Source organism: Fundulus heteroclitus, chromosome 4 (genome assembly GCF_011125445.2).
Source record: "Fundulus heteroclitus isolate FHET01 chromosome 4, MU-UCD_Fhet_4.1, whole genome shotgun sequence".
Lineage (NCBI taxonomy): Eukaryota > Metazoa > Chordata > Actinopteri > Cyprinodontiformes > Fundulidae > Fundulus > Fundulus heteroclitus.
This window is the reverse complement of record NC_046364.1, coordinates 11569503-11641591: the sequence shown is the minus strand read 5'-3', so window position 1 is coordinate 11641591 and position 72089 is coordinate 11569503. Positions and strand designations below refer to the sequence as shown.

The window sequence follows — 72089 nt, the reverse complement described above, 5'->3', positions numbered from 1 at the left end:
TATTTTTAACACAATATGTCTGTTGCGGTAATATTCAGGACAGATCTGTTCACTATTTCACCACTCTATGGTTGTACGACTCTAATATGGCCGCAGCACATGAGCGCTGGGCTTTTCTAAATTTTGCAATTTGACATCATTTGACAAATGTCCTATTGTGGACAAGAATATCTGGTTGTGAAAATGCTTGAAGGAAGTTTTGAGTACATAATGATTGAATTATGATCTTGTAAGAACAATAGCTGCACTCTGTTTTGTGTTGTGGTGGGGCATCTTGAAGGGCTGACTTTTTCGGCTATGAACAATTGACTGCTGAATCGACGGCGCCAGGACAACACCGAACAGAACCGCCCAGTGAAATCAACTCCTGTGAGCCATGAGACGACATCAAGACTGTTAACTAGTCCGACTAATTAACTGGTCTAACTAAGCTGATGCAAAGTAGAGACACTGGGAGAATCCAGAGCTGACTACTTTATGCATGTGAGTTCTAAGGACACTTCTGACCTAGCTAAAACATGTGAGCAGCTGCATTCAGGGAGAAGAGGAGATGATTGAAAGTTGTTGCAGCTTAGAAAGCACCACCCAAAACACATTTTGTAGCATCAAGGTATAGTGGCCTGTTAACACTCACAAACAATGTAAAGCACAATGAAATTAATTATATTTGAAATATTTTATTCTATATAAATTGTTTCTACACTTCGTACTGTACTCTCATTCTGATGAGCAGTGGAGGATGTCTTACAGGGAGTTGTGTGGCGGCAACGTTCGGTATAGCCATTGGGGCGAGCATCTGCTTGAGTTGGTACCCTCTGTTGGTCTTGTTTTGTCTTTTCTTGGGGCAGTGGAAGTGATTTACCAGCTTCATCAAAGTTATTAGGGACACATCTCTTCTTGGGAATCTATAATTCCTTCTGATTTTCTTTTCCTGCAGGAGCTTAGTCAGTCAGTTTCTGGCAGCTAATCTTACATTTGGGGACAGTTAGCTGTTACTCTGACAGCAGACTGTTCCTTTTTTGGATCCCAAGTTACTTTGAAGATGCAAGTCTGTTGCTTGGCCTTGAAAGATCAAGACATTCATGCGTGTGTCCCCCGTTTGCATGTGGATCTGCACGATAATGCTGCTCTGCTGATGATTTTATACTTCTTGTGACGTCATGGGTATTCCAACAGTGAAAGTCGTTTCTGGAAGCTGTCTTGGAAAAAGTTTAATTCTGTGAATTCTGTGATTTAGTGTTTTACTAGTCCATTTGTTCTCTACATAACTCAGATGTTGTTCTCCATCCTTAATATAGTCCCAGTCCCAGCTTTCTTGTTTGACATTGATCATATTAATCATGATTAACCACGTTGCCTTTTAATGATACCAGGGTTTGATATTATTGTTTGTTGTGGTACTTTACAAGCCAATCTGACAGATCGATCCCAGTATCTGAAGGTGTTATATTTGTAGAGGAGATTTTGCAGGGATAGTAAAAGAAAAAATATTACAATCTTTGCATATGCCAACTATCTAAGCCAGGGGTTTCCCACCCAATGCAGCCTGAGGGCCATTTGTGGCCCATAAATGGATGTTGTGCGTCCTCAGACTGCAGTTTAAGAATTATATATATTTGGCCTACCAGCACAGGTGGTATTTTTAACTAGGGGAAAATTACTATGAACAAAATAAAAATGTCTTACAATTGAAAAGGTACAACACAAACTGTTTATCTATTGATAACCAATCTTTCCGAATTTTCTTCAATTCCACAGTAATTAGGACCCAGTGACTTTTACAACCATATGTTCTTTTATGTAATTTATTAAACTTAGCTTGTTGTTCCTATTGCTGAGAATATACTATTTTTCTTTTCACTTTTCTTGTAGATCAGGACTAAAATAATGTGCACACTGGATGCCTTTCTTTTAATAAGGCAAAAGTGTGAAATTCATTTTTAAGTTTTCATTTTTATACATTTCCTACTGACTACTTTGTTTATTTAGATTATTGGATGGCTATTGTACTACTTAGTAGGTAAACAGAAATCAAAATACATTTTTGTTATGATTTAAATATTTTCATATTTATTTATTAATTTTTGGCCCACAGTGCAAGATAATTTTTTCTCAGCGTGGGTCAAAGTTTCTATTCTACAGGACCTAATACCAAAGCAAACATGTTTCCACCGCACGTTAAATGGCTCCATGAGCTGCAGCAGCACTTCAGTGTTATCAGTGAAGCGGGAAAAAGTGACCAATCCATCAACAGCGAGGGAGGAGAATGCAAGTCAACTGCAGTGTGAAGCTTAAGTGTAAAGCTCTTGGCTTTTCTGGTGTCTGAGTTAAGTAAACTTGGAGTGCTGCTTACACATTCCTGAAAATAAGAGAGTAGTGTTGACAGGGAACATGTCTCCAAGTAAAGAGGCTTTGAGATTACATCTGAGGAGTCAGTGAGCATGTCTTTCAGCACTCTCTTGTGTTTCTGTCTCATTATCTGATTCTTTAATCACATTCTGTTTCCCTGTTGATGCTGCTGTGACGGTGTTTCGCTGCCGTTAGCTCACAGCTACAGCGGAGTACAGAATCATTTCACCGCCTCAAACAGAGTAGTCGGAATCTCAGTGAGAGTAACAAAAAAAGAAAAAAAAAGAAAAACCCAACAACGATGAAGCTGTCACTGTGTCTAAGCAAAAGAAAAAGTAGAACACTAGAGAACATGGTAATTTGCAAACTTCATTATTTACTTGAAAAAAACAAAAACAGAACTGTTTGTGTCTCCATCATTCTCTTCACTCCCAACCCTCCACAGATATAAACCAAAAAAAAAAAAAAAAAAAAGAAAAGAGTAAAATGAGATTGCAACCCATTAGCAGCAAGTCAGTTGCAGTGAACATCAGCATAAGAAAGTGCTTTCAAGTCCGCTTGCTGTCAGCAACTTTGGCAGCTTCGGAGAGCTCTGGCTTTGACTGGAAATCTCAGTAAAGTAGAAGTGGTGGGCAGTGACAAAATCATTTTGAACTCTTGTGTGGAGGATCTGTTAAAAGAGGCTGTGGATCAAAGACGTCTAAGTGGGTCAATATTACCTTGACCATCTGAGAACAGTCACATTTTGAAGTAGGGCGGCGGTAATCTGAAATGTAGAAGGTAGATTAACATTTTTCAAAAAAGAATCTTCTCAAAGAAGTCAGATCAAAGCCGAGCACAGCTTTTATTTCCCATCTTCTGAAGTTCATTTGGTAATTCGCATGTAGCAAGGCAAAACTGGTTTTACCTTAATAGTGTTTTAAAAAATGTGTAGTTCCTAAATTGCTTGTTTTTGTTTTTGTAGGAATGAACCATTGCTGCTTTGGTTTTTAGGTCAATTATTTTCAATAATAGCATCTTCAATGTGACAGATTCCAAACATTTCTAGACTATTTCCATTAACTGTGTAAGAAACCAAAACTCAAAAATGTATTAAAGATGCAAGCAGCACTGAGTGGTCCTTGTAGCTTAGCACCGCTTAGCCTGTGTCATGACTGCGGAAGCTAAAAATGTCATTAACGTTGCTGTTTTTGGCTTCACGTTTCCATATTTTATCCTGTATTCTCAAAAGCCTTTCAGCTTTTTTAGATGGAAGCAGATTTGCACTTAGTACAAAGACATAATGTCTAAACCTGGATTAAACTGCACTGATATTTTAAGCTCAAAGGTCTGCTTGCAATCATTATACATCAAAGTAAAACACAGCAGATCAGAATCAACAAGGATATCATAAATCCTCCCTAATGAAACTGCAACATCGTTAGTTGTGTTGAGACAAAGGTAAAAAAAAAAAAAAAACATGAAAGCAATTGCCAGATTCCTATAGGAATTCCAAACATTTCTAAGCAGAAAGTTTGACAGACATCTGCTTTCAAATGGAATAATTTTACAACCATCTATGACAACAGGTGGCGGGAGGTGACTTCAGTCAGGCACTCCCAGTACCAATCATTTAAAAATGCAGTGTTCGGGACCGTAATGCAAAGCCATGAATCGGATCAGTTCAACACTAAATTAAATTAAAACATGTGCACATTATCTTCTGGTTCAGTATGAACGCATACAGTAACACAATGGATGGTAGAACTGCTGTAAAAACAAAAGGACCAGCAATGTCAGAGGACTGATTTAAGCCAGAAAACATGCAGGCAGTTTCAGCAATGACCTCGTCTGCAGCTCCATTATAGAACATGATAACGACATGTCAAAAAGTCTTATTTTTCATTGCAGTCATCATCCCTTTTTGAAAATGTAAATATTCTGGCAGGATTTACAAGGAATACATTGGGATGGTAATCAGCTTTAAGGGCTGCCAGTGGGTTAAGAGGGAAATCAGTTTGATCTCATCCGTTTTAGGTCCATAGCCAGATTTAAATGTTTACAGTTCTCAGCTTTTTACTTCTATTTTTTTTTAAGTTTAAGAGTAGTCATCGCCTGTTTCTGGGTTGTGAGGAACAGAAGTGAGACTTTGACTACAATGTCAGCCATTCTGTCCAGGCAGGGAATGTATGGTGCTAGAGCTATAACGAGCCATGACAGCTACTCAGTGGGAGCCCTGTATGAGCAAATGGACAAGAGAAGAGAAGCCGTAATGGATTAAAATCACATGGAATCCTGTATAGAGAAATCACTGCAATGATTTTTGATTTTTAAGAAGAAAGAAAGCAAATGGGAGAGTGCTGTTGATGTTATTTTCCTTGACAGGACTGCTTTGATGCATTGCTCTACAAGATAGATTCAGAAGAAAGCTAAGGTGCTGTTTCACTGACCACTTTACCAATTTAAATTGCTTCATATGAGATAAAAACATTCATTTTCAAAGAGCATTTACTCCAGTGGTCTTTTGTCTCCGCTCATAAACGGAGGCGATTTCTGCTTTAACCAAGGCTGTGCTAATTCCAGTCTGGCCTTTGGTACACACGAGGCAGCCCTTTAAAGAAGGCTGTCTTTTGAAGCCTGCTGGTCGAGCTGTTCAAAGCTGCAGCTGTTTTTGGTGGTGTTTGACAGCTTTAATTGATGTTTATTTTGGCATCGAGTTTCGTTCCTTTCATGCAAATGTCCAGCATGCAGGGAAGTGGGTCAGGGCAGCACTAGGTGGGCACGGCTTGTGTGTGCTGGCATTAGAGCAAAGCGGTTAACGGATTTACATTTCAGATCAGAGAATGTCAACAAGCACTGAACAACAAAAAAGATGCAATACTAATGCTTAAAATAATAATAATACAAAAAAGGTCCTGATTAGATCATAGATGTTGGGCGTATTCTGAAGGATATTACCCATTTTCTTCAGTTTTCAGTAGGAAGTATGTTGTTCCATGGAATTATTTTTTTTATCAATATAATAATTCCAGGTTTGCTGTCCATCTCTCCACCTGCATGCCTGCTGAGTTTCAGCCGAATATCAGACGTCCTGACTCCTAGCCTGTGCCTTGCCTGGTACCCCCTCCCCACAACAAAACCAACCCCGCCCCGCATCCCATTTCCCTCCGCCTGGGCTGACATCACCATGGAGGCACGCAGGGGCCTCCTCATCTGCTCCCAATTAAAGCCTTGCAAACTCCTCTGCGGAAACGACCTCAAACTGCTGTGATACCAAGAGGAGCAACCGGAGACCTTGAGAAAACAAGCCGGTGTCGAAGATTGCCACCGGTGTGTGTGGCAAGGTGCAGATTTGTGTATGATCATCAAATTAAGGCATGAACAGGAGTCACTGATACGAGGCAATGCTGAGGATATGGAAATGTAAGATCTTCTCTCTGATGACTCAGCATAGATGGGGGGCAGCCTTGTTGACCATGGACATGTTTCAAGACTATTTCCATTAACTGTGTAAGAAACCAAGAGTCAAAAATGTATTAAAGATGCAAGCAGCACTGAGTGGTCCTTGTAGCTTAGCACCGCTTAGCCTGTGTCATGACCGCGGAAGCTAAAAATGTCATTAACGTTGCTGTTTTTGGCTTCACATTTCCATATTTTATCCTGTATTCTCAAAAGCCTTTCAGCTTTTTTTTTTTTAGATGGAATCAGATTTGCACTTAGTACAAAGACATAATGTCTAAACCTGGATTAAACTGCACTGATATTTTAAGCTCAAAGGTCTGCTTGCGATCATTATACATCAAAGTAAAACACAGCAGATCAGAATCAACAAGGATATCATAAATCCTCCCTAATGAAACTGCAGCATCGTTAGTTGTGTTGAGACAGAGGTAAAAAAAAACAAAAAAAAAACATGAAAGCAATTGCCAGATTCCTATAGGTATAATGGTTTTATTAGCATTGTACGTTACAGAAGCATTCAGGCTCATTTATATTTAAATCGCTGCTTTATCTAACAATGTGATCAAAATATATTACATTTAAGTAATGAGTTATATTGAGTTCTGCTCAGAGGCATGTAATGTGTGTATTAGGGCTGGACGGTATAGAAAAAAAGCATATAGATAAAATAGAAAACATATTGATCGACATTGATAATATCAACAAATTCAACATATATTTTAAGTGCAGCCCTGGCTATTTTATGTTGTCGCTTGGCAATCTATTTTTAGACACAGAACACACAAACACTGAATTCAAACTCAACCCTTTATACAACCAATTTTTTTACCAAAACAGCAACAAAAATGTGTGCTCTCTGAACTCTCTGAAGGGGGCGGAGCTTGGTTCCATGGTCTGTGTTTGAGATTGATTGGGAGGATGTAATGACTGTAATATTTTTATTATCATCGATATACGTTTATCGATCAATATATATTGTTATTGAATTATTGTCCAGCCCTAATGTGAATGCATGTCATATCAATGTTGGGCTTTTATTTATGAAATCAAATAATTTACTTAGGGGATGTGATGATTAGTTAACATACATGTCACTATTTGTGGGTATTTGAATTTGGTAGTCAAACCAAAATTTGTTCCCTTATTGTTCTGTTATTCTTAGCTCTTATTGTGTTCTGTCTGTTGCCTATTTGCTTAAAAAAACGACTTTAGTGTTTATGTTTAGGTTTTGGTTTAGTGAGATTCCCTTTGTGTCCTGTTAGATCCCTCTGTGTTAATTTCTTTGCTAATTATTATTTTTTCCTCAGCTCCAAAGTCCAGTTTCCCACCCAGCTACTTTGCATCCTTCTCATTAGTCTCACCTTGTTCTCACATCAATCAACCACTTCCCCAGTGGTTAAAAGCCAGTCATACCTCTTTGTCAGATTCTTCTGCTGCCTAGATGGATTCAGGCTGATTGTCTGGTTGCCCCACCACTGTTGCTATGTTGTTTTCTGTCAGATACTATCCAATTCCTCTCTTGCTTGTTGTGCATTGTGGGAGTTCTTTCAATAAATATTCCCTTTTTTACTTTAACTCTAACACAAACTTGCAGGTGAGCACACAAAACTACTCCAATATAGCAATACTTCAATGATTAATTTAAAAAAGGGAAGAAAAATAGAGATAAAACAAGAATTTGTTTCACAAGATTGGATTTACTGCAGATTTTCTCTTATCTGTGCAGGTTCAAAGTTACAAACACTAATTAGAATGTATACAATTAGAAACTCTAATATTTGAATAAATGTCTTTAAGGGAGTTTCCAAGAGACAAGTTAAAATTATGCCTTATTTTGGGATGGATATTTGATCACTCTTTTTGCCATAAATGGTTTGTTAAATCGGTTTGTTTCTGGCTTTTAAGCATAGCCTTTAGTTTTTCTCAGTAGGGTTGAGATCAATGCCATTTTAGGAAGTTAATCTTAGCCTGCTTCATCTTTTCCAAAACCAAATTTGATGTGTGTTTGGGATCATTGCTTGTTACACCCAAACAAGTCCATTTTTCACCCACCATTATAACCCACTTTGTGCAAAGCACCACCACCTGACAGTGAAAGACCCTGGTTCTACCACCACTATCATCAACAGTTCTATTATTCACTATCATTCTCCAACCAATCAGTTTAAATAATCAAACAATCCTGCAGAATGGTCAAGAGTCCAGAGTCATCATAGGTCTGCACAGTTTTTGGTTTTTGTCCTGTTTTAGCATTTCAGTATCTTTAGATTATGTTTTATTCCTTGTTTGATATCTCTGTCTTATTTTCCTTACATCGAAGATTTCCCCTGGTTGTCCTGTGTTTCTTATATTTATTAGATCAGCCTTGTTTCAGGTCCCTTCTGTACAGTCTTTAGTTTATTCCCTGTGTCTAGTTATCCTCAGTTACATGTACATTCTCTATTCTGTGAACATTAAAGTTAACTGATGCTTGACACAAAAAGACCAGATGCAGTCAATTTACGGCATGATGTAAAACAGTGTGCAATTAATTCAAAACTTCAAGTTACGGAACTGTGCAGTTTGCATGGATTCCAAACAAACTTTAGTTTCCTAAGAAACTGAAGTGCACAAGTAGATATTGGCATGTGAGAGACAGTGTAAATAATTCTACTGTATATTCAAAAAAACAAATTAATATGGAATTAATGTAAACCTCTTCTGGCCAAATCATGCATAAAAAGTCAATGATCTTGGTAAGCTTGAATGAATACCCTACCAAAAGAGTCAGATCAAAGACACTGAAGGTATCCGGATGATTACACTCCACAGAACATAGTCCTGGTGTCCCAGTAACCGAATATCATCTCAGCAAAACGCAATCTGTTTTCCTATCATTGACAATGAATCTGTCAATCAGTTCAACACAATGTTTTGCCAAAAAAGAAAAGTTCTGTCAGTTTATGATTCCTAAAATGCCTATGTGATTTAAAGCAGTGCTATATTTTAAGATTTTTCTTTTAAACAGCATAACATTCATTTAATACAGCTACTGCTTGCATAGTTGTGTGGATGGATGCTGAGCTATTAGTGCAGCTTTGTGGTGGGGAGCTGGTAAACGTTTCTCACTGGCTGCAAATTCCGTGTTATTTTTTAATCCTTTCCTAGTTTAACTTTCTTGATTATTCAAATTTACAACATCCATTGTCTATTATTCAAATTTCCTGCTAACCCTAAATTACACAATCTGTGTTACTGTTTTGCCGTTCAAACACAATGATGTAATCAGCTGATCTTAATGTTAATATTGATAATGTAAAATAAATGAAGCCCACGGTTGCACTTTCAGCTTCTGTGGAGGCGGAGAGCGTAAACACTTCACTGCATTTGTAAAGGGAATGTTTTTTTTCTTTGAACATTTCCCATTTAAAATTCTCCCTGGTATTTATTTCTGAATCTGTTTGCAAAAATCAATTCTATATTCAGTACACTTAACACAGTTAAGAATGATGAATAGTAATTAAATGTAAATGTAAAAATAATCTTTTCTTTTTCTTTCTTAAAGGACACATGAGATTTATTCAACATGCGTTTTGTGTGGTGACATTCTCTAACATGTTGGGTGATGTTAGACATTGGCGGGCCTACAAATCTAATAATCTTCGCTTCTTCTCAGGCAAATAGCTCAAATCCTAGGGGAATGCCACAGCGATCCTGGGGAATATACCTTCAAGGGGCTTTGCCACTGATATGGTTTTGTACTATAATACCTGTGAAAAAAAAACTATTGCCTTCAGATGTGACTTAATTAGAAAGTATAGTCCACCTGAAATACAGGGCTCAGAGGTTTTTCAAAGAACATTCTTAAATAAACAGCAGAAGACTAAGGAGCACACCAGACAGATTAGAGATAAAGTTTTAAAGAAAAATTAAGCTGGGTTAGGGTAAACACCAGTATTGCAAGCTTTTAAAGTTCCAGAGCCCTTTTTCAGGCTGTTTTTAAAAAAAATAAATTAAAACAATATCTATCTATCCATTGTCTATACCCGCCTATCCTGGTGCGTATCTCCAGCACTCATTGGGCAAAAGGCGGGGTACACCCTTCTACAGGGTCCCCAGTCCATCACAGGGCAGCACAGAGACACACAGGGCAAACAACCATGTACACACACTCATACCTGAGGACAATTTGGAGAGACGAGTTAACCTAAAAGTAATGTTTTTGGACTGTGGGAAGGAAGCCAGACTACCCAGGGAAAACCCACACAACCACAGGGAGAACATGCAATGCAGAAAGACCCCAGGCTGGGGTATGAACCCAGGACATACTTGACGCAAGGCCGTAGTGCTATGCATGGAGCTGTTGCCGCACTGGAAAGCTCCTATAGTGGCAGACTGCTGCATCCTAGGGTGCATTTATACCTGCACTGTTTAGTACGCTTCAATCGGACTCTGGTTTGTTTACTTTGAAAGCTTGGTTCGTTTGGGGAGGTGTGTATGTGCTATAGAACTCTAATGCGGACTAGAACAGTGAGCTTGGGTCCGCTTCAAACCCTAGGTCTATAACTCATGTATTGCAAATACCTTATTCCACATCTGTGTAAGTGTGACATCAGTTCAAGCTGAATGAGCCCCTGCTCGCAAGGGCTCATACAAGTTAAAACGTTGGTGATGATGAGCAAATAACAGCAAGCTGGGACTCAAGTGTTAACATGACGGTGACACTCAGAGCACCAGAGCCTATTTGTTGTGACCCAGATGTTCTCCAGATGTTCCCCGCCGTACAAAGGGAGACGGGCGTAGACAGTACTCCATCCATCTCTGCTGCAAGTGTAAGAAGCAGACTTATTTAGGAGATGAATGACAAAATTTTATGGATATTGTTGCAAGTAAAATGATTTTACCTGTGCCTCAGCAGTCGCCTGCAGTGGCATTTAAGAACTATGGTGACAGAACAAAGCAAACTGAAGCAACAACCACTTTGTGAAGTTTGACGAATTAGCAGCACACGACACATGGCGTTGCTGAAATCATGAGCCGGAAAGTCAGCAGAACCTCAGGAATGGGGGATGGTTCCTCTTGTCTCCATTTCCTATTTTGTTTTCTTCTTTTCAACAACTGAGTGATAAACACAATAAACTAGTTCCGCTGTGTAGATGTGAAAAGCAAAGTAAGTGCCAAATGAAACACATCATTAAAAATGTATTTTTAGTCCATAACCTCAATGTGACAGTCGCTTGCCCTACTTTGTTTTATTCCTTCTTCACCGGGAAACAAAAGGCAAAACCTCCAGCAGAATGACGTGACTGACCACCACGGACCCTCACCCTTCTTTCCCTTTACCTTCGCCCCCACCCCCAACTTTAGAGTCCGCCTTGGACCACCAGGCCTCCAAATGGCCAGTCTTTCTCTCTCTCTCTGGGAGGAAGAATTCATTACGGAGAAGAATTGTCTTATTGTGCGGACCCGGCTGCCCCCTCGCACAAGAGAGGGTGGAGCCATGTAACGTGGACACTGGGGCATCGTGCCGTGACCTGGCTTCAGGGGTCAGTTCACTCACTCTTCACACACTCACTGTTTGGAAAAGAATTGCATGTGATTCATTACTGAGTGACTGTGCTCTCTTCCCAGTCCTGGACCCTCTCACAACCACATCAAGTGCCAACCTCCTGACGTTGTGTTCTGCCATCATGCTTTCAGTATGCAAACTACAATAACTTATCTATTAGATTAGATTAGACTAGATTCAACTTTATTGTCATTACACATGTACAGGTACACAGCAAATAAATGCAGTTTAGGTCTAACCAGAAGTGCAATAGCAGCAAGTGCAGGATAAACAATGGTTCCATAAGTACAGGACATTGATTTTTACTGAATAAATAGAGATGGATACTATTATAAACAGAATTTTACTGATAGATTTGTTATGAGTATAATATATAGATAACTAGCATTGTGAACTAAATTTACAGCTGGATATGTACCGAATATAATATACAGGTGGATATTACTATTAATAGAGTTTTACAGATATGTACAATAGGATAATATACAGATGATTGTTATTATAACAGAGTTTACATGTACTATGAATATATGTACAGATGGCTATTACTATAGGCAGAATTGTGAGCATGATATACAGTTAGCTATTACTATAAAATGAATAAATAAAGTTTGGACAGAAGCTATTTAAATTAAAGTGCAGTGGAAGGTAATTGCATATTACAGTTAAAGTACGGTATTGCTATGTTCATGCTGTTACTATTTCTTGCTTAGGTAGTGAAACTTAATTACAAACCCTGTAATAAAAAAAATGCTGTGGAACATTTTCTGTCTTATGTTATTTTGTTATTTATTTTTTGCTGTGTATTTAATTTATAGTTGAAATAGAATTGCGTTCGATTTATTTTTTAAGTTTCCACTGCAAATGTTGGCAGTATTTGTCAGCAGCTATGTGGCGACAGTTCCTTGTAACATTATTACACACCTCAAAACGTTTTTTTTTTTTTTTTTTTTTTTTTTTATTCTTTTACATTTGAGAGCAGTGCATTTTATTGGTGATTATCTTCTAATTGACCTGCACAAGTAAGGTAAAAAATTACTTATGTAACATATAGATTTTCTTAAACAGGTTGAATTGGATACTTTCTATGTGAGTTTCAGTGGTGTGTTCAGAACAGCCACGGGTTCTGCCCTGCTATGTCCACCCAGCAGTACCAACTCTTTATGAAATATCAAAGCTTTGAACAGAGTAATCAGCAGACATCGAATCTCACCAAGGTAGACATGTCATGGATGGGTTGAGAGGTAATTTTCTTCTGTTCAAACAGGAAGCAGGGGTTTGCTTCTCTGTGTGAAATATGGTTGTTTGTATTACAAGATTAACCTTTTAGGCCATAACCTTGGATATCTCAAATACCATGATGATTAAACTGAATTGCTGGCTACATTGCTCAAGGTTCAGGGTTCAAGGAGTCTTTATTGTCCCCGTAGGGCAATTTGTTGTACAGCTAGCAGTAATAAGCAAACAATTAAACAACGATCACTCGGACACAATAATAATAAAAATAAATAAATTAAAAACTAGCAGGTTAATCACTTGTTCAGGAGAGCAATAGCTGCAGGGATAAAGGAATATTTTAGCCTGTTAGTCCTGCATTTTGGCAGGATGTACCTACGCCCCGACGGAAGAAGCAGTAACTTACCAGCTAAGGGGTGGCTCTGGTCCCCAATGAAGGTGAGGATGGATTTAATAAAACAATAAGACATAAAAGTGGCGTCAACATTAAAATTACGCAGCTTCCTGTAAAAATACATGCGCTGGTAGGACACACAGCATCAACTTGAGTCTCAAAGGTGAGCTTGTCATCTATATGGGTCCCAAGGTACTTGTAGTTATAAATTCCATAAATTCCTTCTCTACAGGACCATGCTCCAGGTCATCACTCCTCAGCAGGGACACGGTGACAGTCGTCTGCTGGTTTGACAATGTATTACCCTGTATGTTGACTCCGGCATTCATTTGTATATAAAACAAATAATAAAGATGGTAAAGGCCGCCTGAGCCATCTGTTGAGATGTCTCCGGCCGCCATCTCAACAGATTAAGACTTCCGCAAAGTCTTGGGAACTCCATGGCTGTTCAAATGCAGATTAGACTGCTGCAAATTTGGAAAGCCCAACTCCAGTGTGAATGCAGTCATGGTAGCACTACACTCTTAGTATTCAGTTTTTCTTTTTTTTTTCCAACTTACTTTTGATTTAGTTTTCAAAATGTTTTACAAAAAAGACATTCAAAACAAGTATCAGAAACAGGAACGGGAGGGGTAAGTAACTGCAGTATTCAGTTTTTCAACGGTTACTTTCCCTGCCATACTAACACAATGCTGCCACCAGGGATAACACATATCCACTGAGATGTTTTCTTACATATGGAGAATGTCCCTACATTTACGGGAGGCTTGTGGGTCTCCTGCATTGGTTTCAGCCTTGGTGTGAAAGGAAGGCCCGTTTATTTTAATCAGCTTATTAGCAGCTTGAAATTATTCAGGTGGAGACGTTTTCTAGAGTTTAGTGCATAGCAGAGCGTGCTAATCTGCACAATACCCTTTTTACTCTTTTATTTTAGTAGTGGTGTTAATCAAAGCAAGTGCAAATAGGTGGTCTCAAGGAAGCTTTTGTATCTTCCCATGCATATGGTTTGTGGTTTAGGTCCAGGTACTTCGGTTTTCTCCAACACTTCGAAAACATGCGGGTCATTTTTTGTTTTGAGTGATGTAAGTTTGGGTTTATCTTTGTGATGGACTGGCGACCTTTCCAAGGTGAATGATGCCTCTTGATTGACTGATAAATGCTGGCAAGGCTATGATAGTTTCTGTTACACAACGCAGCTGGATTATACGATACATTTCTAAATTACTATTCTCATTTTGCTTAAAACAGCAGTGCTCCAACTACAGGTTGCCCAAGTGTGAGCATCTAGAACTGACAAAGACTCCTGGATAGGTGTTGAAACGTTTTCAGAAAAACTGAGCAAAAAGTCCAGCTGCCACCGATTTAAGCCCCTTTGCTGTCGCGATGACCCGGATAACTGAGAATTTGCACAGGTATGAGCTCATTTTAATAATATCTTAAAATAATATGGACAATGTTTTGAAAGATTGAGACTTGAGAGCTGAATAAGTTCTGTCTTATACTGGAGCCTTAAGGTGTGATTATTAATGCCCTTTACCAGAATATTGCTTTAAGAGGCATCAGCTGATTTTATTTGTGGATCGTGTTGTGCAGGTGGTAAAACTTTTTTTTTTTTTGTTGGGAGAAACCAGCCTTTAAAGAACTGGAACTGAATTTGTTGCTTTACTTCTGAAATGCCTCTGCTGCTCTGCAACAGAGCAGATACAGCCAGAGTTCTGTGGCTCTGGTTGCGAGCCAACTCAGAAATGTTTTGTTGTTGTTGAAAAAAAAATTATTACCAGCAGTTGCTTTACAACAGTCCTTGGGGCATGTCTGTTTTTACTGACAACGGGCTGCAACTCTGGACTTGTTTTAACATGACATGTTTTAGAATAAATACAAATGCTGCAAAGTAAAAAAGGCCTCTGAGTAGTTCCTTTGAGGGTGTACCATATAAGCGGAATTTCTTTTTCTGTAGGTTAATTTGTTTTGCATTCAGGGATGGGCTATATTCATGCATGAATTGACTTGAAATTCTTTTAAGAAAGCAACTAAGAGATTTGCATATCAGTAAGTTTTGCCAGTTTGCACCTCTTTCTCTGGAGTGATACTTGTAGAATTGTCTGGAATTAATATTTTCTGTGATTAATCCTGATAGAAATTTGCAGCCTGCTTGTGTAACTTTTAAACAGAACCTGCATAAAATGTATGTTAGGTCATGCCTTTTTGCTAGAGATGACATAAAATAAGACTGGCTGGCTGCTAACTAAGGGGTAAACTACACTTTTACTTTTCAGATTTGGGATCTACAATTATAAGTTTATGTATCTAAAGGCAGAAATCGTCTCATTGATGAAAGCTGGCTACATATCACAGTATTAGCCTTCCATTGTACTATTATTTAGACTTGGCCTTATCTGTTATGAAAGTTGATTTTAAAAAATGCATTTTCATCATTACCTTTGTGACTGCACCTAATAGTATAATTTCAGTGGAGCGGCACAAGGTTTCATGTGCTAGAACCGTTCCTTCACTAAATCTTTCAAACCGTGCCTGAGAAGTCTTCTTACGGTTTGTTTAGGGACAATGACAGTATAGACAAAAGCTTCAAGGCATTACTAATATACCTCTGAGCTGCTACGCAAGATATTGACCAATGCCATACAGTAACATATAATTGGCAGACTTGTTTGACAACCTGATTGGTTGTTGTAGTGGTGGCACCTGTTTTTGCAACCAATCGGCCTTGAGTATACCAGTTATTGACCAGAGTAGAGAAGTGGCTTTGGACAGTAGTGGAAGATAAATAGGTATTCAGGGTGGGTATAGTAGGTTGGATGTGGCACCTGCTCAAAGCTGGTGGACAACTTTGTGGAATGCTTGCTGCATGGCTCCTTATATACAGAGTGCTTGACGAGGTGTTTGTGCTCAGATGAGTCCTCAGCACAAAGAAGTAGTCCTGCACCTCATGAATATACTAGAATCATGGAAAAGAGAGTTAAGGAGAGTTAAGTTGAATGAACATATACTATTTCATGTTTCCACCAGAATCATTTCATATTATCACACTCGTAAAAAAAAAAAGTTGGACCAAGGAAGAAAATAACACACTGATTTTACTCTATATCATAAGAGAGATATAAAAAAAACGCACCTTTTTCATTAGTTTCTGCAACGCTGACTTCATTTCTAGAGCTCATATGGTTGAGGGATGCGATCGCTTTGATTAGTGATTTATGAATGGCCAGAAGCTATCTAAAGGGACTTGTATTTAAAGCATTGTCACAAAACTGCTTTGTGAAAGTTGCATGTAGCATTAGCAACTAAACCTTGCCCAACTGAGTGGCTCCAACTCTACAACAACTGTAATAACATTCACGTCTCGGAGATTTCTGGACTAATCCACAGTTAATTAGAGTCTCATTTAACCCAAATAAATATCCACTAGCAACATCCCTTGAGTCAAACCTCGCCTGTTTCATAAAGGACAGGCTACTGTCAAGACTATATTGTCAGTGACTCAGCTTGATATAACCAACAGAAGGTCTGTGGGAGTTATGCTGGTCCAAGCTGATACCAGAGATCACTAGCCTTCCCTGCAGTGGGGGTGACAGGCGATGATTTTTTTCCCCTTCTCTCTTCATTAGCTATTCACATTTGCACCTAATGTGCGGATCACCATCGCCACTCAACGTGAATCCAAGCAGTTCAAAGGCAGAGTTGCTTGGAAGTGTTCACGCCACCCAAGGAGTCGCCGGGTGTTGGGCGCCTGCAGGGTGGTGGGTGCTGAGAGCAGGGGCTTGTTTGGATCAGGGACTGAATTTTCCTCTGAAGATGAGGAAACGGTTTATGGCACGCTCCCATGAGAGTGTCTCCTGCTCTTTGAAGCTCCTGTCTTGGTGGATGCTCTTATCTTCGGGAATGGATTATTTTATCTCCTCCTGTTTCTTTCTTTTCATCCATCCTCCTTTTCTTACTCTCCAAAAACTCAGGTCTGGTCCAGAGACTTCCGTGGAGATCATCTCATTTCCCTTACCTTTCTCTTTTTTATTCATTTCTAATTTTTCCTTTACAGTCCAGCCACCACCACCCTCAGCCTTTTATTGCTTTCTCAGTTGCACCCCACATTCCTTTTCCTTTCCCCTTATATCTCCTGTACTCTACCTTTCCAACACATGACTGACTGTGTAATTAATGAGCATCATAAACCTCTCTTTCTATTAGGTACCCATTAGTAAACCTGGCAAGCCTGTCATTTTGGACAAAACATACAGCTCTTTCATTTGATCCCCACATCAAAGGGGAACCCCACTGTTTTCGGCTCAATACACTAATTGTGTCCTCGTTCTGGATGGGGCTACACCCCCACTGCTTCAAAAAGGCAGGCAGTGCCGGCTGGAGATAGTAAAGAGGAGTACAGAAGCAGAAATCATTGATTTTACAGGTCTAATTTAGGAGAGACCTTTGTCGTCGCAAAAATTACCAGACATTTAGCAGAAGTCAGAATGCAGACACTTATCTGCACACCACCTGAGAGCTTGCTTTTGTTGTGAGGAATTAAAAAAAATAAAATAAGGCGTGCCAGTGGGCTTCAGGCTCTGTTAGACATGTTTTATATGCTGCTGTAAAGATAAAAAGGAATTTATAAGCAGGGGGGAACGGATTCCCCTACTTTACACTACAAACAAATAATGCAAAATACACAAAACGCTATCAGAAATTGTTCATCTTGAAATAATAAAGAAAGCCTGCCTGTGTGTGTACATACTGCTGTTTCACCAACTTTGTGAATTTATAGGACCTTTTTCCAAAAATTTCCCCCCAAAAAAACACAGAAGTGATTTTGAGAAATACATAATGTTCAGAAGTATTGGGAATGACCTAGAGCATGGAGAAAAGCAACCGCCAACAACTAGGCTGTCTTTCCTCTTCCTACCGGCCTGACACATCCCATGCTGGGCCACCACAATGGGCTGAGTTGCTGCCATGGCAGGAATCATCACTTTACTTCACTCACGATTGTCTTCTGCCCTTTGCAAGACTCACACCCTTTTGTTCCCCTAAATAAAGGCAACAGTCACATGTCTGAGCATTTTTGCGGCGGCCGGCAGCTGCTCTTCTCTCCCTCTGCTTCACGCCCTCCTCTTCGCCTCCAGGAAACATGTCCCCCAGTGGCCTCAGCAGGCATCAGTTCCCTAAAATTATAAAGAGGACACGAACATTGAAAAATCATCAGATCCCCCAGAGTCTCGCCATCTGACAGCCTCCGTTCATATTTCTTTTACAATGCAGGAGGACACATTTTATTTTGGAATGAGTCAGGATTGGCTACTGAGGATTTCCCCCAAGGGTGAGCATTGTTAATCAATCAAGGCCACCTACATTAAGAAGCAGCTGTCCCCAAAGGTTAGATTTATTTTATGAAGGGGAAGCCACACAAAGGAATTAAAACCATGTCTTTTCTTTGGGTTTGATAAATGACCCAATAAGCCCCAGATATTTACTTTATTTGTTCTCCAATTTGATAAAGTGTCCGTATGAAATGACTCCAGCCCAAGATAACGGGGATTGATTGGAAGCTGGGGGTCGGAGGGTTGTCTTAATGTCCTTGAGATGGCTTTAAACCCCAGCCACCTCCGCTCTCACTAGCATCAAAGGCAAAGGCTTGGAAATAGGGCTTGCGAAGCCATCTCTCCGTTGGCCTCTTCAAAGGACAGGAAGTGTGTCAGAGGGACAGGCCTTCTTTCCCAGCAAATATGGGCAAGTCGCTATAATAACAAGCTCATCTGTGTGTCTGTGGCAGTCCAGTTCAAAGGAGAGCGAGATTCCTCTTGGTACAACACGTGAGAATTCATAAACTGCTGAGTAGACTTTACTATGAAACTTATGTATTCATATAGCATTGCGCAAGTTTTAAGTTCGATTTATTTCCTTTACCACATATGCTCTCACAATTGACTGTCATGTAAAATGAATTGTCTTTTATTTACCACAGTTTCCTCTATAGGCTCCATTAGTCTGTTTATGAGAGAGTGGTTGGGGCAGAATCCTCTTGATGGTTGGTGTGACGTGCTACACACTCACGTTCAAAATGTTCAAACTGTTGTTACGTTGAGAGCTGACGTTTCTGTGGCCAGTGGTACATTAGTGATAAAACACAGCGACTGTTTTGGAAGATGGACTACAAATGACCAGCAACAAGCGCATCTCAGACCCCATCACAGACTCTTCACAAGAGTAAAAAAAAAAATTCTAGTTTGACGAAAATGACAAAATTGGAGTCTGATCGACAACGGAACAAGACCAGAATAAATAAGGTGAACCTGTTTAGGTTTTTCATTTTTGACAAAATTTACTTAGATGTACATTTTATACATAGAGTCAGCTTCTCTAAATCTGATGCCACTGTCCTTGTCTGGAAAAAGGTGGATTGCCACCTTGGAGGTCAGTCTCTGCTTCAAGCAGAGGAGTTTCATAGAGCCTTGGCACTCACTATGACTTTACGAATTTCAACTGCAGTAGCTCATTCTGGTTACATACAAAGGTTTTCAGATTCAATTATTTCAACCTTAAGGATTATTATATTTTATTTCTGTGTTTTACACCTTGTTTTGTCTCCATTTGTTAGTATATAAAACACTTTTGTGTATATTTACAATAAGACCATGTGACCGCAAGTACAATATAGTGCATGCACACAATAAGTATACAAGGGGAAGTAATGGAGCAGAGTGAGTCAGCAATTTCCCGCGAAGGTGCAAAAAGAAGGAGTAAGTAACTCTAACTCACAGTCTTTGACCATGCTTTGCTGTCACTTTACGGCGAGGCATCGCATGATGGTCTACTGGCTCTTACAGTAGCTGCGCCAATTGTCGCCATCTTGCTTTCTGATACTGCCGCAACACTGCCGGCAGATGGCACAACAATGTTTATGTCTACTGATCGTACCCAGAGCAAAGTTCTTTTCATCCTCAAAAAGACATAGTAAACACTATCAGGATGAATAATGTTTTATTATTTATAATGTTTTATTTGAAGATGAATATATAGGTTTTCTTTTAATGGGGAAAATATGGGACTAGACCCTTTTAAGTATCTTGGTGTCTTGTTCAAGAGTGGTGGTAGGATGGAACGACAGATTGGGAGTAATGTGGGCAAAAGCTCTGGGATCTCATTTTTAAAACATTGGGTAGAATCCATACAAAAAATGTACATACGCCAAAAAATAAGCTAATTTATAAAACTATGCTCTCACACACCAGCATGAAATTTTCCTCTGCATTTAGATCAACATTCTGACAAGGAGGAGAGACCTGGAAGAATAAGAAGTTGCCCCACAATTATATTATAAACAACCTCACATTTTATCTGTTAATCTGCGGTACTCCAAAATGAGCATACACATGGGTCACAGTTTCTGTGAAGACCGCACATTTTCCCCTCCATTATTATTATTATGATTATTTTATTATTTTTATATATTGCATATTTTGCGTGGGAAGTGACATACACAATTCTCAGTCCCCATTTTGTGTGTACATAGCTTTATAAATGAGGCCTCTGATCTTTTGGTCATGTTCCATAGGATCCAAGATCATGACCAAAAGAACGAGATCCTGGATGTAAGCGGCCGAAACGAGTGTCGTCTGGAGGGTAGCCAGGCTCAGCCTTAGAGATAAGGTGAGGAGCTCTGGTATTCGGAAGGGATTTCAACGTAGAGCCACTGCTTCTCTGCATTGAAAGGAACCAGTTGAGGTGGTTCGGCTATCTGATCAGGAGGCCCCTGGGAGCCTCCATTTGAGGGTTTTCCAGGCACATCCCACTGAGAAGAGACCTTTCGGAAAGACTGAGAACTCGCTGGAGGGACTATATATCCCATCTGGCCTGGGAACACCTTGGGGTCCCCCAGAATGAGCTGGATGATGTTGCTGGGGAGAAGGAAGTCTGGGTTTCTCCTGGACCTCTTGCCCCCAATCCCGATCCAGGATAAGTGGAAGACAATGGATTGATGGATGGATTTTATACATATCAGAAAGTTAGAGAAGTTTGTTTAGTTATGATTCAGATCTTGTGGCCACTAGTGAAGGTAGACCAGTAGGGTTTTGCTTTTAGGATAACCTGTTTCTTTACTCTGCCTGGGGCAGTGCCCGCATAACTGCAGACGAGCCCTTGATTCATCTAACCATCTCCCACTCTATCCTACTGTAACTTATGAAGGTCATGGTTTGAAATGCCAACAACCCCTTAAGTAACATTTGCTTAGCCAAATTAGTGTTACCCTTGGACTCACCCTGAAGGTAACTGTTTGTCTGGCAATGTTTTCACCCTTGATGACCACCAAGGAGGCTGTGGTCAGCCAGACTGACCCTCCTCTTAGGGTAACCTTTAACTGTTATGGTTTGCCTTGGCCTGACTTTCCCTCTAAAGGCCCCTAAAGAGTCTCTGATCAGTGAGACCCACTATTGCCCTGGATGGCCATAAAGCGTCTCCGTTTCATCACTCCAGAGGTGAAGAACCTTTGCAAAGCGAGCTAAACTGTCGAATCGCACTGTACCAGTTGAAGCATGAATAGAGAGGTCTAAAACTGATTTATGTGAAACCAAATCATTTGGTTCTTTTAAACTCATAACTGATGCTAAACACATATGCAATTCCATCTAATGACTTATTCTGACTGCTCAACCCACTTACACTGTCTATCAAGTTAGGTTTTAAAATATAAAACGCGCTAAGAGTGTATAACATATCAGTTCAAGCACTTCAACGCCTTCATAAAAGACATGAAAAAAACTTCTGGGAAACTGGCATATACTGGAGTACAGGATCAGTTCACTTATTCAAATGGCCAAATTCAGCCCTAGTTTATTTAGTTCTGCTAAGCTTTGACTTTCTCTTTACAGATGTTAAACTGATGATCAAACATATCCAACAGGCCTGTTTTCTTAAACATGTTTTTGTAATACAAAGGATCGTTAAATACACAACGTAAATGCATGTATTTCTGTCAGTGTATTTCAACCCCATTTGCATCAGTAATTAGGATAAAAGAGCAAAATGACCCAAACATTTGTTTTATTAATCAGAAGAAATATATATCTGTTATTTAATTAATCTGCTTAAAATTGTTTTCTTTTAAACTTTTTGTTTTCATTTATATTTTTTAACTTTATTTTTTACATTGTCATTGTGATTGTATATAAAGCTATATGATCAGTGAAAGATAAATATGTTACATTTTGAGTTGTTCTTTTTATAACATATCTATAAAAAACTGTTGAGTGAGATTAAAATCAACTTTTGATCTTACAGTGATTAACTTTATATCAGGTCCCTTGGGAAAACATCTGGAACCTTAATGTTTTTTTTTTTGTTTGTTTGTTGGCAGAGAGATGCCCACTGTGTGTAATATTACTGTCACACCGAGAGACTGGCAGCCTGGTATGAAATGGCCCAGTGGCTGCTGTCTTTATGTTGTATATCTGAAGACATCAAAAGCATCTTAGCTTGCTTTCATCTGCCGCCTCAGTCCAATAAGACCCTTATTCTCATGTCTGAGACCTCAAACAGAAGGGATGAGCCCTCTGCACTAATCCTTATTTGATTCCGACCCCAAGAGGCTTTAATTGTTGACTTGTTTATCTAATTTAGAAAAAGGTTATGAATTCAAATGGAATTTAATCAGCCATGTTATGTTATTCCTCTTTGTTCTAAGAGCCAGCCCAAGGTTTTATAAGGCCAAAAGTTGAATGTGGGTCCTATTTCCTGTTAAACTGCAAAGCCACTGGCCTATTTTATATTTTCTCTGCATGATCCTTAGTCTTCTTTTTAAATTATTTTTGCATTACACATTTAATAGACTTTAATAGACCAAAAATGAATCCCGTGTTCACAAACCACAGAAAAAAGGCCCTCACAAAGGATTTTATTTTGTATAGCTCAGAGACACACTGTAGTAAATTCAAAATGAGCTTTCAATTATAACTCTGTTCATTTAGCTATCAAGCTATAAAGGTTTTTCTTGTTATATGAATAGCCGTACATTTTTAAAAGCTGTCCACAATGCCATCAGAACTCATCTTTTGTTCACAATAGATCCATTTTAAATCCCAAATATATAATTCATCATTTAGAACATTCATAAAATATAGATTTAAAAAATATTTTCTTAATTACAAAATCAGTCGTTAATTCTATCTATTGTCTATCAATGTAGAAGAAAAGAAACAAATGTATGAGCAGTTACTCCTTTTTCGGAAATATACCCCCCCCCCACCCGCCACCCCCGCCCCCTCCAGCTTTTCAATTTTTAAGTTATTATTCATTCACAGCATCTCTCTGTCTCTTGTCTACTACATTGCTTATTTTCTGGAAACTGTTGTAATAAATCATTGTACAATTGTATTTGCCTTGTGCCCCATGCTGTCATGCTTTGGCAATCTATTTTGGCAAAAGGACAGCCAGTGCTATTTCCTTACAGAGTAGTTAAGGATAATTTGGGGGCTATGGTGTTGCAAAGTCCGTATCTAACTCAGACCTGCCCTGCTTGTACTTTCGAATGCCTTCATCGTTTATTTGACACTAGAGGTTAAGATAACCGGGCAAACAATAGTTACCGGGGCTGCTTAATTATTATTATTGTTTACTAGTTTTGTTTTTTCTCTTTGTGCAATATGAGTCTATCTAATTCTGTCTACGTAAAACGTGACAGACCTCACGTCCGGATTTGGGGGCGCAGGACAGTGATCCCTGCCTGAAACATGACCCACGTTTTAAGTAACCTGGGACTGCAACCAGTGGGTATACACACATTTGCTCACACCCGGAGCTGATGTGTATATCCTTGCAGTTTAAAATCATGATTTTGATTACCCTTTACCAGCTCTTCAACAAAAGACTGAGTGGGTAAAGCGGTACAAGCGCCACCAAGTTACAGTGACAGACAAAACTGATTCCGGAATTGCAGGACGCAAGGATTATTTCTTTAAAGTCCCATTTTTTTTTGACTGAGTAAATAGGCTGAACATAAAATTCTAAGTTACAGAGGTTGATATCAATAGTTATTTACCTAAATGAAAATGGTTTAAAAAAGCTGTAAAATTCCCACTCATTTACGCGTGTTTGTTTTTATTTTGAAAGCGCTTACCGGATGTTGCTCAGCCCGTCGACCGGCTTGTGACCATGGCAGCAGCGCTCAGGATCAAAGGCACGCTCAGCTACTCGGTCACACGGTCCTGCGCTCCGTAGTGCGCGCTTGGTCTCCACGGACGCTCCGCTGTCTGGATATCGCAGCCCGTTGTTCCTTTATTATTACTGGATTATATTCATTTTACGGGTTTTAACTCCAACTCGATGTATAGAAATGGGTAAACTGCACTCGAAGCATGGTAAGATTTCTTATTCCCGGCAGGAAACCCCACATCAGTAGTTGTTTCCACCGCGCTTTTTGATACTTTCTAGTAACACATTCATTGTCTCCCATCTTTCTGTCTCTCAAGCCGCTATTTGTAAACCGAGGGAGAGCCCAGAAGGTAAGCATCCTTTATTTGTTATTTCCCTGCCTTATATAGTGCAGTAGCCCACTTTTAATAGTATCGGCCAGTTTGTAAATGGCACAGCGTGACAGCGTAGAGTCCGTTTTCTTTAGAAAGCGTGGGCATTGGCGGATAGGTGGTCGTTTTTTTTTTTTTTTTTAACTTCTGATGAAAGTGTCATGCGTTTCAGGCGACAGTTTTGTCGTGAATGCCTGCTTGGCGAAAAAGGGAGTGGACGACTGGCTCGTGAAGCAGAAATACTACTGCACGGGCTCTCGCCTCGAGCCACAGGACTGTCACCATAAGGGCAACTGCGGGCTGACGGCACGGGTGAGTTCCGCTGGCCGCTTACGTTCACCTTCTTCACAGCCGAGTTACTTGGAAAACCCGTGCTCAGTTGGACCGCTTTTATTTGGCTTTGACCTGCCTGAAACAAACGTATGTGTGTGTGTGTTTTTTGGAAACAATTAGTTCTGTGGCGGGTTTTGAAAGTGCGGTCCGTCCACCTCATCACCACGAGGCTGCCTTCAGGCTCACACGGCCGGCTTGAAAGAAGTATTCACATCCCGTGAACTCTTCCACACTTTGACACGCTCAAAGCCACCGACTTTATTGTTTTTATTCGGAATTGCGCAAGTTAGGGGCAACGCGTAGTAGCGGAACAATTGGAAAGTGGAAGGATTGTTTTTTTTAATTTTCTTTCCACATAAACAAAAGTAAATACAAATATGCTTGGATTTAGAAGAAGCCCAGTTTACTTTGCAGAAACGCCTTTCACTATATCCGCCAGTGTTCTTGGGTGTCTCTAAACCAGCTGTGCACATGTAGAGGCTGACATTTCTGTCCATTCTTCTTCCCAACATACCTCAACTTCAGTCAGATCTGTGAGGCTTGCTCCAGATTCTCGGTTGATCTAAAGCAATTCGTTGCAGCTTTATGTTTGGTGTTTCTGTCCTGCTGGAAAAGGTGAACCTTCAGTGCGCTCTCTGGTATTTTGCAGCCTCAAACAGGTTTTCCTCTAGGATTTTTTTCCTGCGTTTAGCTCCATCCATCTTTCCATAAACTCCGAACAGCCTCTTCGTCTCTGCTGAGGAAAAAAAAAAAAAATCATGTTGGGACAGTATGTTCAGATTAATGTCCAGTGTTAGCTTTCTACTACATGTAAGGCTTTGTGTGTAGACCCAGATCCAACATTGTCGTCTCTTCTGACCAGAGCCACGTCTTTCACATGCATCTTAAAGGCATCTTTACATGGCTTTTGGCACTCTAGAAATTATACTTCTATATAGCTTTCTTACAAAAATAGATTGCATCTCGCCTTGCCTTCATGATTGCCCGGTCAACAGATTCTCATGCTTGAGATGTGGATCTCTGCTTTTCCTGTAAAGTTGACACGGGCCTCTTGGCTGCTTTTCTGATTAATGCCCTTCTTGCTCGACCTGCCGGTTTAAGGAGGATCCGCTTGTGTACTTTTTCCCATGAGATGTACAAATTTTGGGATTTAGTTTTGTAACCCAACACTGCTCTAAACGTCTCTAGTTTCTCCTCGGTCTGTTGGGTGTTTTTCACAAAACGGCTGTCATTATGCTAAGATTGAATTGCACATAGGTGTAAACACGTTTTTAAAACATGTGAAAATTATGTGTTTTTTTCCTTCGACTCCAAAGGCATGTGCAACTTTATGTGCGTCTCTTACATATTATCCCCCTGGAAAAAATGGCAATTAAAGTTTGTGGCTGAAACATGACAAAATGTGAAGAAGTTCAAGGGGTGTAAATACCTGTGCGCGGCACTTTGGTGTTTTTGTATCGCTTACGCTGGTGGCTTGAACTCGCGTTTACTCGTGCACGGAACATTGATGGCGTCAGCCTGTTTTACTCATCTGAGTTTCTCTCTCTCTCTCTCTCCTGTAATTTAGTTAACAATAGACCCAGGCTGAGTTGAAAGCATTGCTGTGTGACAGTCCGGTGACAAGTGTGGATTGTAAAGGCTAGGGAGAAATGTTGGAGGGCATGCTTGTTTTGTATTTTGGCAGCGCAGTAAACACTGTGCCGCTTTTGTCAAGTAGGGAGATCCTTTGGAATTGCTTCAGAGGAGCTTTTAAGCCTCTTTGGTTAGAGATGCCTTTCTCAAAGGCAGGCATGTTTCAGGAACTGAGGCCTATCGAGACTAAAATAGGAAATCATTTTGTCCACCCACGATCCAGACATCTTAAGCAGAAATCCTGCAGTTGATCAAATATAGACCCAGATCCAGAATCTGTTGCATCCTGAATTTGCTCAAGCTTCCCTGTTTTGATGCTGTATATCGTTTTAATTTTTGAGTCATAAGCATTTGTTCTAAGAGCAGCACTGAGCTACTTAATGTAGTAAACACACTTTATTTGGCCCTTCTTAATGCTCTTGCATCGCTTATGCTTAAACCCCTGTGCTTATGCTTCCAGCTCTTCTTAACTCAAGGTAATTATATACCATTAAAAGTATCAGATTAACAAACATAAAAACTAAATAGGTTTGGTTTTTGGTGAAAATAGCAACTTGTGTGAGGCATGCCGGTGGGCAATGGTCAAGCATACAATTTTGAGGATGTGGTCGACAACAAACTTGATTTGTAACTATAAGCAAAAGTCAGGTCTAAAGTTGAAATTCACTAAGATTGGTTAAAATTGACTGATTTTTTTGTCCTGTTCAATAAATGCATCAAAACACATTAACCAGCAGCATATAGTAACTGTTTTCCATTTTAAAACCCTTTAAAAAAACAAAACAATCACAAGCTGAGCTCACTGTTCAATGAAAGAAGAGTAACAAAAATGAGAAACTGGTATTCAGAAGGAAAACTCTTGATTGGTCCATCTCTAGTTTAATGTCTACCAGTGCTTTGTTCCGTGCTGCAAGGTGGTTTATCGTTATGCTCCGCTCCTAATCATGTAAATCAGGCAAAATTGTTTCGGGAGTTTGGTGCTGGTTCTGTCAACATTGCTAAAAAGGATTTGTTATTGCAGCAGGATCGATCTCAAAGCTCCGTTTCATATTTTAGTTGGAGAGATATTTTGAAGAAATGTATGGCTTTCTTTTCAATAGGATATGGGCAGCAGTAAAACTATTCCACGCACATTTTTATATGGTTTTGAGGTTCATTTAAACATTTAAAACCACATTATTACCAAGCAGTTACAATAAAAAATTTGCACAAAAAAGATGTATCGCTTTGTTCCTCAACATATTCAGCCATTTGGTATTCCCAGCAAGCACTGCAGTGTTGTCTTGTATCTGAAAGAAGGGCTTTTTTTTTTTTTTTAGATTTACAGGATGATGGTGATTATAACCAGAATGTAGCCTTATGATACTTTCTGAATTTGTTGAATCTATAAAATATCAGGTAACAATTTGTTACTCCCTAACAGATGATTTTGAATAATCATTTAAAGTTATGGATTCACCAGTCAGAGATCAGAATCTACCAATTTTATTCTCTTTTTATTCAGTACCTAAAAATGCAGATTTTATGTCATATTTAGTCTAGTTTCTTTTGAATTAAAAACTGTTTCAACCTGTTTTATGTTTTAAAGTCCTTATAAAAAGTCTGTCAAATTAGCATCAGCTGGCAGTACCTCAGGATAAGAGTGCAGACCAATGCATCTCTAATTAAAGCAATGTTAATTCATTAACTGTTCTTTAGGGGAAGTTTCTAAACAGTTAATCAAGAAAAGTTAACAAAGAAAATAATTAGTTTCATTCATGCTGCGTGAATCTTGAAAGTTTCTTTCCTTTTACGTCCTAAAAGCCAGACCCGAGAGCGCTGTCAGAAACCGGAGCCGAGCACTCGCTCTGAGAGAATGCAAGTCCCCCCTCGGCTTTAAAAGTTGTCCGTGTTGCATAGAATACCTGGGGAGATGGTTATTTATAGCCACTACTCTTTAAGCTACCCTCCCAGTTGCACCAGGGTCAAGGAGAATGTGGGCCGGGTGTCATCAGTGGGGTGTCCGCGCTTAAAATTCCTTTAATCCGATTTTCGCCACTCTATAATTCCAATGGGAACAAAGCAGCATCTCATAGCGCTGACGTTCTTTTAAAGCGTGCACACATTAGCAGTTTGTCATTGTTGCGAAAGCATTCATAACCTTGAGCCTTGCAACACAGTGCTGGCAGCCTCATGCTGTGGAGATGCTTTCCTATATCAGGGGAAACTGGTCAGCGTTGGAGGGAAGAATCAACTAAAAGTTCTGACTATGGAAGTCTGAATAGAAAGGCATGCCACACTATTAACGTTTTTTTGTGTGGCTCTAGTGGCCACACGGCAAAGGTCTCCAGGTTGGGACCAGAAAATCTCCATACACGGCTTACATTTTTCTGCTCCTGTGCCACCGTCGCACCTTTGTTTCCGATTTTTGTTGTAGAAAATGCTCAGAACCATGTATTATGTTCCTTCCACTTCACAATTATGCTCTATTTGGGATACTAATGAAACCCCGGTAAAAAAAAAGACATTGATGTTTGCGGTTCTTACATGACAAAATATGAAAAGGCCAAAGGGGTGCGTGTCCTTTCGCGGGGTTTGCCTTTGCACTGTGTTCACCCATTCATGAATTCTGCACGCAGGCGCTTGGTGGATCAGTGGAGCTCAACACATGAGGCCGAGGTCATACGAGCCGCGGCAGTGTGCGGCACGGTGTCCACAGCCACACCCAGCCATAAATTTGATGTTTGCAGCCATCCATCCATCCATCCATCCATCCATCCATCCATCCATCCATCCATCCATCCATCCATCCATCCATCCATCCATCCATCCATCCATCCATCCATCCATCCATCCATCCATTTTCTGACCCGCTTAATCCCTCATGGGGTCGTGGGGGTTGCTGGTGCCTATCTCCAGCGTTCACTGGGCAAGAGGCGGGGTACATGTTTGCAGCATGCAGCAGAAACGCAGCGTTAGAGCCAGATAAATGGTATATGATAATTCACAACAGAAAACTTTTAAGCCGGTTGGGTTTGTTGCTTCCTTCGGGGCTGATTGTTAGATGTTTACAGACTTTTGAAAGGTCCTGTTTTATTAAACCACCTCCTTCCATTCTGTTACCTCCCCCCACTCCCTTTAGTTCCGCCCTCTCCCCCCTTTCTGCCTCCCTGTCCTCCATCTGTTTGTTGCGTCCCTCATGTGCCCTGTGTTGATTGCGGTTGATGACACGAGGCGGCGTTTGAAGTGGGCCGTGCAGGGAGGCGTTTGTAGTGACACTGATGGCTCCTCCTCCCTGTGAAGCTCAAGCCTGTGTGTGCAGTTTAAAAGAACCCTCCGCATTGAGTCCTCTCCGCCTGCCGTTCTCGCTGCTCCGCAAAGCTTAGATTTCCCTCTCCAACAGAAGCTCGTGTGCCACGCAGACAAAGAGCAAAGGTACATTTGACAACAGAATGCAATTCAAAAGTGAATAGAGTCAGAGCTCCTGCCCCCACCTTTCCTGTTTCACAGTTGGCTGTATTGTCTTTGATTTTTTTTTTTTTTTTTAAAGTAGGAAGACTTTTTCGGAAATAGTCCTAAAGATTTTAAACACGTTTGTGTTGTGCTTTTTTTTCTTTGAGAGTCGTTTCCACATAGCGGGAGCTCTTGTCTAGAACCTGAAAGCACCTTTCAAATTCAGACTCCTCTTCCTCTCCCTCTCCTCCTTTCTCCCCGTGTCCCAGTGCATTGCGTTTTCCTTTCCCACCGGCTGGCCTCCTGTGCATGCTGTGTGACGTATACCCCTCTCCCACCATGCTCTGCCCCCTCTGTGGTCCCAAGGGGCCAAGGACCTGTTGTTGCTCTTTGAAGAGGCTGTGAGAAAAGTTCGGAGCCACTCTGTAAAGAGAAGAAAAGCCCGGCCTTTTGGGAGGAGGGGTAGCACCTGGCCACGGGGGCTACGGGATTTTATTTTCCCCCGTGAGAAGATGTGTTTGAGGTCTTGGGGTTGACATCAAATTAGCTGGAGGACTGGGAGGTTCCAGGATATGGAGGGGGCTTTAATGTCACATTGGGCGTTGTATGTCACATAGTTTACTGAAAGCCGAAGGAGTTTCTCCTGTATGACTAAGCGGAGCGGATTACTGTCAGTTGATGTGAATGGTGCCATCTGTAAAGGAAGCCTGTGAAAATATGATATTAGTTTAGTGTAAAGTGAAGTTCTAGTGGAGTGTAGACATTTGAGCTGTGCTATCCACGTTTTTTTCTTTGGTTAAAGTTACATCACCTGCTTTCGTATTCCCTTTATGCTGCTTTACACACACACACATATATACATATTGCGAAGACCTGCCAGGACTTCAATAAATGTTTGCTTCATATTTAAGAACCAAACATTGAGGCTCGCTATGACTGTAAAGTTGCAGCCTAAAAAACCTCAAACTTTAATTATTGTTTGCAGATTTTAAACAAAAGACTATAGTTTAAAATTCAATACTGTTTTTGATGTAAAACTAACACTGCACAGACCTTAATGAAACTGCAACACACCCATTGAACCTTAGGAGGTCCCCACACTGATGTTTTTTTTGGCATGAAAGCAGAATTTCAACAATGAAATATGCAGTAATTTGTCAAAAATAATGACCAGCATGTGTAGATAGCACTGTAAGACAGCCATGTTAAAAGTTTTTTAGGAGAAAAATTTTGATATGGGGTTACCCTTTAACTTTTTACCCGGTGAGGTAAATGTTTTATTATTATTATTAGCCGCTATTTTGCAATGGAGAATGAAAAAAAAGATCTGTTTGTAAATGTGCAAAGCTGGTAGAGACATACCCCCAAAAGACTTGGAGTTGTGTTTGCAACTGAATCCAAATGCACACCAAACCTTTCAGGTTTTTAATAGTAAAAATTGCAAAAAAAAACAACAAAACAAAAACATGTACGTTTCCTCCCACTTCACAAATGTGCAACAATTTGTGTTGGTCTGTCACCTAATGTTCTAATAAATTAAGATTTGTGGTTGTAAAATGTGAAAAACTTCAAGTGGTATACATAAAAAACACATTAAAAGGAGCAAATATTTCTGATGCTGATAGACAGTCTGTCAATTATAGATTGACAACTTAAAAAATATAAAAATAGGCTACGGTCATAAGCTAGTGTATATTTCTGCAAGGCACTGTATGTCACACACCAGCTTCTTCAGAAAAGTAGAACTGAATCTGGTAAAGTTAGCTGTAGAAGACGCATCGGTTAGTGAAAGAAACACTCAGCTGTCACCGAATGTGGCAACCACAAACAAATTGTGCATTTTGGCACATTATCAGTCTGAGAGGAAAGCTTGTGTTTGTGTATATCTGTCTCCCGCGTGTGCATGCAAGTTTGCAGTATGTCTGAAGTCAGCTGTCCGGATGCACTCCAGAGATCAAAGGCTTCTCTGGGAATGCGCTCCGAATCTCAGGGGATTAGCAGCTGAGATTGTGCTTTGTTTCTCCAAATACATGCTCAGTTTGGAGCAACGGATAGCAGTTGATCAAAGTGTCTTCCCAGCAGAAGGATTTTGTTGCACGCTTGAGGGTGGCGTTTATTTCAAAACCTCTAAAGAACTAGAAGAGTTTGAAGATGTTCCTATATATTTGGCTGGACTAGATTCAGATTTTTGCATTTTCCTTTGTAGAGTGGAGACAATAGGTTAAAAAGAAGAGAAAGAAAGAATGTGTAAAACATTTAATTTAATAGGTACTTGCAAAGCTGCTTAAATCAGAAAGCCAAGGGGTTTTCATGCTCCTCAAACTTTCCACATTCTGCCATATTATGATCACAAACTTCTAAGTATTTTATTGGGGTTTGATATGATTGACCAACAAAAAGGAGTGCAGAATTGTGAACTGGGAGTAAAATAATACGCGTTTTTCAAATAAATATTTGGACGGACTTGGGCTGTATTTGCCCTCCTTTAATCTGATAACCATTAATAATTTGTGTGCAACCAGTTGCATGCAGAGTTGCAGAGATCCACAGTGCAGGTAGAAGAATCTGTGGAGTCACAGTTATTAAACTTGCTTTCTTCAAATCTGGCCTTTGTGAAGAAGAAGAACCATGTTGGAGACACAGCAAACGTGTGGTGGAAGGTGCTCTGACCAAATGAGACGAAAATCGAATGTTTTGGCTTACATCGCAAAACTAGCCCTGCCCATCCTAAACACATCATCCCCGGCATGAAACATGGTGGTGGCAGCATCATGTTGTGGGGATAATTTCCTTCAGCAGGGACAAGGAAGGGTGCTAGGGTGGATACACGTTTACTGGTAGGGCAATCTAAGTAGAAACCCTGTTTGAGGACGCACTTCAGACTCACTTTCCAGCAGAACAGCAACACAAAAACACACAACCAGAGCAATGATGGAGATCAAAACATAAAATGTGTTTGAATGGCCAAGTCAAAGACTAGATGTCCAACTAAGAATCTGTGGTGGGTCTTAAAACTTCTGACACTTTCTATCCAGGCTAACAGTGTTGGCCATGTTGCAATGAATAATGGGCAGTTATTTTTATTCTCTTGTTCAAAGCTGGTAAAGTCAAAAGACTCGCAGCTCTTAAGTTTTTACGGCAAAGGATTCATTCAGATGGACTGAATGTAAATGCACACCACCCTTGAGTAAGAAGGTGTATAAATCATTTTAGTTGCCTGAGCTGCCAGAGATATTTACTGGCTCCAGCTCGGATTGGCAGAGATGAAAATGATTATTTCTCCCTTTTTGGTATACTGTTATAGGCTTCATAATGACAATGACTGCTCTACGTCAGTAACATCATAGAGTCTTTGTTATTCCATCTGCAAATTCCATCAACCTCTTCCAGCTTCTAAGAAATATTCTCTTACCATTGAGAGATGTGTTCAGCTCACTGAAACGCCTCATATGTGAACAGTGTCTGGTGTTAAACTTATTTTAAGAGGAAAACAGAGACTGAAAATAACAGTTGCCATACCTGAGTATTTACATTTTCTTTTAGTAGACACAACAAATGCACTACCCAGGTTAGTCTTCTTTGCATTATTTCTCCTCAGACCTTCAGATGTGTATAACATTTCCTCAAATAATAACACACAGACATATCGTGTAATTGTAGGCGGTCATGTTACAGGGAGAGAGAGAGGGCTGTGTTTGTGTGGGTCTGAGAGTAGCTCTAGGTTACCGGGGCCCCTGTGGTAGTTCTGGGCTTTCTTTGGGAGCTCAGTGCTCATTTTAATTAACCACGTAAATTGCTCTGCTGAAGTGGCTTTTTAAGTGTTTAAACCCTGAATAATTCTCTGCCGTTTGTTTATCTGGCTCCCCTGTGGGCCACGCTCTGGCCTATGCGGTAAGTGCTGAATAATTGGACCGAGAACTCTAAAGTGGCTCTCAGATGTGATGAGATCAACATCTGCATAAAACTGCTATCCAGATCTCACGAGACGGAGCACATGCGGAGGAGCATGCATGTACAATGAAACGCGGAGGCAGTCTCAAATATGAATCAACACATTCCCCGTGTGTTTAGCCCAATGTGTGAATCCACTTATCACTGCTAACGGAGCCTCAGCATGGATCCTCTCCTTTTGTTTGTTTTACAAACTGGATCTAGGGAAATGCCAGTGATGCATGCTCCTCAGCTTCCACGCGCCCTGCTGGCATATTCCTCCTCCTTATGTTTGCATGCTTTAGTGACCGGGGCTTTAAGGCCACCTGAGGCGGAGGGAATGGAGGAAGTACATTTAGGTAAACAGATGTTGAAGAGCATTGTGCCTGTCCTCTACAGAGGTTCCAGTCCATTTTGCTTCTTCCTGTGGTGCAAAGATTGGAGGAGGTCTGGATTGTCTTTTAGGGGATGTTTTAGTTGAAGGAAAATTAAACAGAAGATTGGCCTGTCTGAAAGGAAAGCTGTCCACCCCTGGTGTGTTTACGCTCCACAAAGAGGACCTCACTCTCAAGATAAGATAGAGTAAATCAGTCCACTGTTCCTGAAATAGCTTTTTTTTATCAAGCTAAGGAACGCATATATAATAAATAACATTGAAAAGTTGCCTATTATAGTAATTGAATTCAAAAAGTGAAACTCATTGCTGACCTCACACTGAACCTCAAGCAACTTGCATTCTGTCCTTTACTCGTCCTCTCAACTGTGACTTGAAAAAGAAAATATCATAAATACAAGGACGAGTGAGAGATTTATGCCCTGTTATCAAGTGCAATGCTCCATGACAGACATATGCACACAGCAGATGGAGAGAGGTGGCTGATGCATTCATATAAAAAACATCACAATAATCGAACAGAGGCAGGAAGGTCAATAAGACAAGATGCTTTCTTGCATAGGAGTTAAAGCAAGATTTATTTCTGAGGTAAAACCTTAGGTACATCTTCAACTTCTATACATGTTTAATTTGTGACTCAAATAAAAGTTTGTTGTCAATTCCTCTGCCAAGGTACATTTCAATCTGAACAAACTGTATTGGTATACTGGTCATTGCTTTTATGGAAATGAAAGTTTGTGGAACTTTCTTTTTGTTTATCAGCATGACCTTTGTTTTATCATTTGAGATGACAAGTCAGATTGAACAAAGTCAAATGCAGACTGCACACAGCTTAGCACAGCAGTGACAGTGTTTGCGTGGCAGTAAACCACAGTGTTATCAGCATAAAGGTGTATACAAGCACGAGTAACATTTTTACATACACTTAATATTCATTGAAAACAGAGCTGGACATAAAATGGAACATGTGGCACACTATTTGTGATGTGCTGCACACATTGTCTACATTTGTGCAGCAACAGTGTCAAAAGCCTTAGTCAATAAAAAGGGCAACACGGTAGTTATTGGTATAGTAGTACACAGTAAAGTAGTTATGGCGGCAGTTCTCCACCATGGAACAATCCATTCTAATCACGCAACACTCTGAGGTATGAGTTAATGAAGGAAAATGCTTACCAGCTGACAGCTCAGTCAGCTACATCTCCATCCATCCATCCATCCATCCATCCATCCATCCATCCATCCATCCATCCATCCATCCATCCATCCATCCATCCATCCATCCATCCATCCATCCATCCATCCATCCATCCATCCATGCTCCCAGACGTCCCCTGCCACTTGGGCCATCTCCTCCGGGGAAATCCCAAGGCGTTCCCAGGCCAGCCGAGAGACATAGTTCCTCCAGCAAGTCCTGGGTCTCCCTCTAGGCCTCCTCCCGGTGGGACGTGCCCAGAACACCTCACCAGGGAGGCTTCAAGGAGGCATCCTAACCAGATGCCCAAGCCACCTCAACTGGCTCCTCTCGACGTGGAGAAGCGGTGGTCACTACCCAAATCTCATGACCACAGATAAGGGTGGGAACATAGATCGGTCGGTAAATCGAGAGCTTCGCCTTTTGACTCAGCTCTCTCTTCACCCCAACAGACCGGTACAACGCATGCTTCACTGCCGACGCGGCAACAATCCGCCTGTCGATCTCCCGTTCCATCTTTCCCTCATTTGTGAACAAGACCACAAGATACTTAAACTCCTCCACTTGGGGAAGGACTTCCTCCGCGACCTGGAAAAGGCACTCTACCCTTTTCCTACTCTCTACAGCTACATATCAACTATTACTTCTAAATATCAACTACCACTTCTCTGTTTAGTTATAAAGCTATCAGAGGCTAATGTGGTTAATAATAACAGTCTGGGCAGTCTCATGCTGACAGTAATAGAAATAAACATAAGAAACCGTAGCTAGTGTGGTTGTGGTTGAAAGTTTTACCAGAAAGATCTCTGCATGGACCGGTCATTGTCTGAGCTGTAGAAAATATATTGTATGGACCAGATCCATGTTTTCTTTTGAAACACAATTTATTTTAGTACTGAAGGACACATTTTTTTTTGTCTTAGTAATATATATTGTAAATTATTTTGTAAGTGAATGCTTTCATTTTGGTATTTGTTGAAGCATTGGTAGAATCTAACTGATGTCTATAACTGTGGATGTTCCAGGTTCATTATTGTGAGCATTGATGCAATCCACTAATTCCAGCCAGCTATGAATAGAAATGTATCTCTGGCATCCACACACTTGTATATAAAAGTTGAATTGTCTATTTCTGCTGCGGTGTTTACTTGCTAAGTTGAAGCCGTCTCTGTAATTACATAGATTTTAAGTCCACAGTTAAAAGGTCAGATGTGAGGGATCTTTTGAGGTGGTGGCTTGTGGCTGGCAGGACGTCTGTTCCAAACATGGTGGGTGTGAGTGCATGATTTTTTTTTTTCTGTGTGTGTAAATGTGTGCCCAAGCAATAAGAAAGAATGTGACCACCTTGGTGTGTAGGTCAGTCCCATCTGGCCAGCATGCACACTTCAGAGGTTTTTCACCACTGCTACCTCCCACATGGAGCTATCCATGCTTGATTCCAGTAACATGGTCTGGTTGCAGCCCTTGACTAAACTTTACTGTGAACTGTCATCGGGAGCAATTGTAGAACATCTGATTATAACAACCAAAGTTTCCTATAATCTACTGCTTCATTTTTCTAAGATTATGGTCATTATGGTGTTTGGAATGAACCGAGACTTAAAACCACTGAACTATTTGACAATTTTAGCTCTATATCTAAAGTGTTATTGATTCATTTTTGAGAGTACATAGAAGACGTTTATAACTTAGGAATCAGGTGTATTCTTTTAAAATGGATTTGGTATTGCAGGACATTGGGTGTTTTATACCCAACAATTGTATTAATATGCACTAAAGCTCTTTTAAAGATTTTTAGGATATGACATGACAAATCAAAGAGGTCTGTCTTCTAATTTGGCGTTGGTCGAATATGAAGGTACTTTTCTAATGCCCATGACGTCTTTTCCTAAACAATGTTTGTCTGACACTTTACACCACCTGAGTCTTTTGTCTGAAGCCAAAAGAAAACTGTTGTCTCTTTGACTGGTCACCCAGAACCTGCAGATGATGTTTAGCCTTCTGGTTGCAAGACGACTATTTTACCCACTAGACCAAACAAAACTAAATTGCCAAAAAAAAAAAATATCTGGCAGAACCTTGCTTTAGGGAAAACATTTTGTTTGTGGTACACTTGATAAAGAATATGTCAGTATTTGAAATTTCATTAAGGCTACTAAAAAGATGCAAAACATTGAAGGCTGATTATCTGGGTTCCGTCTTTCTGGTTATTACTCCAAATGTTGTTAATAACAACAACAACGACAAACACAAACCAGTTTTTTTTGCATGTTTTCTGACATGTGAAATAAACCTGACTCCCCCAAAAATAAGATCTTACCCCAGAAATCGGCAAAGGTTAATCTTCAGCTTGTTGATACAGTCTCAAGTCTCAGAGCAGTATAGCCTGCCTTGCTACTTTCTTGCAACTGAAGTTTATTCACTCCTAATCAATCCAGAAAGAATCAGTTTCACATTTGTTTCAGTGGCTTAACATTTAGAACAGAAACAACTGTACTGAAATAGGATGTGAATATTTAACAGTCAAAATGAAATGTCTTCTATATCTCTGTGAGTAGATTACTTTTAGTGCTTTAAGTTATTAGGAAAACATGCAGTCGTGATATAGTTGTCGAATAATGAAATGACAATGTTGGATGCTGTTAACCCTCGTTTTGCTCAGTCTTCTCTTTCTTATTTGTCATCATGATGTCGTCACCCCCATCTCTCATTAGCATACAGAGCATGAATGCTTTTCACTTGAAATATAATAGCCTGAAAACATTGGATTAAAGTAGTCATCTGTGATATTGCACAAATCAATGTGGCAATATTGATTGCGTTTCATTGTGTTGTGCAGTTCTACTTTAGTTGGATGGTTTTGATCCTGCACCAGTATTTGTCAGCTCCTAGCAGGTACAGTTACTACAGCAGTTTTGCTCTAATTTGTATTATGATAGCCCAGATACCAAGATTTGTGCAACTGTACAATTTTGTAGGTTTTGCATCTAGAAATATGTGTGTGCCTCATTATTGTCCAGGATATTAAAGCAGCACTCTTCATATAATATTCCTCTGAGTGGTTGAGTGAATAATCTCTCTGCTGTCCCTTTTTTAATCTGCATACTACAGTTGAAGTAAGGGGGATGCACATTTTATTGAAAGTTTTCCAAAATTAGTCAATAAAGTATCAAGAATTGAGTTGGGTCACCTTGTGCCACACAGCGTCAATGGCAAAGGGAATTTTAATCTCAAAGGTTCCCTTTTCACCTCTCTGCTGAGATACAGCTTTGATAAAAAGGTGTAATAAATCTTAACTGCTGTGGTTACATATTTTTCAAAGGGTAATAAAGGCTATAACATGGACTAAACAGGTAGGGCTTAGCGCCTCAGGGTTGTTTTTTTTTTAGAGCTATAAAACCTTTTTGTTGCAGGTGTAAAAGTTTTGTAAATGGGTCATTAAAGTGTTGGCCAACTTCACACATGGAACACAAGAAAGTAAAAGGGGAGGGAGATTACTTGAAATCAGCATGTTTCTGAAACAGAGATGAGGCTTTAAATCTCTGCTAATATTCCACAGAGCTTTTCAGGAGGCAGCCTTTGATGTGGGTGAGGTAATGTGGCCAGCAATGTTTGCAATGTAAATCCAACGTAGAGAAGTGATTAAGGACTGTGCTTTATCATTCTGCAAACGCAAGGCACCCGATATCCGATCCTGTTCATTCTGAACCCCCCCAAAACAAAACAAACAAACAAATCAATTAGGGTGGGAAACAGCTCATGTGTTTTTATCTTTTTTATGGCAATAACCCAAGCTTAATTTAATTTGCACTTAACTATGAATGTGTGTTGCTGAGATGAGTACTTGAGTCGGTGACTTCAGCTCGAGTCACACTTAAGTTGTAACAAAGAAGATTTTTTCCCTAATATTCTTGCAAATGCACTGACTTAACATAAAGAGAAAGGATGCTTCTAAACCATAAACGATGCGTAACACAATAAAGAAGTGGACAGTTTGAACAGCAGCTAACAATGTAATAACAAAGACATAAACTTTTCTTCAAAATAAAAGCAACTTCTGTTTGACTTTAACAGGCGTTTAAACTATTTCTACCATTTTCTTTCAAAAATAAATCAATTTCTATTCTTTTATTCATTTTCTAAATTATTCAAAACCCCCCATAACCGATTTTTCAAACATTGGATTGTGTATTCTGCTAAATATTTTAAGATGTTAAACAACTATGTTAAATACTTGTGACCATCAATATTAATATTACATTGCTATGAAAAAGTATGTGACAATCACACATTCATGTTCCAGATCTTAAATATTAGGGAAGAATAACCTGAGTAAATAAAAAAGCAATTTCCATTCCAGCACATGATTTTATTTATTGAGGAAATAAGGCCATCAAAACCAGCCTGCTCAATGTGAAAATCTAATTCCCCCCTCTGTAACTCATGAGTTATCTTTGATTAAAAGAACAATAAGTAATAATGGCACCTAATGGTTAAAAACATATACACAATGCCAGCCATTAACTCAACAGTCTGTTGTTGCTATGAATTGTCGCTGATTTTTTACTTCCACAGGATAGGTATGTGATGTTGTATTCTCTTCTACTTCTGGTCCGCTTCTATTACTGCTCTTTTGCCAAAATAAAATACCAAATACTGCACTCTGTTTGAGTTGAGAACCCTGGGAACTCTCATATGATTGGCTGAGAAACCAGGAAGTAAACACGGACTGCACACTGAACCACATTGTTCCGGACCATACCTCTAAGTTTGAAAGGAAAAGAAAAACGTGACTAAGACATTGTTGATGGAGATGATTGATTGTTTATAGGGAATGTTACTTCCGTCCCAGGAGACAAATCAGAATGATTTAGGTTGATTTTCCTGTACATATCTTATTGTTCCTTTTAACTGTATTTTTGGAAAGCTGTGTTCAGTTTCATCAGCCATATCAGGTCTGATTTCTGATAGTCCTGTCGGATATATTTCACTTAAATAGACTTAACCTGACAAAACAAAGTAGCTTCAAACATATAAACAAGCAACACATCATGACCCAATGTAAAGAAATTAAAGAAGATATAAGTGATTGTGATTGACATCAATATGCCTGGTAAGGCTACAAGACTATTATAATATTTTCCAAGACTTTTGGAAAATATTCTATGGACTGATAAGGCCCAAATGAAAGGTTTAGGAAGGAGAACATTTTGGGGAGTTGTTCTAGTTGTTAGGGAGCCGAGCGTTCACCTCCTAGAGAGGCTGCAAAGTTAGCCGCTTTGAAACTCGGTCTGTCACTCTGGTTCTCTGTGCAAGACTCTTGACCACATATTGCTCAGTGTGAACCACTCAGTGTTGGCAGCACACTGCTCCCTGAGGAATGTGTTAAATGCAGAGAAAAATGTCCCCTCTGTGGGACTATAAAGGGCAATATTTATTCACTTTTATTTATCTGTCCATTAACCTTAGATTTAAAAAAAAAGAACATCATACTTACAGTCAAGCAAAGGGGACACAGTGTGATGGTCTGGCTCTGCCTTGTTGCTTCAGAATCTGTATGACCTGCCATGATTGATACAACCATGACTTCTGGTCCTGGCATCCGTTGATCATTGCTCATAGGTTAAGCAGCAAAACAATGGTCAGTAATACACCACTACATTCACCTTTAAATTGCCCCAGAAAGAGAGAGAAAAAAAAGTTTTTTGGAGTGGCCTAGTTAAAGTCCAGGCTTGAATCTGATTGGGAAGCTGTGTCATGACCCTAAAGAAGCTGTCCATTCTTGAAAGCTCTCCTATGAGCTAAAACAATTCTGCAAAGTAGAGTGGGTCAAGCACTCCTCAATAGCAATATAAAAGTCTCATTGTCAGTTATTGCAAATGCTTAATGGTAGTTGATCCCACCAAGACCAAACAAGTTATATGAGGTATTCTTCACATTGGGGTCTCTTTTTTCCATTTAATAAATAGAATCACCATGAACAAAACGGTTTCTGGTATATATTTAGGTTATGTTTGCATGACGTTAAAATGTGCATGCTGGTGTGAAACTTGGAAATGTAACAAAAAAGCTCAAACAGAAGAGGCCCAGATGCTTTTTTTTTTACAGCACTGTATATTCTGTGATTTCATATGGCTGTGTGCATCTGTATTTGTGTGTGTGTGTGTGTGCGTGTGTGTTTGTGTCTCAGCATGACCTGTGTGGTAAACTTAACACGGTAAGGCCTCAGGCATGTGTTAGCCTCCTCAAACCCTTTTAGCTTTGTGTGTTGCTGACCATGCACACTTTAATCATGGAGCTGCTTACTCCAACCTGCCTGGTGATGGATCCCAACTCCATGGCTATAATTTCCTTCCTGGGGTGTGGGAAGAGAGGCGGGTGTGTTGTGGCTGAAGGGTGTCGGACATGGGGCCACTGAGTCTGCAAGGAAAGTGTCCCTCTTTGAAGTTGCAACATCAAGTCATAATGCTGGATCTTTTTATTGGAAGGAAACTAGATAGGACCACGAATTACATGTTTTTTTTTTAGTTAGTTTACATTTGGAACTTTACTAGGAGACAGCAAAGAACGAGGAAGATGTTTAAATAGTGTTTGAATCATTTGATATCTCAACCCACAAAAGCACAATACTGCAAGGTGCTTCGCATTAAAACAATCTATCTCGTGTTTTGGTTAACTGGAAGGTGTTAATGGCTCAACATCAAAAGATTTACAATATGTGACCTCTAGAAAGGCTTTGAATTTCTTATCAAGGGCATAAAAACTAAAGTGTAAAGAAAAAAGATAAGATAATCTTTTAGCGGTTCATAATGCACACGGCATGGCAGTTGTGTATTTGAACAGTGGGTTGTAAAACTTTTAGCAAATGAATATTTTGCCCCAACTGATCAGATGATCATAAAAGAACAGATTTATATAAGTTGCTGTGGAGAAATGCATGGAGAATCGACTTGTCACGGCTTTCAGTGGGAAGGTGTTGTCTGAAAGTCTCTCCAATCTCCTGCTCCACTGTAAACGGCACCGTCTCGCGTCAGCTTTGCTACGCTATATGATTATCTGAGATCTTTATTTCATGTGTGAAAACGATCCCCTTTGAAGCTTCACTCAGAGGCAGTGCGTTGCTTCACCACCTCACATCAACACCTTCTATCTTGGCTCCATCTCGGGGCGTCATGTTTTACTGCTACGTGGCGCTTTGAATGAGGCTGTTTAATGTTGCTGGAAGGTGAGGAGTGCTCTCGCTTAAAGAAGTGGGAGAGGAGCCAGGAGCCAGGTCTAAACTGCTGCTTGATGATAACTCATGGTGCTTTTTTTTCCTCCCCTCCCTCCTTGGGCTACATCAATACTCTTACCACACTTTGTAGGATGGGCACCACTTCAGATTCCAAGGGTCATGTCGATCAGTCCTTTGGATTTACCACTGGTGTATCTCGGTTTACTCACTTCCTCTCTTGGGTAGTTCTGTGAGGAATTGCAAACCGATAAGCTAATTTACAACTGTAAGCCTAATGAGTTATTTGTGTTGCTTTATAATGTTGGGACTTCACGTGCATCTCATCTATATTAAAAGCCGCATGCAATACACTGTTTCTTCCATTAATAAGACAGAATCAATCAAAATTATTTTATTTGCTAAGTGTGGGAGATTTATATGGCTCAGAACACATTCACAATGACAGCTTCAGTGTACATGAAAGACTGCACGTCTGCTTGTTTTAAAATTGTTTTCACTGTGTTCTGGCTTTTACCTCATAGTAGTTATATAAATAAAGTTCCTATCCAACAATGGGGAAAAATGTAAAAACAAAAAGCATGAAAGATTAAAGCCAGAGCGATGACCTTACATTTGGCATGAAAGACATAGGCATCAATTCATAAAACCTTGGCCAAAAACAAAAGTAGTAGCCAGAGTCTCCAACTTGAATCTGTGTTTATAAAATGTATATTCATGTGGTCGTTTATGTAGCTTGGAGGAGGAAGTTATCAAAAAAGTATGACCGCAGTAACTTGGAGATCTAATAAGCCAACACCCCATGGAGGGATTTAAAAGCGCCCAGCTTGCCTGAGACTCCCCACAGATGTCTGCATGTGACAAAACCTGTAATTCAAAACGTTTGAATTTTGGCAGCATTCAGAAAAAAACATAATTTGTTTTATAAGCACTTCTCCACTTTGAAAGCCAATCAAAATGCAGATTTTGATTTATCTTTTTATCTTTCATACTATAATTTTTTTTTTAGGTTTTGTGATTGTGATGATATAAACACTTTAAACACTGACATATGGTTCTGTGGCTTCACACATCAGTAGGTATTTTTTTCCCCCACAACGTAGACATGAAAAACATCTAAGTGCACCTTGGAATATCTTTAATGTTTACTTTCAGCATCTTTAATCCTGTCTTTTTCATTTGGTTTTGTGAATGTCAGCAACCCGAGCAAAACAGACATATTTGTCGATTGTCCCTGTTACTTTCCCTATCTTGTCACTTTGAGTTAATATCGGTTCTTCTGCAATCATCACTCTCACCGTTACAATCCCGAAGGTGTATTCTTCCATGGGGTGGAGGACAGAGCAGGAGGCACCAGGCTGCAGCCTTAATGAGATTTTTCCTGGGTTTTGATGGAATGCCAGTAGTGCTGCCATTGCTCCCGAGGCCTGCCTCCACTGAGCCCTGGCGCGCGATCAGGGGGAGCTGTCGTCGGCCGCATAAATTGTCAGCCTGTGTGGTGGGTCATGGAGGCAGACGGCGTAGAGACTGAGAGGCCTTGTGGGACTTTCCCACAATCACACACAAGTACATATTACTTGCACTTTAATATACCCTTTTGGTTCAGTGACAGACTCAAAGAAGAAACTTGGCCCACTGGAACCGTGTCTGCATGACATAAGTAAGGCTGAGCTGGGAAGGCGCTGGAAGCAACTTTGTGTCCTAACTCACTCAGTCTGTTTCCTGCCAGTATGTGCTAGATGCCTGTCTCACTTTCTGTTTCACTCTCAATGCGGACCAAGTGAAGCTTAACAAGTTAAAGCTAATGTATTCAAGGAGTTAACTTTACGCCGAGCTAGGGCTACACTGTGTAACACAAATATATTGCAGCATCAGTGTGGACAATAATAATATTGGGAAGGACTGTTTGAACTGCAATAATTGGAGTGATGATTACACTTTGCATGGCAGTGTAATATTCAGCCTAATTGACTGCCTCACAGCAGTAGATATCCACACCTGGCAAATATTACAGTTTCCAAGAAACTAAAAGTAACGAGAGCTTGAAGTATAGAAAATATGGATTTATCCCAAGTTTACAACTTGGAATATTTAAATAATAACAAACTGAAACATGTTTTCAGGCCTGACGATCGTTTTAGTTCCTGGGTTGTGAATGGCACTGATGCCCCAAGGTCAGTAAGAAGGTCCAGGAATAAATTACTTTCCTTGAAGGGAGTTTAACTATTTCAGAACACAAGGAGGAAATTCCTTGTTATGAGTCCCTGAAGAGGCTCTGAAGAATCCGCAGACCATTAAATGCTATGTCTGATTTTAGCTGGTCTCCAGGGCAGTGAAGAAGAGTCAGTTTGTGCCCTGAACCCTGCACCTCTGACCTAAATGACTCACTGCTGCAGGTTTCTTGACCAGACCTATTATAAATTTGAAAAGAAAAAAAAATGGCAGAGACCTATAGAATTAATCTTTGAAACTTTTTTGTACCAGAATTGATCTCTGTCATCCATGTTACTTTGCAAAAATATTGTGCTTATTATACACAAACACATATTGTATGCATGTACCTAAAATGCATGAATTGATAAACTTTTTTGTGTGAACCATGGCTATACTGATTTTGATCATTTAATCTGAGGGCTATGAGTATGTATTTACCTTACTTATATTCTATTCTACATTTATGTATGCTTTTTAAACTAAAGCAGATAAACATTGACCAATGCATCTGATTGCAATTTAGCCCAAATCAGATGTTTCTGGGAAAATGCAGTTGTGTCGTCAGGCTAATTGTTCAGTTTTTCTTTGTCCCTGACTAAACAGATTCTAAACATTTTTTAAATCAGCATCGCTAAAGTTATAATAATTTGGAATAATTAGTAATGATGATAGTATTGTAATCCACTAATTACCAACCAGGTCAGGGTCATTCCTGCAATAAAAGCTGGAGAAGGTAAAAAACAACACCTTATTTGAGATTGAGTTGAAGCTGCAAGCACTACAAATGCATCTCAGTTGCTTGCTTTGTTGCATCAGCCCTTAAGCCTTCATACAGCATTTTTCTATTCTCTGACTGAGGCCACCCACAGCGCTACACTGTGGCCACCATCACACTCAGAAGGAAAGAATAATAATGTCTGACCTCCTACTTCTCTGCATCCCACAGAGATTTCCTCTCACGCTGACACATATACCAACATTTATATGATGATAACACTGGCTTTGTGAATATATGGCCATTCAAGGACACAGCTTATGTATTTAGAGGTCACCTTACCTTAATTTTCAGTGGCATAGGCCTGTTTATTTTGGAGATGTACTCAGCAGTCAGTTGGTAGAATCTTTCAATGAATAAGACTGGAGGATTATTTCATTTTGGTAACAATGAAATACTTTACGATTGCAAAAGATGCAACTGCTGTAGTTGACTTAAGATTAACTTTTATTTTAACAAATTGCATTGTGAAGAGATATGATACACTATTTTTGATCAGTCACTGAATATATTCTCTGTTTATATTTAGGTACAGCCTTTTGCCTTAAATAACACATATTCACTGCAGTGCCTTATAAAAGTATTTGCACCCCTTGAACCATTATACGTTATGTTATGTCAGAATCCCAGCAACACATATTTACTTCTGGGTTTATATGTTTTAAATCAACAGAACGTAGTGTGTCGTCTTATGGTTATGATGTATAATTTTCTGAATTATTTACAAATAAATATCTGAAAATTCAGTCTCCTTTTCACAAACACTTACAAATACAATCTGTAACCATTTTCCTTCAGAGGTCACCAAGTCTGCCTTTGGGAACTTTCATCTCAGTGTAAATAAAGGCCTTGAAGGTTTGTTGGAGAGAATTTGTGAATAAACAGCATCATGAAGAAGACCAAGGAACATAGCAGACAGGTCTGTTATGGAAAAGTTAAGTTTTGAACACAACAGGAGGAGGTGCACAGAAGCCGTAGAGAGCCACAACCCTAAGGAGAGAATCTATTGACTGGACAACTACTAGTTGTGCTCTCCAGAAATCTGGCCTTCATAGAAGAGTGGCAGGAAGAAAGTCATTATTGAAAGGAAGGAACAACAAGTCTCATTTGCATTTTACCACTTGCCATGTATGGGACACAACAAACATGTGGAAGGTGATGCTTCAATCTTTTTTTGCCTACAAGCAAAACATGGTATGTGTGCTGGAAAAGTAATGTTGCACATAGCCTTAAACGAACATTCCCACTGTGACATGTGCCGGCGGCTGCATCATGCTGTGGGGATCCTTATTTTCTTCCGCATGGATCATACGGACAGAGCTACAATGGAAACAGAGGTCAAATTTATCCAAATAACAAGTCCACTAAAAAGCTGTGACACACGTTTTAAATAGCTGTAGACAGAGGCTCTGCATCCAATCTGAGCTGTTTCACAGGGAATAATGGGTAGACGTTCAGTGTATAGCTGGTCAAAGCTGGTAGAGACATACCCTAAAAGAAGATGCACCTGCATTTGAGGCCACAGGTGTTTCTGCAAAGTATTGCACATGCATGCTTAGGCACTGCTGTTCATCCACCAATCTGCATCTAGGGCTCAGAGACAGTTTGTATGCATTAGAAATGTTGCTGGTAGATATTTGCCCATGTGTGAATGTTGTGCGGTTGTCAGCATGTGAGTAATGGTTTTTCAACCAAATGACTGTAGCGCCACATGAATACCGGAGCGAGATATTTTCCACCGCTAAGCCTGGGGATCACATGTCCCTCCAGTCTCTGCGGTATGCACCAACAGGCATGGGGTCCCGAGTGAGGATAAAAACAAACCCCCCTGGCCGTATCCCTCGATTATGATAGTGAACCACAGAAATAGCCCCACTACCGGACGGCTCGCTCAGAATCCCCTACACAGTCAGAGACAGCGATTTAGATGCTTCTATCGTAATCTGAAATCTAACTGCCAGTCTTGTGCTCATTTTGTTGCAGCCCTGCAATTACCATGCCTTTAAACTTTCCACTGCTGTTTAAGCTCAGCACACAGTTGTCAAACTTTGTTCATATATAGATATCCAAAAGCTGTAATTTAAGTGCTGGCATTTTGCCTGTGATGGAAAGCAACTCTTTGGAAATGCCGATTTTTGCTCTTTGTTCAACAGAAATATGTTGACCTTTTGTGTCAAACTGATGTTGTATGTCTTCTTCTTTCTTTCTGTCTCCGTAGGACTCATTGGCTGAAGCATGTGGTGAAGGGATCATTGATGGACGCTATCGTTTAGAAGGTAAGCCTGATTTTCATGGAAAGCACATAACTCATTTAGCTGATTTAGCTCATATTTCTGCTTTAATCCTGTTCTGTTGTGGTTGGTTTGAGTTGAATTTTACATAGTTGCTAGTTTATTTAACTTAGTCTCTTTCACACCACTCCCTGTCCACTCTCCGATGTCGGCGTTTTGCCTCCCCTCTTACCCTCTTCACAAACACCTTCACCTCTTATCTGCCCCTCTCCAGCAGTTTTAGGCAGAATGATTCAGTTCCTCCATATTTTTCTTGGATCTGATCCTGGATTAAGAGCTCTGGGTGGAGAAAGTCTCCCTGCCATTTAAAGACAGTATTGGACGTGAGGCGCAGGCTGATATCAACCATTTAACGAGCTCGGCCCAGAATTTGGAGGAAAAGGAAAATAAATTTCACTTTGATTTTAGTTCAGCTTCACTGTGTTGTAGCAGAAAGAGGAGAGATAATGTGTCTTGGCCAAAGCTGTCCTCCCTTGAAGACAGATGTTACTAATTGGACTATACTGCTTTATTCATCCTAGGCGATTAATAGCCTAAGTGAGAATCTGGGAAGTTTTCTGACCTCTTAAAAGTCTCAGTCAATCAATCAAGTATGGCTTGATACTAGTAACCAGCCCATACCAAAATGTAAGTTGTCCAATGACTTGTTGCTTTAAGAAATGAAATACAACACTTGTGACATAGCAAATAACGGTTAGTCTCCTAGAACATAAAGGCAACTATAAAGAATCCCTAATAACCCCTGAATAAATTACGCATAGCCTAGTGATGTTTAAAAGTTGAACAAGTGAAAAAATTAATAAGAAAAATACAGAAAACCAACGCAAAAGCACAAGCAGAGCAGATGAAAGACTTTTTTCTTGAAGGTGCAAGTAACCACGTCCAGAGAAATTTTTGGGAGGAAATTAAAAGAGAAATTTAGGGCAAAAAAAATAAATAAATGTAAAAACATGAGACGAAGTCAGAGATAAAAGAAGCCAATGAATACTTTACATCAGCACTACCTGCATTCTTAAGCAAAAACTCTTTTTAAATATATATTTTTTAAATTATTTTCTGTGCTTTTTGAAATTGAGAGTTAGGTTAGAAAAGCCTTTTTAAACCTTGTTTAGGATTATAAATTACAAATAGACTGAAAGCATGTCAGCACACTGTGTTTGACACTCAAGAATAGTTAAGAAACTCAGAGATTGTTGGGGGGAAAAGAAGTTATGTTTTGGAAGAAGCTGCTCCAGTGCAGGACATTTTTGTAGTACTTTGCCGCTGCCACGTTTTATAAGACCCAGCTATGTGTCTAACACGGCATTTCAGATCCACTGACTCCTCATAGTACATGGCAACTCTCCCAACCCGTCGGTGTTCATGCGTGTGTGTGAAAAATAGTCCTGCACTTGTGTCAAAAGTGCGGCGGGTGCCAGCCTCGGCTGTTCTCGACTCGCCGCTCGGATCTGATGTACGGCCAATTCCTTGGCAGCAGCTTCACTTGTAAAAGGCCGACTTCTGTCTGTGATGGAGAAGGGGTCAGAGAAGGAGTAGGGTGATAGCAGATTACTGTTACTCCTCCCGGGAATTTCATTAGCCTCAAGATAAGTATCTCCTCACCATATTGAGCCTGCCACCGAACAGATTTACCCCGTCGCACAATGTTCCTTTTGAACGCCTCAAAAAAATCTGACAGAATGGACCCCAAATGTTGCTCCTCTACAAAAAGTTGGCTAAAGCTCCCTAGGATGAAGCCTTTGGTTTCTGGCATACTCCCCTGCCCAGGTCCGCTTTGATCTTCGTTGGATCACGGGGAAAGAAATTGGTCTGTTGTGTGCGCTCTATTGGCGAACAAACAGTGCTTCAGATTTGACTTGGCATAATTAATTAATGATTCTATTTTACAGCTGGTCTGATCCTCTTCCAAAAGGTTTGAGAATGGAACTTCAAAGTGCGGCAGGAGGAGAGGGTGGGTGGGAGGGGCGTGGTCTGTGGGTCTTTAAGGGTGTATGCTGCCTGCATTTACCGTGAAAGAACTGCATGGGTTTCTAATTCACGTTATATGGAGCTGATGAAGTTGCCATGACTGAGACAAATCCGCAGAAGAAAAGGAAATCTGCAGGGGTCGAGCCTGAAAGAGTCTGCTTAAGCGTAGCTCATGGGGGCTTGTGAAGACGCCTGCATGTATGTCCCAAATATGTGGCCTCAACTATCAAACTAACACCAGATTTTAAAGCAGACCAGAATATTTTGCAGCATTAGTTCTGAGCCAAGCTCCAACCATGATGGAGAACCGTGAAATTGACAACAACCACCACAATATTTTCATCAACCAACATGGCAATCCATGTGAATAATCCAATAGTACGCCACAATAATCCGTCATTGCTGACATGGCAAAATTAATCACGAACCCCGCTTAGACAAAATATGCATTATTTCACTCCCCGTTCACAAAAAAATAAATATTTGGAAGGGATTTCAAACAACATGTCTGGTCTCAGTCTTAAAATCATTCATTGTTCTGATAAGAACCAGGGTGACAAACACATTGCTGATTTAATTCAGGTTATTTATATAGTGGCAAATCACAAAACGGCATCTCAAGGAATATTTAAATTCAATTCTATTGAATCATACAGACAGATTGGTTAAAATATTTTCTATTCAGGGAAACCCAGCAGATTGCATCCAGTCATTGACTTGTAGCATTCACTCCTACTGCATGAGCGTAAAGCGACAGTGGTCCGCCGCCTGAATTGCTGTTGACTTTGCAGCAATCTCTCATACCGAGCATGCAGGTAGCGACAGTGGAGAGGAAAACTCCCCTTTAACAGGAAGAAACCTCCAGCAGAACCAGGCTCAGTGTGAACGGGCATCTTCCACGACTGACTGGGGGTTTGGGAAGACAGAGCAGAGACACAAAAAGAACAAAGAAGCCGTGATTCATGGGTACTTTCTAAGTCAGAGAAAAGTAAAAGTGCAATGGCAGTACTAGCTCGTTCCACCAGTAGCTACTGTATGTCTAGGAGACGCTGAAAGATCTGGTGTCCTTTCTTGATAAATTATTCAAATGTTCAACTTAGTGATGCATTATTATACCATAACCTGATCATCTGATCTGTTTTTTATGGCTTTGGGTCGGCCTTTCTTCAATGTTGGTTTACAGTGACACATCTGCCGTTGTGGCAGTTGGCCCCATCTGTATGGGTGTGAGTTTGTCAGGGTCATTTGCTGTTTCTCCTGTTGCTTTATTTCTGTGGAATTTTTTTGCAAAGAAGATAGGGTTTTTTTTTGAGCTTATCAACATAATGGTTAGAAAAATGTCAGCTAACGACTGCAAATACTTGTAAAGCAATATAATTATATATTTAGTTGTGTTTCTCTTATTTATTTAAGGTCGATCTGGACAATACAGGTAATAAAATAATCACAATCTTTTTGTGTATTGAATGAATTTGATAATTATCCCAATACAGTTTCAAATTAACAATCTAGTTTCTTAGATTGCATATTTTTCTATACAAACTGAACGATTACAGAAAAAAAATTACCTAAGCACAAGTTCTTTAAGTACTGTGGGATAGGTACAAAGAAACCCGACACGCCAGTTTATATCCTCATGACAACTACAACAGGCTTAATTCGAAGGCATCTGGACTTTCACTCAGTTTTTTGTGAATGCATTTTGTCGCCTTTCCAGGAATCTTTGTCCATTCTGGGTGCTGGAGTTTGAGCAACCTGGAGTTTTGGAGCTGTTGTTTTTAAGCACATGGAGGCCAATCCTCCAAGGAGCGTTCCAAGTCAGACGACCAGCCCATCCTTCCCCTGGTCATTAGAATCTGTGGTTTGGTGAATCCTGATCAGACCACTTGTGTAATTTCTTTTTCAGTGCCGAGTAAAGATTAACGACTTTTAACTACGACATGTAAGTCCTAGTTAACACTTCTACCCCGTGTTAAGCTCACTTCACTGGTTGCCAGTTAATTTTAGGATTCATTTTATAATTCTTTTATATGTTTTTAAGTCTTTAATTGGCCTTCCCCCAAGCTGTATCTCTGAGCTCCTACATCGTTATGTACCGCCCCGTTCTCTCAGGTCAGCTCATCTTTTACTCTTGTCAGTGCCAAGAACCGAGCTCAGAGTGGACCGTGCTTTCTGTGGAACCGGTCTCAAACTCTGGATTGATTCACCGCTGTATACCAGGCAGGCTTCCTCTTTAACCATCTTTAAGTCTTATTTGAAGACTCGTCTTTTTACCTTGGCTTTTAATGTTCAAGAGGATGTTGGTGTTTGTTGATTTTATGCCATTTTTTTTGGTTTATTTTCCTAAATAGTTTTTTCTATCAATATTACTGAATTTAATGCTGTTTATATTTGATTTTTTTGTATAACCCTTTGGCCTCTGTGTGTTTAAAGTGCTGTATAAATAACGTTGGATTGCAATGGATTGAAACTCTTCTCAACTAGCATATATTGATGTACAAAGTCCATTTGCAGTACTGCTTAGAGTGCAAATAAATGCAAGCATAAAGTAATACAAATCAGATTTACACTAATGGTTGCAATTTTTTCTTCATCATGTAAAAGTGGTAGAATAATGATGGCCCCGCATACTTCCTGACAGGCCACATGCAGCGTCTGGTTATTGTGTTTTAATCCTACATTTAGGATTGTTACTGACATTTTCTGTTCCTAGTTAAAATAATAATTGTTTTACAAGCTCTAGTTTCAGATGATTTTTTTACAACTTTGGTACAGTCTGATAGCAACTGCTGTCCTCAATGTTTTTAGAGACAAGTTTTGGTTTTGCCTTTTTAAGTTTGCCCTCCCCACAGTAATCACGATGATGCATTAAGAGTGAAACAGAGGGGCTTCCTGTTCAATGTGTGCCTTTTGCATACCGTTCATAGCTGCACCATTTATATTTAATAACCAGTTGCTGTGTTCTGTTGAGCTTCAGGCGATCGCATTATTTTAGTTTTTTGTCACATGTCGTTCGAGTGAGAAATGTTGAGCTGAAAGATGTCAATATTTGTAAATAAAAATGTTATAAAGATGTATAAAAATAATTGTGGTTAAAGTGAATGCTGTTGTCATGTAATTACAAGGTTGTGGGTTTGGTTCCAGCTATTTACCCCCCTTATCTCGATTTGTCCCTGAGCAAGACCCTTAACCCCAAGTTTTTGTGTTTGCTGGGTAACATGGCTCTAATGTAAATCTATTTTTGAGGGGTCAGCATGACTAGGAAAGCCTTGTATATTAATGTAGCCCATTTACCATATGTTGGAGCCACAACATTTTCATGTAGAAAAAATTCAGAAGAGCCCTTGAAGACAGTTGATGGTCTTTTATGCTGGGCAACAAAAAAAAAAAATCATGTTAAATAGCTGTTTTTAACTAAATGACTAAAATTGTTGCTACTCCTAATAACCCCTTCAAAATAAGTGTAACATACTCTTTCGGTTCATGCTTTACTTTTTTAATTTTAAGGTTTACCTTCCCCACAGGGACCCATTTCTTTTAGCAACTGCCCACAATTCTGGTCAGGGACCCATATTTGTCTTGCTGCAACACACATTGAGCATTATAGTAAATGAGGTAAAGAAAGCTTCATTTTCATAACATCCTTTAGATCCACTAGATGCCGGCTGCATCTAACATCACAAAACCAAAGGTGCAGTTTGCTTTACTAGAACTTTAGAACCACAAATTTATAGGCAACAACATATCAGGTGGGGTTAACAAAGGATGAATATGTGAAAAAGAACCTCATGCTTACTGTCAAGTATGGTGGAGGATCATTAATGCTGTGGGCTGCTGTCTCTTCTCTTTTCTAACCATGTTGGTTGAGTCTGAAAGACCAGAGCATTTTAAATAAAAATTGGATGGATTCTGCCAAATTAACACAGAAATATTTCAACAGACACAACATAAACCTTCTATGGTCATCACAGTCCCAAAATATAAATCCCAAATGGTTTTATCTTTATCCTTTTTAGGTTATACCTCACATGAAGCATTGATTTGTCTATTCGTTAATCCATTCAGTATATTTGTATATATTTCTATTTATTCTGGAACCATAAATGCCTATTTAATATTGGCAGAGGCAACTGAAGGGAGGCGCTGGAGTCACTTTCTTGAATCCTGAAAGTATTTCAATTTGATCCCACTCCATCTGAGATCATTCTGCTCTGATTGCTGATAAAAATGTTTTTGAACCATGAGAGCCAAACTCTGCTTTGATTTTTCTGCAGCCTTTCTGATGGGATCGTTAACACTGTAAACAACCACACATTCTGTACACCTGAGCAGCTCAGAAACACCAAAGTAATAACTTCTGATTTGCATGTTAGATTGGTGTTGCTTAGGGGTGCCGTCAAAGTGAAGACCCCCCAAAGATTGTTTCTGCTTATAAAATACATATAAAAAAAAAAAAATGGTCAAACATTTTTGCTGTACCCCGCCTCTTGGCCATTGAAATGCCGGAGATAGGCACCAGCAACCCTCGCGACCCCATGAGGGATAAAGCGAGTAAGAAAATGGATGGATGGATGTATTTTTGCTGTAAGGGTGACGTTAAGATGTACCACATCTTAATTTCAGCTGCCAAACATGGAAGCATGAGCTTACAAGTAAAACTAGAAAGCGACCACATGTCCTCAGGTTAAGACTGCACCTACCGTTTCTGTCTTCAGGCGCTGCCTTTTATCTTTGCGCTCCTGGGTTCACTCTCTCTCTCTCTGTTGGTGTGTGTGTGTGTGTGTGTGTGTGTGTGTGTGTGTGTGTGTGTGTGTGCATGTGTTGCTGTAGTGGCTCTACCCCCGGAGAAGACAGACAGCTGCTGCGTGGAGGAGAAGATGCAGGAGCGGGACAGCCGGTCTCCCGCAGGGCCACAGAAGCAGCTCCAGTTTGAAGTGAGTGTCAATGCAGAGCGGGACGTTTATCACTCCCCCCTGCGGGTAAAACTGGGGCGGTGGCAGGACACGCACAAAACTACCCACTCACAGGCACGCTGTTTGAAACTGAGCTTTGTGCTCTGCTGTTTCAGGAAGTGGAGTGTGCCGTGTCTTTGGAGGAGGATAACAGACAGGAGTGGACCTTTACCCTCTATGATTTTGACAACAACGGCAAAGTTACTCGAGAGGTAATCCGTTTCTACTTAAAGCAGCTAAAGATGAGCATAATGCAAGTGCACCTCAATGAATTTAATTTTTTTTTAATATTTTACTTTGAAAACCAAAATATAACACATGAAACAGTTATATATTTAAAATGTTTATTTCTGTGCATTTTGATGACGATGGCTCACAGGTAATGAAAAACTGAAAATCTAATTATAAAATAAAAATATAATTTTTATATTATAACAATAAGAAATATGGTTTTATTACGGAAATATGTTATGACCATGTTAGTGACAGCAGTCCAGGAAACAATGATTGACTCACATCAAAAAGAGTATATGTAACAAAAGGTTATTTATGAGAAGGTGTTTGTTCACAGTGTGCTATATCCCAGCACTAATAATGGAAAGTTGAGTGGAAAAGAAAGGTATGGTAGAAAAAGGTGCAATAGGCATTGACTACTGCTAAAATTGGTCTTCAAAAGCCATAAGCACACATAACCAAGACACAGGCTGGAGTTGGGGCAGTGAACCTCCTTAAATAAGGAACTATACCGCAAAATATGGCGACACTCAATATTAATTTTCAAACATCACTTTCTTTTATTTGAAAAAAAGTCAGTGGCATTTAAAGAATCAACATCCAAACATTTCTTGGAAAATAAAGACGTCCCTGTTATTTATTAACACTTAACCACCCCCAAATAAAACAAAGCTAGAACAAAAGTCAAATTATGTCTAGCCAAGCCTCAGCACCTACGAGGCACCATGTTGCCTGTGTCTGCTTGGTGGAGATCTAAGAAACAGTCTCAAAAGGTTTTTTTTTTTTTAGAACAATTTGAAACAGTGAATAGAGCCAGTAGCTTTTCTCTGTGTGGTTGGTTGTGCCGTTTTTTGGCAGTGCCTGTGGCTCGTGAGACGGCAGACGGTGACTTGGTGGGGAAGAAAAAGCTTGCTCCTCTACTACGGTGCTTTTATTAGTTACTTCACTGAAAAAAGCAGTAAAACAAAACAGAAATGACAGAGGAAGCATTTATTCTATTGTTTGATTTTTAAGTGTTTACTTGATTTGTGTATGGCACCAGGATGGAGCCAGCACCTGAACAATTTCAGAGCAGCACACGGAGTACATTTCAGTAACCCAAGTCTGTGCAGAAAAGGCTTAATTTTGAGAAAGTTAATGGAAAGGTCTTTTGAAACATTTGTGATGAAATCCCCTTTTCCACCGTTCTGAAAGTCTATAAAAGACACACACAGGCCCACAGCCTCACAGATCACCTGAAGAAATTCCCTTTGCTCTGATTTTGTAGATTAAAATTATGGATAAAAAAAAAAAAAAAAACTGGAGCAAGTTCTCGCTGTACCCTTCTACATGCACCTGAATTTTTCTGACTTTTTGGAAAGTGTACCCAGATTTTGCTCTCTCTGTAGATGGACTCAAGTTATCTAATTTCCTCGAGTCTGAAACAGAGTTCTTAATAGGGCTGGGCGATATAGCCAGTATCACAGTATATTGAGCATTGCACCTCGATAACAAAAAATGGACGATAACCCTTGATCCATGTTATCAAACAATGCGGTCTAGTAAAGTTTATTATTCAAATGGGTTAAAGTTTTCTGCGTAAGGAAATCCATAAGATTGCATGGAGTCGCTGACTTGCAGCAATCCCTTTTGGGCATGAATGTAGCAACGGTTCTGGTAAAAGGTATAAGTATAAATAAAGTATTAAAAAGTAAGATCCCAAGCTTTAAACATCTTAGGGAGCAGCTCAGTTCACTTTGTGTAAATGGACAACTGTAAACTTACCGAAACATGAGCGTCCACTAAAACATATAGTGTAGGTAAATCCAAATCCATTTTTGAAATAACGTATATTTAAGAAAACAAATTGTTGTTTGGCACGGAGAGTATTAATCTTGAGAAGCAGCTGAGAGCCTCATGGTGACTCTGGTGGAGCTGCAGAGATCCAAAGCTCAGGAGGAGGAATCTATCAACAGGAAAGCAATCAGTTATAATTGGGAAGGAAAAAAGCAATGAAAATGATTATTTCCCTTTTACCCCGAGTCATGTAGGGGACACGGTTAACATGTGGAAGAACATGATCAATTGTATAAAGCACAACAAGTGAGGGGGTATGTACATATATGAACAAATATGCATGCCAAATTTCTCAGGCTTTTATTTGTAAAAACATTTTCTGAAGTAGGCGTTATTGGTCTATCGCATTACATTCCGATAAGTTTAGGGGGCATTGACATTTTTCCAAGGCACTTTCAGATCTGGCGGCTCTTTTCTCCTACAGGACATCACCAGCCTGCTCCACACCATTTATGAGGTCGTGGATGCCTCCGTCAACCACTCCCCCGGCAACAGCAAGACGTTACGAGTCAAGCTCTCCGTCGCTCCAGACTCAAGCCAGCGGTGGAGGAGCTGCGCTCAGGGAGCGACAGGTAAAGCGCACGTTAACTCAGTGTGGGGCAGCGGCTGAGAAAAAAGGGGCATTGTGAACCTCCATCTACGCATCCGCGCTGACAGCTCACTAAGACGTGTTTGTTGTCATGCAGAAAGGCGGCCGCTTCAGGCCTGTCAAAGCTTTGTTCCTTGGAGTCTCTGCGTCGCTCCATCCCTCCCACTCAATGGGGTTCATTTTTAATGATGGGGGGGTGACTGCGTAAAGAGAGAGTGCTCCCCTTCCCTCCCTTGCCGCCTTCAAATAATCTAAAAGAAACCTTAAGAGATGTGCCAAGTCCTTTTGATAACCACAGCCATTTTTCTTTTCTGTTGTGCTCCCCTTTTTTCCCTCTCTTCTCCCCCTCTCTTTGTCCTCCTTTCTCAGAGCTGCAGGGAAAATATAGCAGCGTTCAACGTAACTTTCCTTCCTGACGACTTGGCAAACAAGTAGTCAGAGGAAAATATCTCAAAAAGTATATATTCCTGAGTGTTTGCGTCCTATTGTTTTGCCTATAAATATCTGTCAGGAGATTCAGACACCGGAAGCTTTGAAAATATTGCCTTGATGCTAATTTCAAATCGTATCAGATCCCACATCCTAATAATACTATTTCTGAAACCGGCGTGGTTTTTATGGTATTCTGCTCTTTATAAAAGGCTGGGAGTTGAAAATAGAATAAATGAAGCACTGTTGTTTTTCCTTGTCTATAGATCTTCAAAGTGAAACCCTAAAACAAAGGTTGCTTTCTTCTGGGTCTTGTGTGGTTGGTGTCGTGTGTGTGGGTGTGGGTGGTTTCTCTGCGTTGCTCCCTTTGGTAATAGCCCCCTGTTTCTTTGTGCATATCAGACACGTCCTACTCCAGAGAGAAAAATGACAAGTTCATTGAAGACCCCAAGAGTACAGACAAGAAGTCTCGGGCGCTCCTCAGGTAATCCCTGCTCCTGGTGAAGTTACCTTCTGGTCCTTTTGATGTCTGTATGATGTTGAGATCCTACATGTGCATCTCAACACATTTGAATATCATCAAAAAGGAATTTTTTTTTCATAATTCTGTTGAAAAAGTGAAACACACACACATTGTGATTAAAAATTTCAATCGCGATTAATCGCATAATTACAGTGATGCCCGAGCATGTGGGAGCCTAAGGGCTCCCACATGCTCGGGTGTACTGTGCGCATACTCTAAGCTACAGTGAAATTAATCGCAACTTAATTGCATATTTTACCTTTGTTTCTGAAAGTCTAAAAGCCTATTTGGGCATTTTAATATGCAATTTTGCAATAAAAGACACTAGTTATAATGTCTATCAAGTACTGTATTTTTTGGACCATAAGGCACACTGGATTATAAGGCGTACAGTGAATTAATGTGTCTATATGTGTCTGTGTCCACATATAAGGCACACTGGATTCAAAGGCGCAAAAAATATTCTTCCCAAGTGAGTAATATCACTCTGCTCCTCCACGTACACAGCTCCCTCCTGAGCGGAAGACTTATCCGTCTCTGTCGGGAGGACAGAGTAGTTGGACTACACTGCCCTGTTTTTAACATAAGGCCAAAATAAACTTAACTTTTATATTATTAACTTACTAGGTTTATTGTTGCTAGCACATACTCTAGGCTGCCTAAGGGCTCCCACATGCTCGGGCGTACTGTACGCATACTCTGAGCTTGGCAGACTCTGCGCTGACTCTCCATTTTACCGTTTATAGTCGAGCGTACTGTTCACTACGTTTCTTGTGGGGAATTCCTACAATTCCCACACTTTCTGCCAGTGGGACAAAGCGACAGAATGTATGGTAAAATGTGTGATTGGCTAGCTGAGCACCGAGACGCGTTTCTTTTCCAGCAGGCTCCCACCGCACCCCTGTCTGTGAAAACAAAGAGGGACTGTGATGCCTCACGTCCTTGAGACAGCCTGCTTGGAGCAACTTGGTGTATCAAGCTTGGTGTCACATATAACAGCTTCCACAGAAGCCATACTAGCTTCTGTGGAAAAGACTTGTGTAGGGTGCCAGTGACTGCTAGAAAGCTGTAAAATGTACACATAAAGTTAATAATAAACATAGAGTTTACATATTCTCCCTGTGCAAGCATGGGTTCTCTCTGGGTACTCCTGCTTCCTTCCACAATCCAAAAACATGACGTTGGGACTGGCGCCCATTGGCCGCTGGAGAGAGGCACCAGTCTCCTCAGGTATAACGGATGGATTAGCTGTAAGCTCTAATTATTAAAAAAACTGAAATAAAAATTACTACACTTGAAAATAAATTACTTTGTTTGTAATAAATCTACATAATGTACAAAAATGTACTTTATCACTTAAATTACTGAATATATTACATTTCATTTCAATTTGGATTAATTGAAAAGCACCTGCATACCTTTTTCTTTGAGGAGATACAATTTTTCTTTTATTTGTTTAAAGAGTTAATGTGTTCTGTAATTTATTTTTTACACCAAAACCTCTGTTGCCTCTCTCTTGTCCATAAACCGTGACTTGAACGTGTGATTTCACCGGTCCCGGCTCTGTAACAGTTGTCCCACCTCTACCTGGTCACACTTGTTTATCTTCTCCAAACTGCTTCCTAATGAGAGGTGCCGCTCATTTCCACAGGCGCCACCACAGTGACCACCACACCCAATCTGGCTGCCAGCGCCACTGTGTGGATGAGAACCTGGAGCGCAGGAACCACTACTTGGACCTGGCAGGCATCGAAAACTACACGTCCCGTTTTGGAACCGGTGAGTGAACCAGGGATCAGAGGGGTGGGGAGGACGGAAGGCTCTTTGAAGCCCGTCATTACTGCGGCACCTGCTTAGAGCCATTAGGTGGGACTACCAGCCCACTGCACACCTTGCCAGTACAAACATTTGGGCTCGGGCGAGCACAATACATCGAGTGTTCGAGGGGAAAGTCCGTCAACAGGACGGGCTGTTGTAAGGGGAAATTTTTAAGCCTAACAAGTTTCAGCCTTCATCTGCTGGTCAGTGATGACATGCCATTATTTTGAAGTTGGTTTTTGTAGGAAAGTGCTAACAGAAACCTTTTCTGTGTCTGGGATCTGTGAGAAGAGGAAGATCCTGAAATTGAGCAGCTTCTGCAGACAACTTTCAGGTTTTCAGACATACAGGTTTTCAGTGGCAATGCCTGTTTGTTTTTTTGAGAGCAAAATTGCACCAAAAGGTCTTAGCTTAACTTAACTTTAGAGTTGCAACACAGCTAAAAATTTCTTCTGTCAATTTTGTAGACTGTAAAGATAAAGTACAAATGTCAGGAAATTCAATCGTGTCTCTTTTAACTAAAGATATTAGGAAAAATCGACAGGAACCAACTTTATCAAGAATTAGATTTATCGTCAGTGAAGCTAAACTTCTCTCAATAGATTTTATTCTTTAAACTACTGCTAAAACAGGAAACTTTGTTAATAGAAAACTGAACAAGTAAATCTTAAACTAACTAAAGATCTAACATTTGTCAAGCGTTTTATGGTCTTTTAGGAATGTAAAAAAGGGAGTTAAATGGCCTGGTTCTGAGTTTGTATACTTACATTATTCTGGAAGGGGAACAAGCTGGAGAAATAGAGAAACCACTGTTTGGAACCAGCTTTGTGGCTCTGCAGGAACAGAGAAACTAGTTATTTTACAAGAAACTGCAACGACTTAAACAACGTTCTTGCTTGCAAGGACATTTCATATTTAATAAGAGCTAAAGTGCAGAATTCCCAGGAAGCCTTCATAGCTCTTTCCCGCTGCAGCACCTTCATTTACTTGGACCCCATACGCAAATACTGACTCGTTATCTCTAGTACTCCTCCATCAAACTTAAAAAAACTAAACCAAAGCATGCTGGGTAGCTGCAATAACTGTCCCCCTAACACAATGTCTACTGAATGGTATGCATTTATATGTAAAATGAAATCATTTTAGTGTTCCCTGGCTGCAAAGCATCAAACAGTTCTGTTTAGGAAATAAAATGTTTGCAGTTTTTAAAAAATATCATCTTTGTCTCTCTGTCACAGCTCCTGCTGCAGAAGCAGTAAAGGTAGAGACGCAGACTCGCTCATCCAACCAGGCCCGTTCTCGCTCACATGAACCAGAAAACGGACATGCCCACTCGCACCACCGCCGGCTGCAGACGGTTGTGGACACCGCTGCTGCAGAGGGCCTTCACCCCGCCCGGCCCAGAGCCCAGGACTCCGGTCGGCACGCAATCCGCTCTCCGAAGACTCATAGTCGCACCCCCCCTGCGCAGAACAGCGGCAGGGTGATCAGGAGTCGAGGCGCCCCACCTCCCCCTGCTCTGCCCACCCAGACGCCCCCCCATCAGTCCGCGGCCCCCTACCGCAAACACAAACAGCGATCCAAGGAGAGCCAAGGCTACCGGGCCTTGGGCTCTCTTGGCTCTCCGGGACCTGTAGTGGAAAAAGAGCAGGTCAGGGACCTGCCAAGTGTGGTGCTCTATGAGGGTGGGCTGGCACAAGTGGTGCAGCGGCATGAACATCACCATCACCATGAACACCATCACCACTACCACCACTTTTACCAGTCCTGAAGCTCTGACTTGCCTGGGACGGCTCAGCGCCCCTGCATGGACGCAAAGAACCAATCCGGCCAGCAGACACTGACTGCAGCGAGCTGCACCTGGCAGCACAGGCACAGGACATGAGGGCGGGGGCCGTTGTGTGCCAGTGCTGGAATGTTAAGTAACCAGCGCTATGAAAATGTTGGTCAGACACACAGAAGCTTTTGGTATGCAGTAGGACAGCGAGTCAGAGCTCATGCTGAGCACTCAGAGTGGAAATCACGCCAAGACTCAGGAGGCTACACGGAGGTGCCCGGCTCAGATGTTTCCAGCTTCTACCCACTGAACTGTACACCTTTAGACCAGCATCCCAACACTCCCCAGACCACTACGTCAAAAGGAAGAGGGCGGACAAGACGAGGCCATGTCTGAAATACAAAAATCTATGAAGGATTATGGCTGACAGGCAAGTTGTGAAAAACGTGCGTCCAAAACCGAACGACTGTGCGCGCACATCTGAGTGTCACGACACTGGTGTCTGTTGGAAAACCACTTGAAGTGCGCTCAGAATTTAAAGCAAGCTCTTAACCATGCAACACACTGTAGGCATAAAGGGGAAGGAAAACTCTCAAACGGTCCTACCTCTTTTTTTTTTTCCGTCTGAATCGTTGTTCTGATGGAAATGTTAAGCAAGCATTCGTTTTCAAAATCACTTTTAAACTTTGTTGAACAAAGATTAAACCTGTCAAAATCTGCAGCTCTGAAGACTAGAAATTCTTCTCTCATTTATCAACCAATATTTGCTGTACATAAAGTATTTATACTGTCATCATGTAAGCTTGATCCATGTATTCATTGTGGAAACCATTTTACTATGACCACTAGGAACGTCAGAAGAACATGCATTTGACTCCTGCCTCTGATTTTCCTTCATTTCCTCTCTCTTTTAACTCCCCCCCCCTCAAATTTAAAAAAGTGATAATGTCTATTACTCAAATCCAAAAGTCAAGATGTGGAAACAGACCCTACCCGTTCTGCAGATTTAATGTAAACTTGTTATGTGAGAGGGGGATGTTTTCATCAGTCAAGATGAAGTTTGGCCTATGTGTCATTTTCATTTGTCTTTATATAGTTCTTATATACATAATAGTTTTTATTCAGCATACACAATATTGGCTTTTGACTGTCAGGTTAGTCCATCCCACTGCCACCCAAAAAAAAAAAGAAAAAAGGCTGTGACCCAGGATCTCCCAGCTGCTCCCTGTTTCCACGCCATCAGCCCGTCCGCCAGCTGTCAGCAGGTCTTTCACCGTGCTGCCATGTGTCCTCAGTGCTCAGCTGACAATGCCGTGATGCCGCCGGGCGATGGCTCTCAGCTGTCTCATTCCTCTGGTGCCGAGGAACACTGGAGCCCGGCCTGTAGTCTCCACTGAACCCATAACTCATATCTCACGACTGCTGCTCTGCCAGCAGCAGGTATGTTTCGTCCTGTCCCCTGAAGGCCTAGCACATAGACGCTGAAAGGATCCCAGAGAAGCTGCTGCTGTGAGAGCGTTTTTACCTTCATTTTTGGTCTTATGGGCAAAAAACAACGTGCTGCTGTAGCTTTCTATGCGACCTTACAAAAGTATTCAGAGGCCTTCGTTATTCTTTTCACATTTTGTCATGTTACAGTCACAAACTCAAGCATGTATTGGGATATGTGAGGGATGAACACATGGTTTTCAACGGGAAAGTGGAACAAAAGGGATGGATGGTGTTTAAAGTTTGCACAAATAAATGGATGCGGTGTGCATATACTGTACATTCACCAACAGATTTGTTGGATTTTGGTCTGGACTTTGACTGGGCCCTTCTTGCATGCAATGTTTTGATAAAAACCATTCCAGTGTAGCTCTGACGGCACATTGTTATCCTGCTGGAAAGTTAACCTGAATCCCGGTCTCGAGCCTTTTCATCAGTGTATTTTCCCCCAGTATTATCCTGCATTTACCCTGTGTCACTCTGGGTATAGTGCATTTGGGATTGCAAAGTTGTTTTTTATGTCCACACAGTGTTTTGAATGTAAGCCAAATAGTGTAATTTTCTTCCACAAGTTTGCTGCTTCATTATACGGAAACTGCAAATGGGACTGTCTCTAGCTTCCTTAAAGCTTAGTGTAAAGGTCTCTACTCACCCCCTTCCTTATAGACTAGATTTATTAAGTGCACAACTAAATATTTGACTTTTAAAAGCAGATGGGTTCAATAGATTTTAGTCAATGGTATCCTTGTGTTTTCCCCTCCCCGCCAGGTCATTATTGTAAATAAGAATTTGTTCTTAATAATTTACAAGGTTAGATAAGTTAAAAGTAAAAAAAAAAATTCTGACAAAAGAGTGTTGAATATGCACATGCACACCTAACTTTCAGACTTTTTTTGGGGACATTTAGTAAGTTTTAGTGAGTTTTCCCCCCCTTCCACTTTGGAATATTGCATTACTTTGTGTTTCAGAGACAATTCCAGTAAAATGTATTTCATGGCTGTAACATGACAAAATATGAAAAAGTTTATGGACACTGAATAGTACGCAAGACATTGTTTTTGGCCTTTGCCAACAGGTGGTTTAGACAGTTAAACTACATTCGCTGATTGTGTGTGTGTGTGTGTGTGTGTGTGTGTGTGTGTGTGTGTGTGTGTGTGTGTGTGTGTGTGTGTGTGTGTGTGTGTGTGTTGCTGCACAGTTGCCTGTGTTTGTAATGGGCAGGAAGGCCCCCAGGCTCTCTTCCCCACAGCTTCAGGTTGTCCTTTTAGCAGGGGCACCTCCCAGACAGGTTGTCTCCAGGGACGCAGCGCAGAGAACTGGCCCCGTTCCTTAACTAGGGATCACAGCTGCCTCTCCTGTGCCAATGTTTCCACGTCTCATGAGGCTTATTACCGCACAGCAAGTCCCGGCGACAGGAGCCCCGCTGACACTGTGGCTTTTTCTTCAATACTTTCATGTCACCCAAGCCTGCCTGATGTCAGTTGGGATACGGTCGTCTTGTTGTGTTAACAGACAGCAAGCAAGCGACTTTTTCATCCTTCAGGGTGGTCTGATTTGACATGGGAAGTGAGGGATACTGAAGGAATTTGGAGTCACCCCAGTAGACAGGTGGCAGTTATTAAACCCTTAAACTGCTCATAGTTTTACTGAAAACACCAAACTTTTCACCAGATTTAATAGCCCGTTTCACATTTGTAAACTTTTCTGACTGAATGAGGGTTTTTCTGCATCATTGAGTAAAGATTGGATTTTAACTTTAGTGTTCTGCATCAATACAGTGTTTGCGCTTACCTCTCCTTTGTTATCATACAGTGTTAAGGTAGCAGTTCTTTGCATCAAAAATCTCCTGTTTCAATATTACTTTCCTTTTGGTTAGGTAGTCGTCAGAGTTTCCTGTCAGATTTCCCATATGTGTTTTTTGTTAAGCGTTGACCTGCCAAAAATAATTTCAGCTAATATCTGTTTTTCTCTGAAGACAGAAGAAAAGCAGTAGGATTTTTTTTTTCGTCTCCTGCCAGGAACAGTAATTTTTATTTATATTGTATAGGATGTGTTGGAAAGGAGCTGATTTAACATCGTGCTAGCTATTAGCACGGCTAGCATTGCTAAAACATCAGTCTCCATTTGTACCTCCTAAAGAATGTAGCTCCTTAATTCTGAGATTTACAGATGGCCTCCATTTTTACCAAATCTCAAATGCTGTGTGCTCAAATACTTAAGGAACAACTTTGCTGTACTCCATTCAGCCTTCCTGTTATCTGCGGAAAATCTCTCTCTTTCTTGAAGCCTGGACCATGGACATATCTTAACATGTATTTGGAAACACGAAACTTCAAACTTCTTTCTTTCTTCTTTTGATTCCATTTCAAACACCTTAACGGTGATTTTGAGTGTTCTTCCTTTAGTAACAACTTCTAAAGCAAAAGAGTGTTATTTTGGCCTGGTAGTGCTTATTTGGTGCATTCATCAGAAAAAAAGGTCAGCTGTTTTTATTTTTTCCAACTGGCAGGTCAACATCACATTTCTCAGTTTTTATCAAGTCATAATCATTGTCTCTCATATTGAGCCAGAATTATTTTTGCATTTGTTTTGGATATATGCTCATTTAATAATTAGCAAATTATTATGAAATTAGAGACGTTTTTGTTTATTTTTGAGTCAAGTGGCAAAAAATAATTTTAGTGCAACATCCTGTGTTTTTTTTTTTTTTTTTTTTTTTTTTATAAATGGTTGTCAGTATTCAGTAACATGCTCATATTTTCCTTATATGGTCTGCGTATAAAGCCTTATTTTAATCGCTTGTCGATAGTGGACTCTAGAAAGACTAAACCAGCATTACGTTGAAAGATTATTAAGGCTTATTTATCATTTTAGCAGAGGGGATAATTATTACTGTTTTATTTATCCAGACTCACTTTCACATGTCTTACTTCTAGATTTCGCTAACTCTCATTATTTTCCCTCCACCACTTAACGTTTTTTTATGTCTTTGTTTAGTTTATATTAGATTGTATTTGATTAATTGGTTTATTTATTGGATAGCAGATCTGTGCCAAGGGATGATACCCTTTTATTAAAATATAAACATGTTCCTTTTAAATTACCTGGCTCCTGTTGTCATTATTTACTCAATCAATTGCACACAGCAAATTGCAGTATTAATTTGACATTTGCAGGATTTTGCGAGGGAACAGCTGTCATCACGCGAAAATAAGGTAAAAGAACATTTATTTCAATACAAAGGGTAATCATTTCAGCGGTTAAATTATTCACACTTTACATGGCTGTTCTTAGTTTATCTACATTATGATACCTTCAGGGAATAAGTGGTGAGAGATGCGTGGGCAGTTAGAGACAGTGCCATGCAAAAGTATTCACATCTTTTTTATATTTTTTCATGGCACCACCACAACCATTTTGTTTTATTTGGATTTTACAAACCAAACCAAAATTGTGCATTAATGAAGTGAAGGGAAAATGATACATGGTTTTCCAAATGACTTCTAAATAGTAATTAATCTAAAAAGGTTGGTGTCCATTTGTTTTCTGTCTCTTTAATCGGATATCCAATAATTGCATCCAGTGCAACCAAATGCCTTCAGACATCACCTAAATAGGAAATAAAGCCTGTCGATGGGTAGTCTAATCTCAGTGGTAATATGGCTATTCTTTGAAGGCCTCTGAGCTTTGTTAGAAAACATAAGTGAGTAAAAAGCATAATGAATACCAAGGAACACAGCAGACAAGTCAAAGCTAAAGTTTGGACAATGTTTAAAGAAGGATTATGTTATAAAATATTATTCCGAGAGGATGGCAGAGGTTGACCTTCCACTGGGACAACAGCTCTAAACGTACAGCCAGAGCTGCGATGGAATGATTTGGATCAAATCATTTTCATGTATTAGAATAACCCATTGAAAGTCCAGATCTGTTCATCAGAGTTTGAGCATTTTTTCTAAAGCATATGCAAAAATATTTGATATACTCCAAAAGACTTGCACATGTAATCAAATATGTTTTTAAATAAAATATTAACTTAGACTACATATGATTACACATGTACTACACAATGTTTTTAATAGTTAAAAACACATTTTGCTCTCATTTTATAGTTATATACCATCTTATGTTGGTCAATTACATATATTGCCAATTAACAGATCTTCATGCCTGTAACCTGACAAAATTTGAAAAGAGATGAGCGATTTAAACCCTTTAGCAAGGCAGTGCATGTTCTTCGCCTCAATCAGTGGTCTCAGATGGCTCCTGAATCTATTCCATTCACAACATGGAGAGTAGGTTGTTTGGCAACAATATACTCGCAACATGGAATCGACATGTTTATTTGTAGATGAGCAGCTAACATCTGGTCCATAAAGCACATAGAGTCTGACTTTTGGCAATATGATGCTTTTGCTTCTAAAACATGGTCACCTGTGCAAGTGAGCCACTGTAACAAGGTTGCTAGCTCAACAGTATATCAGGGTGCTGTACACCATTTTGCAACTGGGGTCCACTTCATGGGTAAAAAATATTGCATGTACTTACAATTATAATAAAAGTAATAGTTTTATATATATATATATATATATATATATATATATATATATATATATATATATATATATATACCTCTGTTCTGAGGTGGTTTAAATAATCGGTATATTTTGTCTGCTTTATTTTATCTTATTTTTTTATATGGACCGCTCAGGGCCTGCAACAAACAATAAACAAACAACCAGATGTATGTCAAAAATCCCCACTCACAGTTTTGCCCCATAGTTTCCTTTAGAACGTCAGTTATTTGTTTTGAAATGTTGGGTATTACTGTCTGCTTCCTGTATCATGGTGACCTGTAGTTCTATTTAAGAGCGTAGATTGGTTCACTGTTTGGTGGCTTCTGTCTCTCCACTTGTTCCTTGAGAACTGACCACGAGTTTTCAGTAGGGTTAAGATCTCGGGGCCAAGCTTGCCACAGCTCTGAAAATGTCATATTTTTATCTTTACTGCGTGACATGGTGCTCAGTCTTGCTGAGAAACATGATCATCACCAGACTGGTCCCTGGATTGTAGGGGGGAAAAATGGCTGATAGAGGATGTTTTTTTCCACACGTTATTCATGGTAGCAGTCTTGGGGCAGAATTATGAGTAAACTCACTTATTTGAAACAGGCAAAATGATGCATGGATTGCAGAAGGATGTCCAGTTGTTTGCAGGTTTCCTAGTGTTCAGCGAAGGATACATGGCAGCTCTTAGCTTTTATTAAGGTGATGAATGGTTTACGAAACAACTGGCAGGAGAATCCATCAGAGAAAATAACCTAGCTCTGCAACCATCTTTGTATTTCCTTGAAAATTCAAGATGTTTTTTATAGTGTTTGCTTTTCTTGCTTGAACAGAGGTACCTTCTTTACTGGTCTTTTTGTCACAATGTAATGTCCAAAAGTATTTGCCTCTCCATGCGTTCTCAGTTCTGAGCAAGTAGCAACATCTGTCTGTAGCACACTCTGCAAATGCTGATGATCCTGGTCCTTTTTGGAGACCCTGAAGATCCAAAACTCTCTCACACTGCATTTCTTGCTAAGTTTGAAAATTGTTCTTTCTGCTTTAACTTCCTTACCTGTCAGACAAAAATATGCTGAACAAAGATATATTTTCATTGTAGTAAACATTGCTAACCCACACACATGACACAACATTATGACCAACAGCCTAATATTGTGTTGTTCCCCCTTTTGATGTTAAAACAGTGGTGGCTGCTGATAACAATATACTTGAACTCAAATCAAATTGCCCTAGATGGACTTTTAAAAGAACGATAAGTAAGGTATTTAATGTAAAATCAACCTAAATCATTCTCATTTCTCACCTGGGATGGAAGTAACATTCCAGGTAAACAATCAGTCATCTCCATCAATGTCTTAGTCAAGTTTTTCTCCTTTCAAACCTAGTGGTACAGTTCGCAACTATGGTTCAGCTGCGTGTAGCCTGTGTTTACTTCCTGGTTCCCGGGTCAATCATATGAAAGTTCCCAGGGTTCCCAAAACAGAGCGCAGCATTTGGTATTTTATTTTGGCTAAGAGTAGCAGCCTGCTAATATGGGGACCAGTAAAAAAAAGAGGACCAGAAATAGAACAGAATACAACATCATAGACATATCATGTGTGTAAGTAAAAACTCAGTGGCATTTCACAGCAATAACAGACCATTGAGTTAATGGATGGTCCCTGAGATAGGCATTGTGTATGTGTTGTTCAGATTTTAACCACTAAGTGTCATTGTTACTTATAAGTCCTATGAGTTTGGTTGATCAGGTATAAGGTCCATTATTTGCTTTTATATCTTCAGCTGAAGCCTTGTGAAGTTAATATTTTGTAAGTGAATGACCAATTGCTCTTTTGCTGTGCCGTTCTCTCGTGTCTTGACGTTGTTGTTGTCTGACAGTTCCGTTTGTATCCCTTAAATTTGAGTGACATTCAGACCTGCACATCTAATCTGGCAGGGGTGCGACTTTGATTGACAGCTATCATGAATTAATCTGATTGGATGTAGGATGACACAACACATGCTGACAAGAGCCGCACTCCTAGGAGAATCTGCCAGTAACCAATTAGAGACAAGCATGACGTCACATGGAAGCCAAATGTAACGTTTCTGGCACTGGAGCTGCTGATTGCAATCAGCACACCTGTGTCTTTTTCCACCCTTGCTGCTTAAAGGCTCTGCTCCTCGCAGTCTCCAGTGCCAGAACGTCTCTAGCCATACGGTGAGCGCTTCCAGCATTTTTTGAAATTTCCTGTCTGCCTGTCTGCCTCTCGACCTGTTCTGCCTCTGTTTTTTGGATACCTGCCTGCCCCTTTGGATTTGTCTGCCTGCCTGGGTTCTGCCTGTCAGCCTCAGAGTTTTGGACTGCCTCACCGTGATTCCGACCCCAGCCTGTCTGTGAGTAAACGAGTTCGCCTGCTCCCCCCCTGTTCTGTCTGTGCCTTCTGGATTTGACCTGGACCTGGACCTGGACGCTCTATTGGATTCCCCCTTGGAGACCGCTGCCTGAACTAAACGGATTTCCCCCTGACAAAGACCCGGACCGGACCTGGACAAAAGAGCCCTGGATAACCCCCTCTCGGACGCCTTCGTAACAAGGAGTCAGAGTTCTGCCCTCAGCACGTCCAGGTTAGTGACCTCACTTCTCTCTAACAAACCTGTTAATATCTGCTGGTCACTAACCTGAGACTCTGCCTTCAGGAGCGGCCTGTCGCAGAGTGCGAACCACCAGGGGCCGAGCCGCAGCGTCATAAATAAAGACTGATATTATTTTGGTACTCACTTGTTTTCGGGTATTTCTTGGGTCCTCCTAAATTCATCACAGTACGTTCTGGCCAAACATGGACCCTGTACCCGAAACCCAGTGGCGCGCGGGGTAGAGAAATCCATTTCTGAATTAGAAGCCGGCGTCTCGGAGATTTTAGGCCATCTTCGTACTCAGGGAAGCACGCAGCCTTCACTTCCGCGAGCCGCTTCCTCTGGCCCTCCGTCACTTCCGGTGACGTCGTCCTCGTCAGAGCCCCGACTCTCCCCGCCGGCAATGTTTTCTGGTGATCCAGAACATTGCAGGGCTTTTTCTCACACAGTGCGAGACACATTTCGAATTGCAACCTTCCTCATTCTTTTCAGACCGGTCCAATATGGCATATGTGAGGTCCTGCTTTGCCTCCACTTACTCCGTCAGTGGTCCGGACGTCTTCCTGGAGGTCGACCCGGAGGTGATCCGGGAGCTCCGTCCGGACCTATTTCTGGAATCGGTCCCGTCTCCTCAAGAGAAATCGGCATCCCCGCTGGGTCCGCCGTCCCGTCGCCGGAGGAGGAGACGGCGGCTTATTGACCAGGCCTCCAGCTGTTCTGAGGAGCGGTCAGCCGGGCCAGTTCAGCCCCAGCCTCGGCCGACCGTCCCTCTGGCTTCTTCAGCCGCTTCCTGTCCAGCGGACCGGAGTCCTCCACTTCCCAATCCTGATCTGCCCACAGCTCCCTCTAGTGACGCTGTAGAAGCCGACCATAAAGCCCTGGAGAATAAAATAAGGACGTTTGCCCCCATTATTAAACGCCTCAGAGAGGCTCTCCTCTGTCAATATTCAAAGGGACTGGAGGAGAAATTAAGAGAGGTAGAGGGACATTATAGGTCAGCCCTCCAGGCTTTCTACAGCCGACCTAAACCAGTCCCAGAGGGTCCGGCCGATGCCTTGGCTCCTGAGTCTGTCCCTGAGGATCCGGCCGACGCCTCGGCTCCCGTGAAGCCCAACGAGGGGGTCCAGGAGGACCTGCCTCTTCTGACCTGCGACGTGGGAACCCAGGGGGGTCCGTCACTGACGTGCGACGTAGGAATCCAGAGGGGTCCGTCACTGACGTGCGACGTAGGAATCCAGAGGGGTCCGTCACTGACGTGCGACGTGGGAACCCAGAGGGGTCCGTCGCTGACGTGCGACGTCGGGACCCAGAGGGGTCCGTCGCAGACGTCCGACGTGGGAACCCAGAGGGGACCGTCACAGATGTGTGATG

At 40.5% G+C, this 72089-nt stretch overlaps 1 protein-coding gene across 1 annotated transcript; it reads left to right on the top strand.

Annotated features, from left to right (window-relative positions):
* The first annotated feature begins 24144 nt into the window (after positions 1 to 24144).
* LOC105938449 (NKD inhibitor of WNT signaling pathway 1) lies at positions 24145 to 62842 on the top strand. The gene is made up of 10 exons (XM_012880193.3): positions 24145 to 24331; positions 24443 to 24475; positions 24669 to 24808; positions 47851 to 47908; positions 54722 to 54825; positions 54960 to 55055; positions 57338 to 57485; positions 58334 to 58415; positions 60106 to 60233; positions 61511 to 62842. The coding sequence occupies exons 1-10, from the start codon at positions 24307 to 24309 to the stop codon at positions 62041 to 62043; spliced, it is 1347 nt and encodes a 448-aa protein (XP_012735647.2). The 5' UTR covers positions 24145 to 24306; the 3' UTR covers positions 62044 to 62842.
* Positions 62843 to 72089: the final 9247 nt, after the last annotated feature.

Excerpts from the sequence above, each read along its gene's own strand:
- LOC105938449 (XM_012880193.3), top strand. The coding sequence starts at position 24,307 with ATGGGTAAACTGCACTCGAAGCATG. Across the intron at positions 24,476-24,668 it reads ACCGAGGGAGAGCCCAGAAG|GCGACAGTTTTGTCGTGAAT; the intron begins GTAAGCATCCTT and ends CATGCGTTTCAG. Across the intron at positions 47,909-54,721 it reads TGGACGCTATCGTTTAGAAG|TGGCTCTACCCCCGGAGAAG; the intron begins GTAAGCCTGATT and ends GTGTTGCTGTAG.